Raw genomic sequence first — 72,089 nt, 5'->3', positions numbered from 1 at the left:
CATGTAGAGCAAAGGGCCATTTGACCCTGTTGTGGAGAGGAGATGTTGCCTCCATCCATACCTTTTTTGTATACTCGCATTCCAAAAAAATATGAGAGATATCTTCCACTTTCTTCTTACAGAGAGAGAATCTTGAGGGGCCATGGATGCCTCTCTTTATAATGTTATCATCTATCAAGATTTTCTTATGTGCAAGGAGCCAACTGAAGGAATCCACCTTTGGATTAACATTAGTCTTCCATATTTTTTTCAAATTTTTGAGCTTTGGAGGCACATTGGCTGAAAGAGAAAAGCCATGTCTCCTTCCTTTATTGAATAATCTAAAGCATTCCAATTTATTTGATCTTCATCCTCCTTTCTCCAAGGTGCAAAACATATTAGCCATTCATAGAGCTTGGAAACCAAGTGTTGGAGATTTGGCGGAACATTCCTGAAGTTCTAATTCATCCAGTTTCCATCTTTTTCTCAATTGGATATGTATGCCAATATAAATTTCCTTTGAGCACAAAAATTTTCTCGTAGGGGAAGGAATTTAGGAAATTGCTCAAGAGGTTGCTGGTCTATAATTTTAGCGGTCCATATGCTAATACTCTTACCATTTGTTGGCTTCACATACAACCCTAAGTAAATGAGGGCGGATGCTGGAACAAAAAATTTCTATATCGAGGAACATCATTTCATTATCTTTATGGATTCCAGGCATCAAGATATTTCCCCTTGAACATATTTTTCCTTCAAGACTGCTTTCCACCAGTCTTATTCTTAGGTGACAAAGCTCCAAAGTACTTCTGCTCCTATTGCCTTATTCATTAGTAATGGATCCTAAATTCCAAAACCCCCGTGATTTTTAAGGGACTTCACTAGATCCCATTTAAGCAAATGGAATTTTTTGGAGCTTTCCTTACCACCTTCCCATAGGAATTTGCGAGTTTCTTTTTCTAAAGCCAAAAGGATGCTCTGTGGAGTAATAAAAGTTGAGAATTAGTATAAAGGAAAAGTAGAGAAAATTGCTTTGATAAGAACAACATACCCAACAAGGTTGATCCATTGGGCTCCCCAAGAGGCAAATTTCCCTTTAAATTTTTCTAAGACTCCTTCCAATGCATTAGATGAATGTGATTTCAGGCATAATGGAATTTACATATCAGTCTTTCGGATTAATCACATCATTGAGATTGGGTCGACGTTTCGAACCAACTAATATGGTTCATCCTCAGGACAAGGTGAGAAATCAATAAATCTGAGGGAATAAATAGCAAGGATGCATCACTGCTCAAAGTTAGCCGTTGGAAATTAGCCGTTAGGTAATTTTTTAAATTGTTTAATTGTTTAATAATTTAGTTGTTATGTAATAAATAAATATTATGTTCCGATATTATAAATTGATAATATAAATTTAGCTGGAAAATAGTTGTTGTGTGATAAATAAATATTATATCTCGATATTATAAATGGAATAATAATTTTAATAATATATTAAATATTATAATAATATTGTTAGTTAGGGTTTGACCCATAACATTAGAAACTAACTATTATGAAGAAATCATAAGATAAATCATTTATAACTAATTGATTAAATAACGGTCGACCATCTTTCTAGCAGTGGAAGTTACATCAAGCTCAAGAAGAATCCCATTAAGTCTATTTCGAAAGAGGTAGCATCCGCGATTAAAGCAGATTCCTCTCTCCTTCCCCTCTCTCGGAAGCTCATTGAAAGCAATCCCCTTACCCCTAGAATCTATGGCCTTCCAAAGATTCATAAACCTGGTGCCCCTTAAGGCCTATTGTCAACACAATAGGCAGACCGACCTATCTTCTTGTGAAATTCCTTGCCCAAAATCTCAAGCCTCTTGTTGGTCGCACTGAGTCTTTTGTTAAAGACTCTGCCTCCTTTGTTCAAGAGTGGAAAGATATCAAATTAGAGCCTGGAGATTTGTTGGTGAGTTTTGACGTTGTATCCCTATACACCAAAATCCCCATCCAAGAGGCCATTGATATCATTAATTGCATCACTGATGAAAACACTGCCAAGCTTGTCGGCCTCTGCCTCACCTCAACTTTCTTCAGTTTCCAGGGTGAGTTCTATGAGCAAACTTGCGGTGTTGCGATGGGTTCCCCTCTTTCCCCTATCGTAGCTAACTTGTTTATGGAAGATTTTGAGACCAAGGCCTTAGCCTCCGCTCAATTTCACCCTAAAAAATGGAAGAGATTTGTTGATGACACCTGTGTCATTTGGCCTCACAGTCGTGAGAAACTTGATCTGTTTCTTAACCACCTTAATTCTCAGTCAGAGTCCATCAAGTTCACGATGGAAATTGAGGAGAATGGTTGCCTTCCCTTTCTCGACATTCTCCTTTCTAGGAGGGATGATGGTTCCATCTGTCACCAAGTTTTTCGAAAGAAGACCCACACAGAACAATATCTCCATGCCAGTTCTCATCACTTCCCTGCTCAGAAATTTGGGGTTCTCAACACTCTTGCTACCCACGCTCTAAGAATCTCTGATGATATCCACCTTGATCAGGAGAAATCTCATCTTCTTGAAGTTTTTCAAAATAATGGGTACAACAGGACCGAGTGCCTCAAGGCCTTTCACAAAGCCAGCAAAGTGCCTAGAGTAAAACCCGCCCATGTTGATCCTATCGCCAAGGTTCATCTCCCATATATCCAAGGGACCACGGATAGGATTGCCCATATCCTTAAAAAGATGAATGTCTCTTCTTCTTTCAAACCTCTCCAGACCATTAAAAATTCCCTTAGATCCGTTAAAGACCCTATTGACCCTAAAGACATGAAAGGGGTCTACCTTATTCCTTGCTCTTGTGGTATCCCCTACATTGGAGAGACAGGTAGGTCTATTAAACAGAGAATCGGTGAGCATGCAGCTGACATTAGACACAATCGTTATCGCACATCAGCCCTTTCCAAGCACTCTATGAAATCGAAACACCATGTCTGCATTGAAGAATCCAAAGTCATCGCTAGGGTTGACCATTTCCACCACATGAAACTCAAAGAAGCAATTGAAATAGAGAGGCATGTCAAAAACCTCAATAGGGATGATGGCTGGAAATTAAGTAAAAGATGGATTCCAGTTCTCTCCTCTTGACCCTTCTTCCCTTCCCTCTCCTCTCCCCTTTCCGTTCTAGTTGGGTCTCCCTTCTCGCCTTCAGGCTTTATCCCCCTTGATCCAGTATTATTTCCTTGTTTGGTGGTGTAGTATTTTTGTTTTTTTTTGTTTTTTTTTATTAATGCGATTAGTTTTCCTCCTTCCATATATAGTTTTTATTTTTATAAATATCAAAATAATTAATATATTGAATTTAAAATAATAAGAATACCATACTCCAATTATAGTCTTTTTATAATATATTGAATTATAATTGAATACAAAATATTATAATAATAATTCTAAATTAATATTTTTAATATGAATACCATCAATACATTATTTAACAAATTACTAGATTCCAATTATAGTCTTTTTATCCTTATAGATTAAAATAATTATATTTTATTATTATAGAAATTAATATTTTGATTTAAAATATTACAATAATAGTTCTAAACTAATGATTTTAATATTATGAATCTCTATAATTATAATAAGAATAAGAATACCATCAACACATTATTGATAAGATTTAATATTATTACAAGAACTAATAATATTAAATTATTAATAAATTACATTATTTAATCAATTAGTTATAGATGATTTAACTTATGATTTCTTCATAACAGCTAGTTTCTAATATTATGGGTCAAACCCTAACTAACAATATTATTATAATATTTAATATAATATTAAAATTATTATTCCATTTATAATATCGAGATATAATATTTATTTATCACACAACAGCTATTTTCCAGCTAAATTTATATTATCAATTTATAATATCGAAACATAATATTTATTTATTACATAACAACTAAATTATTAAACAATTTAACAAATTACCTAACGCTAATTTCCAATGGCTAACTCTAAGCAGTGATGCATCCTTGCTATTTATTCCCTCAGATCTACTGATTTCTCACCTTGTCCTGAGGATGAACCACATTAGCTAGTTCGAAACGTCGACCCAATCTCAACGATGTGATTAATCCGAAAGACTGATATATACATTATGGATCACAAAAGTCTTAGATCTAACATAATGGAATTCCTAGATATTCTAATTCCTTCTATGATTCAACTATTTGAAAACTAAAAATTCTTCCAATTTGACTTGTCTTCCTTAATGATACATTTCATGTGTAAATATGAGATTTCCCTGAATTTGTTTGGCCTCCAGATGCTTCAAGAAAGGAATCCATTTTTTGTAAACCTTCTAGCCATTATCGTGGAAGCATCCCCAAACAAGAGCGTGTCACCAGTGATATGAGAGTGGTTGATGCTTTTGATACGTCTAGAAAATCTAATTCCTATAAGACTCACACATATCCTTTCATATTCTAGCCTACAAGTAAGAGAATCTACCAAGATAATATATAAGAAAGGAGAGAGAGGGAAGCCTTAACGAAGCCCTCGAGGCTAAGAAAAAAATTTGCCACTCTTCCATTGACCAAAGGGACAATCCATGGTGCTTTGATACATAAAAAAATAAAAATAAATAAATAAATAAAACATCGAGTAGATTGAGCATCAAAGCCAAATTTGTCCATTACTTTGAATAAGAATTCATGACTTTCTCTGACAAAAGCATCTTCCATATCTAGTTTGATGACCATGCCTTTGTCTTCCCGATTTATTCTCTTGAACTAGGATGATATTATCAAATATTTGTCTTTGATGCACGAATCCTCGTTGATTTTTTGAGATAATTTTGTGCAGAAAAGGCTTAAGCCATTTGGCCAAAATCTTTGATATCACTTTATAAGAGATTATAGAGTGATATTGGCTAGAACCTTGAAAAGTAAGAATTATTTCCTTCCCCCAATACAATTGTTCTTCAAAGTATAACTCATCATTCTACAAAAATAAAAAATTATTATCTCTCAAAAAATGAGCAGAGAATGCATCGAGTCCTTATGCTTTGTTCGAGTTGAAGGAAAAGACAACTTGGCAGATTTATTCTTCAGTGGGTTCTTTTGTCAATGCATCATTGTCTTCCTATAAAATAAACTTAGGAATATGTTCCAGCATTGAATGTTCTACTTCAGGGTTTCCAAGGCATGTGGCACTATACAATCAGTGAAGTGATGGACCGCCTCCTCTTTGAGAAATGCAAAATCTAAATTTTGTATACCTCTTGCAGCATTCTCTTTAATATTGTTCTTCTAGACTTGATTTTTTGCTTGCGTCTAATTTTTTTTTTGTTCATATCTCTGGCCTTTAACCAAATTCTCTGGGATTTTAAAGCCAAATATATCCTCCTTCTTGATAGCTTTATGATAGGCTACAAATTGTTCTCTTTCTTCTTGCAATAAATCATGTGTCACTAACCTATTATCCATCTTATCCTGTATAATTTTTATTATTTTTTCATGTACCTATATCTTTCCCTATTTTCCTGATTGTTGACCTTGAGCCCATTGTTTTAATGCAAGCTGCAAGTGCTTGATATTTTTCTCCCATATTGTAATTGGGCTTCCCAATATCCACTCACTCCAAACATTCTTGGCCAAATCGTTGAAGTTTGACAAGTTTCCCAAATTGGACAATAGTGAAAGGGTAGTGGTGCAAAGTCAATGTCTTATGAGATATCAAGAGCGATTTCCCTGAGATCTCAACTGATCCAGGGGAGGCTTCTGGAATTGACCAATATTTTTTAGGATAAGAATGAATCTGAAATTAAAAATCTGTCTAACTTTTCAACAACATGGTATGGTCTAGTTTGCTTATTGCTCCAAGTGAATTTGTTAGTGGAAGGTTTTATATCTCACAAATTTAATTTATGGATAAGGTATTCTAAATGTTCTAAGAACTAATCTCAAACATGAGATCCTATTTTTTTCTCCCACTGATGTAGGTTTTATTGGAGTTGCCACCCACTATGTATTTTGATCTAAAAATTGTGTCCCCAAGGGCCACTAAGGAATTCCAACAATAATGTTTTTCTTTGAATTGAACAGGAGTGCAAATATTAACAATGGGGGATCCCTGATTTGAAGGAATATGTAGAAAATAAGTAGCCAACCAGTGAGATGTCGAACTAGATTCTAGCACTGCGAGTGAAGATTGAGACCACATGGTGGATATCCCGCATGAAGCTCCTCTTTCACTAATGGAAATAAACCCATTACCATTCCAAATCTTGTGTTGATTTTTGAGAACCCCTTGATCCCCCATTTTTGTCTCATGGAGTAGGAGAACTAAAGCTCTCTCTTTGTTGACCAAATATTTCATGTCCTCCATCCTTTTTTCATAACCCAATCCCCTGCAATTCTAGGAGATGACCTGATCCGGATTTAAACAAGAACGCAACAAATTACAGAGATAACCATAGAAATAGAGATGCAGCAGAAATAATACTTCATTTCAATACTGTAAAATATTGAAATATGCTTACAAACAGAAATGGAAATAAACCAGCTAGGGCAATGGTAGCTTAACTCTGAGAAAAGATGTGGCGGCTACATGCCTCTGAATTGTGTTACAAAGGCCTATTTATTGTTGAGAAACAATGGAAAACCCTTAACATCCAAAAACCTAACCCTAGAAGATGAATCGCCAAACTATGGACCCCGTTTGGGTAAATTGGTACATCAACTTCCCAAGGTCGTAACTTTGGTATACTATCTCCGTTTGACGTGCACAATAGCTCGTTAGAAAGATCGATCCGAGGACTATAACTTTGGGAAGAGCAACATCAATCTCTAACCCGTGTTGCTCCCAGATTTCCAAAAAAACATCGTTTAGGGCCTCAAAGCAGCTCTAGAAGTTCACGACCCGAAAAAAAAAAAAAAAAAACAACAAAACAAAACAAAACAAAAAAACAAAACAAAACAAAAAACAAAACAAAACAAAACAAAAAAAAAAGCAAAACAAAAAAAAAAAAAAAAAAAAAACAAAAAAAAAAAAAAAACAAAACAAAAACAAAAAAACAAAAAAAACCTGCTAAAAATAGTAAATTGTGCTACAAATAAGGAAACTGAAAAACTGATAGAGACAGTTGTGGGGGTCCAAGTGGGGTAGGTGGGTGGCCACCAACATCCACCTGGATCATTCCTCCCCCCTTAGGAGGCAACGGTCCCCATTGCGTTGAGTTCCTCCCTGAGATGAGGAAACTTCTATTGCGCTGGGTCCCTGGTGAGCTGTTCTGTAATCTCTGATGTGGTCAGTAATGGTGGGAAGCATGATTGAGTGCAGTACACATTGAACACTTGGTGCAGGTGAAGGAATGAGGGAATGTTGTGCTCCAAAGCATTGTTTCCCACAGCCTTATTAATGGTGTAAGGACCATGTCGGAGTGGTCTGAGCTTCTGATGGGTTCTGGTAAGGCGTTCTTTCTGCAGATGCAACCAGACTTTGTCGCCCATCTGAAACTTGTGTGGTACCCCTGTGGGTGAGGAGAAGTTGTTCCTGTGTTATTTCATGACCGTATCTCTATGTTGTTGCTGTTGCATGGAGGAATCCTTCGCGGGGGTCATGGATGTGGTGACGATTTTCCCCTTACTTTGGGAACGAACTAGACAGAAAATGAATTTCCTAGTCTGGGAGATGATCTTGCTACCTTTCTTAGCAGCGATCAAAGAGGTGGCGGTAAGTGGGGCTACCTCCGGTATCCTGTATAATGAATTACCCAAAGAAATAATGACATCGCGAGGCCTTGACTCATACATAGCATGTCGCCTCCACAAGTATGGTTGGCCTAATAATACATCACAAACATCCAAAGGTGCAACATCACACAATACCTCATCTGTGAAAGGTTTGATGTTGTAAGGAAGGCGGCTTACTGGCGGACTTGGAGATCTCGTCCTTCGTGAAGCCACCCGATATTGTACGGTTGCAGGTGTGGTGTAGTCGATAAACCCAACCGCTTCACGACCTCTGCTGAAATGAGGTTGTTTTGGCTACCACTGTTGACAATGAATTGCAGCGGCAAACCCTTCACCCACATCTGTGAGTGGAAAAGATGCTCCCCCTCCTCTGGATATTTAGGCTCATTCTTCTAGACCTTGGCTGTGGCAACAGTTGCGTTGGGCTCCGCATCAATGATCTGCTTCCCTTTGTCATTCCCCTTGTTGGGTTCTAACTCAGGGTCGGAACATGCATTTGATTTTGAAGCCTTCAACTCGGCCACCAATGACTACTTGGTCCGACACTCACTTGTGTTGTGAGTGGGGCTCTTATGGAACTCGCACCACTTTCTTGTGTCCTTCTTTGACTTCGTGGTGTTGTTCTTTTCTTGTAGCTTCGACGAGTTGTCTTGGGTCACCCCAGCTTGGCTTTGTCCTTTAGTCTTCGGATTTGCAAATCCAAAGTCTCGCTTCTTCTGTTTGAACTTATGCTTGATTTTGACAGTGTATCGGTACGCCGTGTCAAGCGAGGAGATGTTCAAGAACTCCATCTCTTCCAGAATGTACCTGTGTAGTCAATTACGGTATTTGAGTACGAAATGTAGCTCAGAGTCCTTGATACCCAACTGTGTGCGAGGGGTATGAAAAATGCTTGTGAACTCTGGCACATCTTGGTCCCTTCCCTGCCGCAGTGTGGTCCACTTTATGTATTTATCCTCATAGCTATTGACAAGGTAGTACTACTCCTTGATGGCATCCCAAAATGAATTCCAAGTGGATGTGGCTGAAAATAGCAAGCCCGTACTTTCATCCTTCTACTCGCAGTAGGTTTCCCACTAGTCCTTGACGTGAGGGGCTACTTTAAGAAGAGCAAAAATAATCTTTTCTCGACTGGAAAAATCATGAACAGAAAAATACCCTTCAAAATTAACTTGTACCTTAAAGGGTGTGGCGTTTCCAGAGTAGCTGTTGGAAGTCGATGCGTCGCCTCTGGGTAGTCGTTGAGGGATCTGGGTAAAGTTGTCCATCATCGCGTTCCTTTGTCACTCGAGGGCTTCTTCAAGCAAGATTTTGATAGGATCTCATGCCCCCTCGTCTTTCTTTTCATCTGACATGGGAGGCCGTCGGGATTTGCGGTGCTGGTCTTGCAAAGGTTCAACAAGTTCAAGTCTTAACTCCTTATATCCCGACCTCGTTGGGGACATGCAAAGAAGAACAGAGAAAAAAAACAGACCGCTCTAATACCATCGATCCAGATTTAAACAGGAACACGACAAATTACAGAGATAGCCACAAATACAGAGATGCGGCAGAAATAATACTTCATACTGAAATATTCTTATAAATAGAAATGGAAATAAACCAGCTAAGGCGATGGTAGCTTATCTCTGAGAAGAGATGTGGCGGCTACATGCCTCTGAACTGTGTTACAATGAGGCTCGAAGGCCTATTTATTATTGAGAAACAATGGAAAACCCTTAACATCCAAAAACCTAACCCTAAAAGATGAATCGCCAAACTGTGGGCCCTGTTTGGGTGAATTGGTACATCAACTTCCCGGGGTCATAACTTTGCTATACGATCTCCGTTTGACGTGCACAATAGCTCATTAGAAATATCTATCCGAGTACTATAACTTTGGGAAGAGAAACCTTGGTCCACTACCCATGTTTCTCCCATTTTTCCCAAAAAACGTCGTTTAGGGCCTCAAAACGGCTCTGGAAGTTCAGGGCCCGAAAAAACTGCTAAAAATAGTAAATTGTGCTACAAATAAAGAAACTGAAAAACTAACAGAGACAATTGTGGGGGTCCAAGTGGGATAGGTGGGTGGCCACCAACATCCACCTGGATCATGACCCTCATTACTTACTTTCTATATGAGTATCCCCTTGCTAAGGGGTTGTGTTGCCTCCTTTTATGGTGTTTATATATCCCTTTAGTTTTGGATCTAACTTTTATTTTTTCCCATTTCCTTATCCTTATCTATTTTTTTGTGCCTTAGCTCTCTATTAGTTCGTTGACTAGCCTTTCGTTGGGGCCTTTATAATTATTTTTCCTTCTCCACCTCTAACTTCTTATTAGCTAGTTTGGAAAGGAAGGCCCCAATTTGGAGCTTCTAAGGGAGAGGAATTATTCTTCATCCAAGGAATATTTCATTGTCTATTGCAATGGTATTAAATCATTTTCTAATGGTGACATGGATTCATCATTTTTCTCTAGTTCATGCCTTGGTCTCAAATTGCGTACATGTTTTTCTACACTAGCTTCAATAATTTTCTCATTCTTCAGTCATTGAATTGAGAATCTCGAAGTTGTTATTTTTCTCATGTTTGCCTTTACTAGATCCTTCCCCTCCCCTTGGAGTGGATCACTTAGGGGTATTTGGTCCTTTCGTTTTGTTCGCATTTTAATCTACTGGCTTTAGTGGATTGTTTTGTTGTTTCATTTGGCCTCTTTTCCTCTTTTGTTGTTGCCATTGCTCACCTTCATTCCCTTTTTTGTGTTGCTCCTCTTGCTTCATTTTGCATCTTCTTGAAAAGTGGCCATATTCATGGAAAATTTTACATTTAAAAGGAATTTGATTGTATTCAACCTCCTAAATATGGATCCAACTATCCATATTTAGGGTTATTGTTGTCGGGAGCCCCTTATCTAGATCTACGTCCACACATATATTTGCATAGGAGAAGAGTCCCTCCAATGGCTTGACTCAATCAATGTATTTCCCAAATGCAGGGCAAAAAGCGAAGCTTTACCCAAACAAGGACGACAAATGGGACATCATTTTTAGGGTTAAAACCTAGGCTCCATTGATCCATATATAAACCTTAAGCCCACATGAAGTAAGGTTCTCTTCAAAATATCAAGTGTCGGTCATCCTTGTTCTCGAAAAAGCAGGTTAAAAACATTTTCCATAGAATGTCGAAGCGTTAAAACCCTTGATCATGGGTTTGCACTTTTTTCAACCCACAACCTCACAGAACATAGGGAGGGATAGATCCCCATGAATTGGCCTACCAAGCTACATTCAATCAGTTGCAGGGCTTGTGCTCTTAACTTTGTTACAAAAACCGCGTCCTTTGGAATTTCTTCTAGCTTCTTGACAAAACAAGAAGGCTTTGCCTTCTAGTATTGTCACCAATTTTCAACCAATGAGTTAAAAGCAACAATATTTTAGAGCATGGGGTGGGAGTGCAGGCAGAGACCTGCCCGATCTAGCATCTAGCCACAAAAAAAAATATTGTGTCCATTTAAACTCTCAGAGTTGACAATAGGAAGCATAGCACAATCACTATAAACTCTAAAAACCACAATACCACCTCTTTTTCTACTAATTTAGCTAGCCCACTTGTAAAAATTGTAAACCATTAGAATCGAATGGCATATGGAATCCATTGTTGCTATTGACATTGGGGAGATGAGTTATCATTAAGTGATATTATCTTAATTAAAGTTGAAAGACGAACTTGAGGTTACTAGTCTATTACATTTATGTTGACGGTGTTAGAAATCTGTCAACCAAGGGGGTCTCCCCGATGTGAAGTCCCAAATAGACCTCACACCATTTGGAGTAGGAGCCACATCCAGAGTATCATCCCAACTTCCATATATCCTTCTGGTTTTTGCTTGGCTACAAATTTTTGCACAAGAGAGTAACACACAGGTATTTTTAGATCAGTAAGTGAGTATGCCTTGTGAAATGTTCAACTCTGGAAAGTATCAAGGTCCTTCTACCGAAAGGGATGAGAAAAGAGAGCCCTTTAAAGATAAGTAATAGTACTAATCTAGAAAAGGCACACGAGCACATAAGAATGAATCGTTGATAAACCAATGAAATAGTTCACAATGAAGCAGTGATTTTTGAAGCAACTACAACACACCTTTAACAAGATAAGTACCAAAGCCACCAAAAATAGTTCAATTTTCTCAGTACATATGAGAAACAACATACATCGCAAAAATTCAAAGAACAATCTTACAATATTCATGACATATGCATGAAAGTGTGTCAGCTCAATGAGCTTCTGAATTAAGCAAAAGTTCCAAGATACATCAAGACAACGAACACCACTAGCCCCAACAGTGGAGCATTAGAGCAGTCACTTGCTCCTCCAAAACAACAGTCTTCCTCTCTAATGCCTAGTGCTAAGAGTGAGCCAACATGAAAAGTCTTTTGAATGTCCAATGAGGGTGTATATATAACAAATGGGCTGATCATTCACCTCCCATGTGACTCTTGGGTTGCCCTCATGACTGTTTGACTTCTCTATGACCTTTCAACTCCCATGTGACTTTTTCACATTATAGGGATGACTCTTGGACTTCCACTTTACATTAAATTTTCCAAAATAGAATTTACATAATCCACAAATGATGTGGCACATGATGACTATGACATGACATGACACTGATGACATGGCAATGTCAAACCACTTTTTGTTGTTGCTTTGACATCGATTGCATGATGGCATGGTAATGTCAAGCCACTCTTCATATCCACCCTCTAAAGGGTTGTGAATCAAATGGAGCCTTCATACGGTCCTAACCTTTGATCTTTTGTTGTAATCTGGTGTTCCTTTGTCTTCTCGTTTGATGATCATCCCATCCATCTAGCTTCATATGTGTCTTCTAGAATGGTCCCATTCACCTTTTCCTCCATCATTATCATGTCATGATAGGATAGAGTAATTGCAACTGAAATCCATTCATGACAAGCTGACATCAATATGAAAACCCCTATCCTAACATATTTCATGAACTCACTTGGTAGGGTTGGAACTGGTGACTGGTTGATTGACTGGCTAAGGGATTACGTAGTTCCAAAGGCCAAGGTCTAGGACTGAGGCTTGAGACTACACAATGCCAAGTTCATGATGGCTAGGTTTAGGAGATTGCACAGTTGAGGAACTTAAGAGCTCAAGGTAGAGACTTAAGGCTTAAAGATGTCCATTGCGCAGCTATGGACTAAAAAGGTCAAGGTATTGCACAGTTGAGGGACTCAAGGACTTAGTCTGGAGGGTTAAGCCTCGAGAATGTGAAATGCGCAGTTGAGGGAGGCCTGGGTAGAGGGATTGCGCAATTGAGGGACTCAAGGGCTCAAGCTCGAGGCTTGAGCGTTGATTTTTCGCGCTATGCAATTTTGGGAGGCAGGGAGACCAAGTGATTGCGCAATTGCGTAGTTCAGGAGCCCAAGGCTAAGGCTTGAGGACTAAGATTGTGCAATGTGTAGTTCAGGATGGGTTGGGGAGAAAGATTGTGCAGTTCTGGAGCTCAGGGATTAGGCTTGAGCACTGAGATTACACAATGCGTAGTTCTAAAAGGCATAGATTGCACATTGCGTAATGTCAAGGAACAAGGGTGTTGCTTGAGGGCTAATACTATGCAATGCACAGTTCAGGATGGGCAGAATGAGGCTGAGTGGCCCGGTCGGGGAGTTTTCCTAGTTGGACTAAGTGTTGGATCAATGACCTGAAGATGATTAAAAGAGAGACTCTAAGCATGATCACTTGATGATACAACAAGGAACACTCTGAACATATGAGCAACATACCTTCCTCAATGCAACAAATTTGTGACAGCTCCAACCAAGTGTGACACTAAAGATACACTTTGCAACGGTAGTGACGACACTTGTGCGACAGTGCTTAAAACTTTGGGAATGAGTGCGATGCATGTCTACATGATAGGAACAATTCACTATCACAAAGATTTCCCCTTGAAACAAAAAATCTGATTTCCTCTAAACGAGCTAGTGAATAAAGCAATATCTACAAGTGACAATTTTGAATTCAATCCTAAATTTGCACACAGATTAACAAAGATTATTATTCCACTTCCACAAGTGCATAACTAGCAATTGCACCATATGTTGCAAAGGAAACTTCGTAAGGCATGGGAAAGAGTGGCATAGAAGAAATAAGATGTGATATGAATATTTAAATTATAAATATGAATTATCATATTTAAAAGGAAATTTTAGGTTTGGAGAATTATTTGGATAAAGAAATTGGTTTTTTGTAGCCTAAGGTCATTATAGATACTATATAGAGTATATTCACTTAAGGACACAACATATTGACTATATAAGTAGCCTTATAATTGATGTAGAAATTATGTTGAGTTATAGCGCAATATTTATGAATGTAATGAAGACTATCTGTAATGATAATTGCTATCATTGTGAAATTTATCTACAAGTAAAAATATTTGGAATTCTAACAGTGAAAATTGTTGGCCATTGTATGTTGGAGTCCTGAAGGAAAGTGCATGAGCCTAACAGAATGTTGATTTATGAAACTGATCCCATTCGTTGGATTGCAAGCTAATGTGAAAGAGTGTTATGGATTGGGGTTGTTGTAGGTGAAGAAATCATTGTGAATAAAGGAATTGGACTATATGAAGAGAGCTTAAGTCAACCATAGGTAAATAACCTTTGTGGATTCATAGTTTTAGCTTAAGGGTTGACCTCTATTACAATGAGAGTTGGTGCAATAAGGAGACTATAGTTGGGTGGAGTGTCCCTCTTAAAAATATTCAGGTACTTGACTCTGATCGAGGATATGAAAGTAGGAGCATGCCAAGCCATTTCACTCAATTAGATAACCTCCCTTCGTGGTAACTAAAACTCTAAAATGCTTTCTATTGACTTGAACAAACCCACTGTTGCCTCTGCTTTCAAGAACAATTGTCACAATAATTGGTTTCATTTCATCAAAAGAGACCATATTAATTTAAAGTATCCAAGAAAACAAACACATAACCAACAATATTGCTACATCAATCATCAACAAATTTACTCATTTTATGATTGCATAATATCATTTTGGCAGGAAGCACACAAACCAACGTGACTAAAAAGACAATAAAGAATACGATGCATACTTCAGCTTGCACAAAATTATACTAATAGAAGGATCCTTTATGCAAAAATTGCATGTTTTGCTTCGTTCAAAAGTGAAAAATGTGCCAATTAAGCCTACAATTGGATTCTAGAAATAAAAATAAGGTAGGGTCAGTAAGTGGCAACATCCTGGTAGTTTCCTTTTCAGCCAAGTGAATGAGGCTATAAGAAACAAGTGTTTACATTTCTCCTTGTTGATATTTATGTTATAAAGCAAGGAATCATTGAGAAATAGCCACAGATATCGGGGAACACTCGGCTTCTACAAATGTACTGATATTGATATTTTCCTAGCTCTATGTGGACTAACTCAGGTGAGTGATCCATGTTACATTTCCTATTTGTTTGTGATTGATTGCTTGTACTCGTTACTGCTAGTCTACACTTTGTTTTGGGGATGGAACTCAATGGTCACAGTGATCACTACTTTACATTTCTTGAGTCTCAAATTATTGCAATTGTTGGGTATTGTGTTCCCTAAATCTGTTACATTTGCAAATTTCAATAGTACACAAGTTTTATTGATTAATTTGGTTGTTGGAGGGATTAGGGGTAGATTTTTATGTGTTGGGCTAATGACTGAGGCTAGATGCTCATGTTTTCTTGTGTGATAATGGTGGAGAATTGGGATGACACTGGATTTGGGGGTTTGGGTATTGTTTGAATGTTTAATCCTTCTTCTTCAAATATTCATACACATTTTTTGTGGAAATTCCTGCCAATTTAGGGAGTGGCCTCCTTATTGCATCAAGAGAAGCTAGCACACCATGCATTTAGGGTGGACACGTGCATGGGAGTGATGTATCAAAACACTTATTGTGCATATGTGTAAAGGTAAATTGAATCTAGAGGGTGCATTTGTTGCAACACAAATCCACCTAAATCCATATCTAATGCTGGAGACTATAAATGATCAGTATATCAAATATTGAGTCTCAAATTATGCAACATTGAACTTGTCAAGGTCGAGGTGCATATCACACCTTGGGGGAGATGGGTTTGTGCTAGTAGCTAGAGATCACTGTGATCCTAAATATGGTATCTGTTTTTTGCAAGAATGAGTCTTATGACTTGTCACTTCAAGGCTTGAAGATCCATACTTACATAACCTTATTACAACTGGGTGGTTCTATTCATTTTTCATGAATGAGAATGTTTGTTTGCAGATCCTAATATGATTTTGATTTTTTGATGGCAAAGCTTCGAGGTCCAATTGTATCTCATTCCCACCTTGGATGGGTAGGTCGACACCACTCACTTCCAAATTTTTAACATCATAGTGCATCTTTTTGATGGCAAAGCTTCTAGGTCCAATTGTATCTCATTCCCACCTTGGATTGGGAGGTCGACCCCACTCACTTCCAAATTTTTAACATCATAGTGCATCCCATTTTTTCACCCCATTTGTGTCCATGGAACTGTGATTTTGTAGATTAATCCCATGCAACCTTCAATGCAATTTGGCTAAGATGAGGCATTCTTGATCTGATCTCCTCACTACACTCCCAGACACACCTCTCATAAAAGAACTATCTCACATCATCTCAAATTTAGTCCTTTTAGAGCCAATGAATAATTCCATTGATTATAGGTTGTTGGAATAATTTTTGCAATTGCTTGAATATTAGTCTGATCATACACACTAAATATCTGTCTTTCTCGTTTATAATCCCTGTAGAGTCTAGATGAATGAAATTAGCTCTTGTTCATGCCAATATGGCCCTAAGTAACTTCTACACTTCTCTTTCTATTATAAGTACTCAACTAGTTCATGAAATGTTGCTTGGTCAATTGTGGACCATCACAAAATTTCCAAGACCTCATGAAATATTTTCCATTAGTTAAGAGATACTTGATGGAAAAGTGCATCAAGTGATTCATTTGATGTAGATACATAGACATCTTGATGACTTTCCTTACAGCTAGATGGGATATCAATCTCTTAGCATTATAGATTAGTCACTTACCATTTTACTCTTAAGAATTGGGGTATGTTTTGTTGAAATAGTAAATTTCTATATAGTATATATCTGCTCAATAATATTACTCAATAAGTATAAATGTCTATTTTTATCAAGATCTCATCTCTTATGTCAATTACATGTCGAGCTTTCCTCATTCCAACTAACAAAACTATCATGAAATTAATCAATTACTTGTCTTTTGGACTTTCGGCTTGCATTGCCATGTCCCTAGTAATTCTACTCCATTGTAACCTCCACCATCCATCAATTACATGTCTTTTTGGACTTCCCACTTGCATTGCCATGTCCCTAGTAATTCTAATCCATTGTAACCTCCACCACGCATAAGTCACACGGCTTAGAAATCTATAATACCCATTAAAAATTCAAAAATATTTATTTTGACAAACAATGGTTGGACATCTCGAACATGAAGCGCTTCGCTGTGAAAATGCAATTGACAATAACCATGAGATACAAAACCCCAAAGTTTTATTAAAAAAACTGCCTAAAACCTAAGTTGTATGAAAATTGGAAAGGGATATTAATTTCAGAAATGAGAATGTCATGTAAATATAAACGTCAGAAGAAATGTTATAAATAAAAAATGATATACATATATAACAAATAGATTTTTTTTAATAAATATATGTAGATTGATTTTATTTTTTAAATAACACATTCTCTTGTAATAAATAAAAGTCGACGACATCCGCAGAAAGCAACTATAAATGATCATTGATTACATTGTACAAAATTAAAAATTCCATCCTAAAATGTTTTGGCTGATTTTGTATGTATTTTTGATGAATGCAACAGTGCAAGATCTGTCAGGATAAAACCGCAGATCATGCAAAAGGTGCTTTCGTCAATCAGACTTTTAGAGGCCAAACAAGGCGATTTGGCTCATGTCTATCATCAGGCCAAGGGCATTAGTGGACGCTGAGGCAGCCAATCATGTAGAAATGATGGAATTATTTCCAGTATTCATCGGTTTCGGTTCAAATACTAGAGTTGTATAGAGAAACATTATTATGCCATTTGGGATTAACCAAACTGATCCGGTTTTGAGGTATTTTCATCTCCAGACATTGGTAATTTGATACATTTGCGAATTCTCGATAGTTGAGCGAGCTTCAATGTCAGATAAGGTTGACTTTATGTTTTCTTGCACTATTGGCAGCATATCAGTTTCAGAAAAATCTCCTGAGCAATGGTCTACAGGTCAATTCATTATTTTTTATTACAGAATGGTGAATCTTTACAATGTGCCTATGTAAAGTTTTTTTGTGTAAGCTTGGTAGTACTTCATTTTTCTATTAATTTTCCATAAACAGGTAGTAAAATATTTCTATCAAAATATTTCTGGTGACCTCAACCTACAAGCAAGAAGCCATGTCTATTGGCCACGATCGGCATCAAAAGTTGTCTAAAATTTAAACAATTTAATTTTTATCATCTAGGCTACATTTGCTGCTATGTCTACTATATACTTCATGCTTGAAAAGTAAATGCTATTCGACATAATAACAAAATTTAATCTGGATCTCTGCTTCAGTCATCTGATGATTCTACTAGAGGCGGGTCTTTTGCACTTGACCCTAGTGCTTCACTCTGCAATAGTGTTTGGATCTGCTTTTCCATTCTCTTTAAGCAGAGGTTTTGATGACATTGTTGCACTTGTACTAATTGGATTTCCTTCTGGAGATCTTTTAAGCTTGGTTCTTCTTGCATGTCCCCTTCTGGCTCTTCTTTGTCCTTATAAGTTATAATTGCCTTCGCCAGAAGGTTTTTCATTACCCAGTATTGTTGTATGGTCTGCCTGAATAGTGTTTGGTGACCTTGAGAATGGCCTGGATCCTGAATTATTAGCTCCCAAACTGCTATTGGGATTTCTTCATTTTCCACATTGGCATTTAACTCCACTTCCCATGATGCTATTACTGCCTTTACTTCTGTTGGGGTTCCTACATAGTAGGCATTGATTAAATTCTACATGCTCTCCTTTCTAGTTCTTCTTCCCCTTTTTCTCTGTGGTTTGCTCGCTGATGCCTCCGGGCCCTTCATTTTCTATTTTGTCTTCTTTCCTGCTCTTCTGCCCAATTTTCGTCCCTGTTGCCTGCCTTCTTTTACCATCTTTTTCTGCTTCCGTTTCCTACAATCCCTACACTCCTGCAGCCTTACTTGTTTCGGTTGCCAGAGCTTCGGGGACTAGTGAACACTGGAATTAATACTACCTGTAATGTGAACCAGTAATAAATCATTAAAATCAATAATAATTTTATCCATATTGTTTTGCATTGCTTTTTGGTGTGTGTTTTGGCCTTATCGCTCCCAATTTTCTTCTCATTCACCCCATCGCCCCCAGTTTGCAACCACTCCGTTAATGCCTCGCTCCTCGGCTCTATGCCCCCCCTGATTCCCATTCCCCAGGGTCTCCCCAAGTGTCCCTCTCCTCGCTTATGGTCTAGCAGGCTAAAGGTTTTCTTACCGTCTTCAGGGGAGCTGAGCTTTTTCAGCCATTCTGCCACCGGGACAGACCTCTTCTTCGCTTTTCAATGTTGCAGCTTCACTAGAATGCCATCACTACCCAGTGTTTTCCCAGGTTGCTCTTTCTCCAACCTTGCACTTCCCTTTTGGTCTGGAGTTAGCCCTTTCCTAACCCACTGGTCCAATTTCCTATCCTCGTGATAAGAGTATCCCACCCGACTCCATGTTATCCTCACTTGGCTTTTCTGCCAATTTTGGTTCCTAACTCTCTCCCCTCCCTGGTCCAGGGGGCAACATCTCCCTCGAAAGCTCGCAGAGGCCTCAAATCCTTTCCTCTACTCAATTCTGTAGTGATTCCTACTGGTAGACATTCTTGTTTTTTTCCCAGATTCGGCTTCCCCTCTAAGCTTCTCACAGGACCCTCGCTCCTCCCAACCCATCCAGGAGTACCATCCCTTTATACAAAGACATTATCAACAGGCATTTAGAGATGAAAACACAAAATTTACCATATTTTTCCACAACTACGAGATCAGACAATCTTTTTCTAACCCAGGACCAGCTAGGCCCCTTACGGGGTTCATTTTTTCCCTCCCACCCTTCTAGGAATACTATCAAGTCAAACCCATACAATATTAATAGGAAATTATATTTGAGCACTCGGGATTTTTCATTTCTTTTCTCGATTGAAAGACCAAACACTCTTTTCTTAGCACAGAACCAACATTTTCCTATTACATTGAATACTTCTCTCCTTATTTTCCAATTTCTTCTCCATTTGCGCGACATTGTTACCCTAACAACACAGGGGGAGTTGTAATTACATACGAGGTGTTGTAAACGAATTTCGGTTGTTGGTCATCACGCCCCTTCTCTTGGCATTCACCAGCTACTCCGTCCACTCATTCTCCCTCAGCGTGTTGCATGCATTCCCCCAGCTGCCTTGCCACCTTTTTTCTAAATTTCTCACCCACCTACCTATTCTCATTACCGAGGTACCTTCCACTTGTCGCTTTTCCATGTCTTCCTCCCCTTCCTTCGTGTGAGGTCCTCGGTCGAGGCGCTCACTTCTCATCCATTTACTGTCCTCCATCATATCCTTACAGTTTCTGGCTGCCCTAGCTGTCTTTTGTTTTCTGTCCCCCTTCACCAGTTGTCCTGCCCTCCTTCCATCTGTCCTTCCCTTGTACCCTCTGGCTCCCATTGCCCTACGCACCCCGATTAGGAATAATGTGCCTATATTAAGTTGATCCGAGCCAAAAAAAAATAATACATTGACAGCAAATTTCGTATATTTTTTTGACAAAATGTTTGCACCTTTAGTCCTCTTGGCGTTATTTAATTGATCGCAAACTTATTTCATTATTTTCGTGGCAGGCATAATCCATTATTAGGCTTGCCGACTCTATAAGTTCGAGCAAGACAAGAACACCTCAGATTAATATCAGTGAAATCAAACAGAGATTCAAACCGCTGACAATGAAGGCTTCCCATAGGTCAGATGCAGATTGTAAAGTATTTTATATTAATAAATGTGGTTCATACTATTCGATAGAATATGAAAGGTTATGTAAAGGTTTTTAAGATTGAAAATTGTTCTTTAACATTGTTTCCTGTTTCATGCGCAGGCCTTGAAATTGTCCCGAAATTATCTGTGCAACACTTCCTCCAAAAGCGAAAGGAGAGGTAAAGAAACTCTAGATCATCTAAAAAAAAATTATGTATATTCAGAAGATTGAATAGTGATTTCAATATTTAATTCATTTACTGGTAATTATTTTTAGTGTAAGTTTGGAAGACTCAATAGGCAAATGTGTATTAAATGGATAAATTTTTTGGTACAGAATCAACAGAGTGTCTCCTTATACCACGATGAATTCAACAACAACTTGGAGGCCACAACCCAAAATTAGGCTTTCTTTGATGACATCTTTGAAGGAAACCCTGAAGATGGGGCACAAGGGAATGCATCTTCTTAAAATCATTTCATTTTATTACTCTTTCTGGGTCCTGACTATTTAGGAAGAATTATCAATCTTCATGACCCTCTTTTGAATAACAATTGAAAGGAAGTTGGAAGACTCCACGTTTATGAAAACTCAAATATTACTGTGAACCAACTTAGTTGGAAATCTGCTTTGCAAAGAATTCAAGTTGTTATGGATCAAATTCTGGAAATGAAGACCGAATTACATTCTATCTACTTTATTCATATTTTCCATGAGCACAACTCCCAAGCAGATTCCTTATTAAAGGCTGCAGTGCACTTGAAGGTTGGTATGATCGAGATCTCTGAAGCACAAATATAGAAAATTATAAAAATGAAAACCTAGACTTCCAGCAGCGGTAGTAGGAGGTCGGATAACGTGATTAAATGGTTACTTTTAACAGGCTGGGCAACATGAGTTCATGATCCAGATGGCTTGCTATTGCAGCTACATCGAATGACTTGCCTCATGAATCGAAGCAGTAACCTTTTATTATGACTTGCCTCTTTCTCCACCTGGCCTTATGACTTGCCGACCGACCAAAACTACCTAGCCTATCAGACCAGAAACCTTGCCTCATGACTTACCTATTTTTATTTGCATGGTTTAAGTTAATAAGGTCTATTATGTTGGTTGAGCGAAGTTATTTTTCTTTGTTTAGGTTGCTAATAAGTATATGATAAACTCTACATGAAAGGGAGAATAGTTGGCCATATTATATAGGTATTAACAATTTGAGTGTCAACTATCCACCTCAACCGACATTTTCCCTAAACCTATGAGAAAGTCAAGCCCTCCATATACTATAGCAAAGAAGGGGTTTTCCCAATTGGGTTTTCCAAGGAAATTTTTTGTGTTATTTGTGTGATAGTGCTTTTATCTCTGTGATTATTCCAATGCTTATGAGTGTTAAGGAATTGTGTGTCTTCGATGAAAGAATTTTTTTTTGTCATTAGTTAGTTTCAGATGGTTCATTCAAGCAATTGCAAAATTTCATGAAAATTAACAAACAATTATTGTCATGCCATGTGTTTAAACTTTTATTGAATTTTATTCTGTGTGTATGAATTTTTTTGTATGTAGAACTTATCTCAAACTTTTAGTATGTCAAACTTAATGTCAGCCTTTATCACCAAAATTTTAATGATCAAACTTTATTCGAATTTCAAAGTCATCAAACTCGAACACAAACATGAACGCGGTGACTTAGGTTATCAACCCTTAGTCTTTTAATTCCTATGGAGAATTTTGAACCGTGGATCTCCTTTTATGTTTATATTAAAAGGTTGGATGATACAACTGCAACCCCCTCTTTTTTATTAATATAAAAGTATTTATTTCTATGAAAAAAAATATTTATTATTATTATATTATTTATATCTTTTATTTACATAACACTATTTTAGTAAATTTTTATATACTTGTAAAATTGTATATTTTTTTCTTTGTTGTTGGCTTGATCCACAAGGGATTTGAACTTTGAATTTCATGGTTCACATAATACTTCATAACACGGTGATTGCTAATTGATATGCCCCTTGGTAAAATTATATAGTTTAAAATATAATATTTTTAGTATTTTATTAACATATATTTATGTGAGTTGTATATTTTGAACTTGAACACCAACATGAACCAGGTGACTTAGTCATACAAAAGAGTTTGTTTATATATTTTGATTTAAATATCAATTGCATCCTATATTATTTTGATGTATGTATATGCACTCTGACTTACCAAATACAAGAGAAAACTTTGCATATCTGTCTCTAATGATTTGAAATCACATGGATATACATGCATATGTGTTATTGAATCTCTTTGATGTCACTCTTCTTTATTATTTCTTGTTTCCATACTAACTTTCTTCACACCATGCCTTCATGTCTCAATTTGTCCACGATATTTCCATGCCTTCATGTTTCAATTTGTCCTCTCAAGCCTTGGACTTCCTTTTCTTTTCAAATTTTAACTCTAGTTTCTTCTTCCTTGGGCAATGTTTATAAAACTATCAAAAATTGAAAACTACTTAAAACATAAATGGCATAATCTTATTACTTTTCTCACGTCAACATAAGTATGAAATTAGATATTTTTAAGCCTTCCTTCATGCTACAATTTTTTTATAGATTTCTCTTTTCAGTAGAAATAGGTTTATTGGGTTATATTTAGTTTAATAATTATCATATTGTATGAAATCCAATCAAAATCTGGCACCATTACCACATGAAAACACCCTCTCTAGATTCAATTGATTCTAACTTTAACAAAATCCTAATTTTACGTTTACAAACCTTGAGACATTGAAACTTCATTAACGTGTTGCTTGCCATATCAAATTGACGAAGCAATCTCATCTCCTAAACATTACCCTTCTAAAGCCATTATCCAAACTTGATGACTTTTAATCGCCATTTCCATGACAACAAACAAAGAAGGAGATCCTTTGTAAAGAATGTTACTTTTAGCTCCATATATCATGACACTCTAAAAAAGAAAACACAATACAAAGTATTGTCACTAAAATAATAAGTGGGTGAAGGAACCTTATCCTCCATGCAACTTGTATCCACCATCTTTAGTGGTTTTTAGTTAGTTTGTGCCTTATAAAAAATCAAAGATACACCAGGTAAAACAACTATTACTGAAATATTATCATGCAAAAGGCTATTATTCTTTATAGATCATTTGAATTTTAACATTAACATATAGCTACTAAGTATTGGGGGTTTTCACAGTGCATTATATTAGATATCATTTTTTTGGATTCAACTGTATTAAGTAAGTCATTCATCTATGACCATTTCCATGAGAGGTAGTTGTAACTAACTAATTTCTCGTGATTTTTAAATCGTCCCCTTAGCACTCATTTCATCGGGTGATGCTCACAGGGGTGAAGAAGTGGGATTGAAACTAGTGAAATAAATCACATAGCATCAATCATCACTTCTAGGGCTTGCACCCGGTAACCAAGACTTCCCAGGAGGTCACCCATCCCAAATCGCCTCTGGATCAAGCGTGATTAACTGTGGAGTTTTCCCCACAATCAAGCCCACTTAGCTTGCTACCCCATTTGCAAAACCTTAACAAGTATTGTGCCTCATGAATTCTTGGTTACCGGGTGCAAGCCCCGAAAGTGATGATTGACGCTATGTGATTTATTTCACTAGTTTCAATCCCACTTCTTCACCCCTGTGAGCATCACCCAATGCAATGAGTGCTAAGTGGACAATTCAAAAATCATGAGGACTTAGTCAATTACAACTACATGGAAATGGTCATAGATGAATGACTTACTTAACGTAGTTGAATCCAAAAAAATGATATCTAATATAATGCACTGTGAAACCCCCCAATACTTAATTCAAAAGAGTGAAGGGAACTCTACTTGAATGGTTCATGAGGCACAATACTTGCTAAGGTTTTCTAAATGGAGTAGCAAGCTAAGTGGGCTTGATTGTGGGGAAAACTTCACAGTTAAGCGCGCTTGAGCTAGAGGCGATCTGGGATGGGTGACCTCCCAGGAAGTCCTGGTTACCGGGTGTAAGCCCTAGAAGTGATGATTGATGCTGTGTGATTTATTTCACTAGTTTCAATCCCACTTATTCACTCCTGTGAGCATCACCCGATGCAATGAGTGCTAAGTGGACGATTCGAAAATCATGAGAAATTAGTCAGTTACGATTACCTCTCATGGAAATGGTCATAGATGAATGACTTACTTAACACAGTTGAATCCCAAAAAACGATATCTAATATAGCTACTAGCTGAACAGTACAAGAAATAAAAAGTATGGTGTCCTTGCATCAAATTGTCAAAGATTTATTAAATTACAGCATTGGACAGTGATGAGCTCCGCTGTTTTTGAAATCAGGCTACGTAATGCCTACCATTTGAGATGCGAACTCGAAAGCAAATCCCTACAAACCATCCTGAGGCCAGAATTTCATGGCTGAAAAAAAAAAAAATAAATAAATAAATAAATAAATTAAAAATTAAAAATTAAAAATTAAAAATTAAAAAATAAATAAATAAACAAATAAAATTGATCTCATTAAATTTTAAAATTATATATCTATTTCATGGCCAAAAAGGAACATTCCTTATTTCTCAACCATGCCAAAACACACTCAAAAGATTATTTTTGAGGTCTTCCAAGCAAATTTTCTCAACATCAACCACTTGCATTAGGCATATGATGTATTCGCATGAAAAGTAAATCCTTTTTCTTTTATTAAAAACTTTGGCATTACCTGATTCATTGATGAGTTGCATTTATTGTCCATGTGCAATTTCTTGGATGCCAACAAAGAATGGGGAACACTATCTACTCCATTAAACACCTCCATATGATCTTTCTGCAAGAACAAATGACAACCAGAACTGAGAAAGGAAGCCTTTCGCCAACAGACTCACAAAAATGGACAACAAAATTTATGCTTTATAACCCACTACATTCAGCTAAAAACAAATCCATACAAAAGAAATCCAACCCAAAAAAATCCTATATCAATACATGGTTACCTAGATGGACATAACAACATATGTGAAGAAGACCAACAGTGGGAGTAAACTTATGCTTTAGACTGCATTCAACTAAAACTAAAAGCAATTCCATTAGGCAGAAAACAAAACGCACTTCACCAATACATGGCTACTTAGATAGGTGTAACAATAAAAGTAAACAAGACCAAAAGCAGAATACCTATTACCAACAATGGAGTAACCTAGTAGTTAGCCATGCTACTTGCCAAACAGTGAACATGAGTTCAAGCCCCATTGAGCAGTAACACTTCCAATTAAAACCCTACACTGATCCTAACACCGTGGTTGGATGTAGCCAGCAAAGAGGGAACCTGGACCTAATAATCATATTTGTAGGGGTTTAGATTACAATAGTTCCAAATTTCGAACTGAAACCATATCTATAACATTAAAATATCATACTACCAGGCAGCATATTGCTAAAGATATCCAAAAATTACGTCTTCTAAAGAATTCCACTGTCTACTGCTGTTAGTCACCCATTTTCCCATCGTCTACTACTAAACAGAAAGTATTTCACATCCTCTGCATGCTAGATAAGTTGAAACTTATTCTCTGCTACAAAAATCACATTCATAAGTTCTAAGCAAATAACATAAAAATCAGCACAATAAATTTCAAAAATTGCAAAAATTATCATTAAAGCCATATAATCTGTAACCTTTCCTATGCAATTTGTATATCTTTGTCTTTGTACAGTACCTTATTTGTGGATATAGTAGACTCATTATCTAGATTTAGCCTGTCAGAATCCAGGATTGAATGTGGATCATGCTCCACTCTGTTTAGCATTTGTGTACATTTAGTCTGCAAAGCAACATATAGCATGATGAACTTGATCTTTTTCTAAATCAAAAAGAGAATACAAATAAACAAACAAATGAAAAATGTATACAATTGTCTCTAAATGCAATACCATATCCATGGCATAAAAATTTGAGGATCAAAACAAAATACATCTCAAAAGTAGACAAAGCAACAGTATGTGAAAACTAACTTATGTAGCAATTTTATTACTCTTAAGTAGAACAAGCTAGTTGTGACTCTTGAGTCATGAAAAAGCAGGTTAATCCAACATTACTCCTACATTTTGTGCAGCACAGTTCATCTTGGTAACAAAATCTGGAGATGCTAGCAAACAATTAAAATCCCGGATGTCTGAATTCAAAGATGTGGTTACCTAGCCTCGAATGCTTTGGATAGCTGCAATCAACAACTTATCTCCAACAATCATTCTGACATTCCTTATGATGGTTTCTTTGCCAATTTTTCCTACCTGACAATTAAACACAGGGGGCATGGATCTAACTTTCTGTGCACTTGATTTTGGAAGCTACATCACTACATCAATGGCAAGAAAACTCTTAAATAAAAAACAAAAGTAGCTACCTTGTACTGAGCATAGAGGTGTTCCGATGTAGTCATATAAGCCGGAGGCAAGGACTTTCTTATGACCGAGAATAACCTTGAAAACAACATGTTGGCAACACTGTTGGGTTTGTAGAAATTTTGAATAATATGACACTTATTCACAAATATTATCCCGATTATACACTATTGTGGAATGCATGCATGATACATAACCTCCTCTACGTTGATCATCAATTTAGCAGCATTAAAAACAATGAAACATCAATCGCATGCGCACATTAACACAGTATGTAACCCGGGGAAAGCATATAACTGAAAACCCCACACTATCTGTATATTATAATGATAGAGAACATGTAACAATACATAGTACAGTACTCCTCACAAGTACTCAGTACTATCTCCACCTGTTACACACAAAACTAGCTCAGATCCGAACAAGTCACAGGTTCAAATCTTCTCCGCTGCTTTGCCTGCCTCCACTGCACAATCCAAAGTGAAAATCACGTGAGCACAAGCTACAATTGCCTTGATATTGGCCCACACTGCGCAATCCTCATTGGCATTACTCAATCCATTGCATGTGTAAATCTCATGCACAACTGATAGTCACAACTCACCCTTTCACTTACCTCTAACACCTATCTCTGTTGAATTGTCCATGCACTGAGTTAACTGACGTATTCTTTAGTTTCTTTGAGTTAATAATTAGTGAATTAATTAACGATCAATTCACACAACTCATCACTAGTGTATTCTTTAGTTTCAACTAAGTCAAACTGAACACAACTCCATCAACTCCACAGAACTCACATGCATGAGTTCTAACTGAAGTCCTCCATGCAATAGCTCAACTAACACATAAGAAACCACGTGATTCCTTTTGTCAGCTGCATGTGCCACATCTGTAGCTCAAACTGAAGTGCTCCAAGAGGATAAGATAATGTTTATAGTCCAAATATTATTATGAGCTAATAATATTCGACTGTTCCATTTTTAGCCTGGCAGTCTAAAAATAGACTCCGCCCATATGTCTAAAAATAGAAGTCCATCTATTTTTACCAACATGACCAATCATCCACAAATAGCATCCTGCAACTCATAGATCATGATCCATTGTCTAAAAATAGACTTTGCGCCAAAAATAGCCCGCGGGCCCACTTAGTGAAGGCGACTTCTTTCCACTAAGCTCCATCATCTTGTTGCATTTTCAACAGGGTTGAGTTATATTCTTTCCACGTAGTTAATAGGGGGTTTGAGGTGTGCCCGTAACCCCCCTTTATGGGGTCCAGGACAGCACCCCGGAAAATTTTGGTTTTGGACCCTACGTTAGGTTGGGCAAACCCACCTATGGTTTTGTGCATGATTTTCGCACATGTTTTTGGATGCAATGGTTTTCGGTCCATGGTTTTGGACGCGATGGTTTTCGGTCCATGGCATCAGATTCTTCGACATGTATAAATATGTATTGTAACATTGAAAGGAACATAATGAAAAATCAAGCTGGTAGTCTCGATTTTGGGATCCAGGGGAAAATCTCTGTGTATATGTGTTTTATGTGTTATGCTCTCGCATTGTTTATTTTCTGTGTTTTAGAATTCGTATGCAGGTAATTTCTGTATAGGGTTAAAACCTACATTTGGTATCAAAGCAGTTTTGGCTTCAAGGGGACGCCTTTGTTGCTGAGGGGTTTCGCTCGGGCCTGTGGTAGACCCTGTTCAGTGGGAGATCTGCGAGATCGATTCTGGTGGTGAAAGAAGATGGTGAGCAGTGGAAAGATAGAGATCGAGAAATTTAATGGTCAAAGTTTTGAGTTGTGGAAACTCAAGATGGAAGATCTGTTGGTGGATAAAGATCAGTGGATCGCGGTAGATCCAGGTACTAAACCAACGGGAGTGTCCGATGAAGAATGGAAAAAGTTGGATCGGAAGGCAAAGAGCACAATACGATTGTGTGTCTCAAATTTAGTATTGTTGAATGTATCCGGGGAAGCTACGGCAAAGGCTTTGTGGGACAAGTTAGGGACTTTGTACCAATCTAAGTCTCTGGTGAATAAACTGTTCCTCCGAAAAAAGTTGTATAACCTGAGGATGAAAGATGGAGACTCGGTGACAGAGCATCTGAACGCATTTAATACTGTGGTAAATCAGTTAGCGTCTGTTGATATTAAAATTTCAGATGAAGATAAGTGCATCAGTTTGTTGTGTTCTCTACCATATTCGTGGGATAGTCTGGTTATTGCAATAGGTAGCAATGCAACTGCCTTACAGTTTGATGAAATAGTCTCAGCCTTGCTGACGGAGGAGATGAGACGAAAAAATATGAAGAGCCAGAATGTTGATGCCTTGTCTGTACGAGGATGGTCCCAGAATAGAAACAAAAATAAGTCATCGAGTGGGAGATCTAAATCTCCAGGAAAACCTGTAAAGGTGGTGTGCTAGAAATGCAGAAAGGAAGGGCACTTCAAAAGGGACTGTAAATCTAAAGCTCCTGACAAAGGAAAGGGATCTTATGATGCTCCTTCTGCAGAGGTGAAAACCACCTCAGATGAAGGTGGGGATGTGTACTTGGCTTCTTCAAGTACACATGTAGATCATGAGGCATGGTTGATTGACTCAGGTGCATCCTTTCACTTCACTCCCCACAGAGAGTGGTTCTGCGAGTATGAGAAATACGATGGTGGTGATGTCTTCTTAGGGGATGATAGGAAGGCTAGAATCGTTGGTCGTGGAAAAGTAAAGTTGAAATTGCAAGGTGGAAGAGTTAGAACACTTCCAGGTGTTCTGCATATTCCTGCATTGGCCAGAAATCTGATTTCTGTAAGCAAGCTGGATGATGCAAGTGTAAAAACAGTGTTCGAGAAGGATACCTGCAAGATGGTTCGGGGAGCACTGGTATTGATGTGGGGAGTTCAGATTGGAACTCTGTACAAGCTGCAAGGTAGCACTGTTATTAATGGGTGCAATAGTTCTGTGGTTCCTAAAAGTGGAGCAGAAGATCTAGTGGTCTCTGGAGAGAAGACCATGCTGTGGCATCAAAGGCTTGGACATATTGGAGAGAAGGGCCTTCGAATACTTCATGGTAAAGGTATGGTAGAAGGTATCAGTAATAGTTCTCTGGATTTTGATTTCTGTGAAAATTGTGTATATGGGAAGCAGAATTGGGTGAGTTTCCCCTCTGGTAGTAAGAGGGCGAAACAAATATTAGAACTTGTGCACAGTGATGTGTTTGGACCTATGAAGGTTCCATCACTGGGTAAGTCTATATACTATGTATCATTTATAGATGACTTCTCAAGGAATACATGGATATATTTCCTTAAGAAGAAATCTGAAGCCTTTGACAGGTTTAAAGAATTTAAGGCTCTCGTGGAAAATCAGACAGAGAAGAAGATAAAGGTGTTGAGGACAAATAATGGTGGAGAGTTTTGCAGCAAGGAATTTGAATAATTATGTAAGAAGTGTGTTATAGCATGATAGAAGACTACTCCATATACACCTCATCAAAATGGAGTTGCAGAAAGAATGAATAAGACGTTGATGGAAAGGGAAAGAAGTATGCTCAGTGGTGCCGGGTTAGGACAGGAATTCTGGGCAGAGGTGGGGGATATTGCATGTTACCTGGTCAACAGGTCACCTTCATCAGCGTTGGAGGATAAGACTCCACAAGAGGTATGGACTGGTGGGAAACCCTCTCTTTCACATCTGAGGGTATTTGGATGTGATGCATATGTACATGTTCCAAAGGAGAAACGAACCAAGTTGGATAGTAAATCTAAAAAGTGCATCTTTATTGGGTATAAGGATGGTTTAAAAGGTTATAAGCTTTGGAACCCAGTCACACAGAAGCTTGTGTACGGTCAAGATGTGGTGTTTAGAGAGGTAAAAGATGTTATTAAACATGAAGTCCAACCAAAGGAACCTGAGAAGATAGAGTTTGAGCTAAAGAAGGAAGAGTCGGACTCTACAACGGAGAAGGAATCAGAAGATGAAGAGCCACAAACTCCGGCTGTGAGAAGATCAGTTCAAGAAAGAGGGCAGCCAGAAAGGTATAGTCCATCTGCTTTCTGTTCAAATTTTTCTTTGTCTGTTACTAATGATGATCCAAGAATTGTGAAGGAAGTAGTGGATTTAGAGGATGGAAAACTCTAGAAAGAGGCCATGGTTGATGAAATAAAGAGGCCATGGTTGATGAAATAGCATCTTTGCACAAAAATGAGGCTTGGGATCTGGTGGAGTTGCCGGCTGGAAGGAAACCCACAGGCAGCAAATGGGTGTTCAAGAAGAAGTCAAATGCAGAAGGAAAGGTGGAGAAATATAAAGCTCGGTTGGTAGCAAAAGGTTATTCCCAGGTGCCAGGAATTGATTTTGGTGATATTTTTTCTCCTGTTGCCAAGGTAACTTCTATTAGATTACTTTTATCTGTTGTTGCTACTTTTGATTTTGAGGTAGAACAGATGGATGTGAAGACAGCATTTCTTCACGAGGATCTAGAAGAGGAAATATACATGAAGCAACATGAAGGCTTTGCGGTGAAGGGTAAGAAAGAACTGGTATGCAAGTTAAAGAAGTCTCTGTATGGATTAAAACAGTCACCAAGGATTTGGTATCAGAAATTTTATACATTTATACGGGGACTTGGCATCACGAGAAGCAAAGCAGATCACTGTGTGTATTTTAAATTAATTGGTGACCGTGTTATTTATCTGGTCTTGTATGTGGATGATATGTTGTTGGTTGGAAATGACAAAGAAATTATCTAGGATTTGAAGACCCAGTTGTCCTCCAAATTCGACATCAAAGATCTTGGTGCTGTAAACTATATTTTGGGCATGGAAATTAAAAGAGATCGAGCAAAGAGGAAGCTCTGGTTTAACCAGAGGAAGTATGTCAAGACAATACTATAGAGGTTTAATATGTAGGATAGTAAACCCGTGAACGTTCCTATTCCTGTAGGTGTGAGGTTATCTGCTGAACAGTGTCCCAAGACACAAGAAGAGGAAGAGGACATGTCCCGTGTTCCATATGCAAGTGCAGTCGGCAGCCTGATGTATGCAATGGTCTGTACTAGACCAGAAATTGCACATGCAGTGGGAGTATTGAGCAGGTTTATGTCAAAACCAGTAAAGGAGCATTGGACAGCAGTGAAGCGGGTTTTCAGGTATTTGTGTGGCACTAGTGATTATGGTTTGTGCTACCAAGGAAGACCAGGATTGGATAGAGTGTTGGATATTCGTGGCTTTGTTAATGTAGACTGGGCTGGAGATCTGGATCAAAGAAGATCTACAAGTGGGTATGTGTTTAACCTATTTGGAGGTGCAGTAATTTGGATGAGTAAGAAACAATCTGTAGTGGCACTATCAACTACAGAGGCAGAATACATGGCAGCCACTCATGCAAGCAAGGAAGCAGTTTGGTTGTAGAGATTGTGTTCAAGTATGGGGTTAGTACATGAAGCTATAAGGATAGACTGTGACAGCCAAAGTGCAATTTTCTTGGCAAAGAACCTTGCATATCATTCAAAGACAAAGCACATTGATGTTCAATATCACTTTGTGAGGGATATGATAGAAGACAAAAAGGTGTTGCTGGTAAAGGTGGACACTTTGAAGAATACTGCAGATGCATTGAAAAAATTTGTGAGCTCTGAGAAGTTCTCTTGGTGTAGAGAGACAATGGGTGTTTCAGGGCTGGAAAAATGACTAAGCTCTCTTGTGGCCCCGTGTGGAAAGAAAACAACAAGTGGGAGAATGTTGGGTTGTATTATATTCTTTCCACGTAGTTAATAGGGGGTTTGAGGTGTACCCGTAACCCCCTTTATGGGGTCCGGGGCAGTGCCCCGGAAAATTTTGGTTTTGGACCCTATGTTAGGTTGGACGGACCCACCTATGGTTTTGTGCATGATTTTCACACATGTTTTTGGACGCGATGGTTTTCGGTCCATGGTATTGGATGCTTCGGCATGTATAAATATGTATTGTAACATTGAAAGGAACATAATGAAAAATCAAGCTGGTAGTCTCGGTTTTGGGATCCAAGGGAAAATATCTATGTATATGGATTTTATGTGTTATGCTCTCGCATTGTTTATTTTATGTGTTTTAGAATTCGTATGCAGGTAATTTCTATACGGGGTTAAAACCTACAAACACTAGGAATTCGCATTGATCCTTTTGCAAGTTCCTACATCTTGCATTTTCTTCCTTCAACTGAAGCTGAAGAAGGGTGCTGGAAGGCAATTTAAGAAGTATTAAACCAAAACAAATTGTTGATAGGATAAAACCAAGAACTAATGACTTAATTAACTTGTAGGAGACATATAATCTCAAGTGCATTAAATGGAAATTGCCACCGCACTATCAATTATGTTACGTATAGGTTATAATGTAAATATAGCAACCAAGAAACATAATACCTCTCCCAAAATAATACATTCAATTGCTTATAAAAGTAGAGGCCATCCAAAGTAATATTAGTTAAATTTACCATGTCATAAACAGAACTCTGGTGAGCAACTTCAACATCCTCATAAATTACTGCATCACCATAAATTTCTGAAAGAGTGGAATATCTGATTGAAACCAGAATGCTAACAAATTTGCTTAAATAAAACAAAAATCCTAGGTATGGGATTGCGAGAGCAGCCTTTACGACTCACTCAAATTACTATCCTTCATTTCTCTACTCAACCAGGCGTTGGCAGAGGTCTCGAGTTGGACTCCCGATTGCTACCGAGGTTCTCCTACTGGATTCGTTCATAGTTTCTCCACCCGATGGATAGTTGGCCCTGATTGGTGAGATATTCGATTCACTGTAATTTTTTTAATCGCTACAACAAATCGCTCATTGTTCTCTCGTAACACCATGTGAAATCTATGGTTCTATTTGGAATTGTAACTGGCTATCAGATTGAATTGTAACTAACTGATACCTGTTTTTAATATGATGGCATACACTATTTCAATCATCTAACACTAAAATCAATGGCCCATTATCGCATAGGTGGTATGGGAGGGGAGTTGTTCTGAGAGGGAATGCCTTACGGTGTAATAAGAAGAAATTCATTGAAATGATTAACCAAGAAATATGCTACATAATATAATCTATGATTGTTCATATCATGAAGGCCATAAAAGTTTCAATAAAATCCAATGCTTTAAAGAAAAACCATTTTTAAGGGGGGAAGACTTGTAATATACTTAGGATATACTAAAGCTAGGGGTATAATGTAGTAATCACTATGTATTAAATAATAATATTCATATAATAATTAGGACAAACATTAATATATAACAATGATAAGATGTTTCCCTTGCCAAGGACATGAACTATCCACCCACTATGTGTATATATACATGTTTATTATACTCAATCAAAATCATGTTTTATATATATTTTACCAAGGCAAAAAAACCTGTAATTGTATTCAATTTTAGAAAAGGAACAAAATTACGCTAACCAAATTTAGTAAGAACAAGCTCTTGACTTATGTGCATAAGAAATAACTTGAAAAAATAACATAAACCTATGATGTTAAGTGTGATATTAATCACTTAACTTCTCTTTCTTTCCTTTCTTTTTCTGGACCTTCTGTCATCCCCCTGAGTTGGGATCAACTAGAACCATTTCCAAATCACTTTTAGTTATCTTTGGTGGAAGTTCTTTGTCTGAATTTGAACTTTTGGAAGCATGAAATCTCTTTGTTCCCATCGTCCCATTCTCTTTTTGTACCACGCTTTTATGTTGTTCTGGTTCATGGATCACTTCTGATTTTGTACCATTATGCTTGTGGATTGCATTTCCATTATGGATCGGAGCATCCCATTCTTCTTGGTTTAGAGGGTTCTCTTTGATTTCTTCTTCTTCTTCCTCCACGAGGGAGGCATCAGAAAGCTTCCATCCTTTTGTTTTGTGGGCTTGCCCCTTTTTCTTTTTTGGGTTATTTTTTGCCTGCAGGCATATGTTCTGCAAGTGTCCTATTTGGTAACATGATCGACACTTGAATGTCGTATTTTCATAATCCATAAGTGGGGTCCACCTAATTTTTTTAATGTATTTTCTAAATGCGATTAGGTAGACACTTATTTAGGCCTATTTCTACACAAATTCTAGCGAATGTAAATAACCCTTCTCCATTCTCTTGATGTCCATATTTTTTAATGAACCTAGGGTGTTCCCAATTTCCTCAAGAACCTTGTGATGCCAAAAGGAAGGGGAAAAGTTGGTAGCCTCACCCATACTGGCATTATTGAGACCAACATTGATGTGGCATCAAAACTTGGGAACCAAGGGGTAATGAAAATACCTGCATTTCCCTAAAACTAGGGCCCTTCTTTCAACACTCTCTCCACATCTTCTTGGGTATCACACTGAACAATAAAAAAACCTTTTGAGAAAAGGTCTATGTTGCAGTTATTGGTCCAGGTTATAAAAACCCATTGATGCAAAGCATTGCATCTAGGCCAAAAACCGTTGAATCTGCAAATAACTCGCCTTGATTGAAAAAACAAAACAAAAAATGATTTACCTTTGTTAGGATTACCTCTATGGCTAGAGTTTGTTGTTGTTGTTCAAGAATGTAAGGTCTAGGATTGTATTGTGGCAGATCTGATGGATCATAGCCTTTGCCCCATACCGCATCCTTGTAGGAAACAAAACCTCTTGGGTTTTTGGCTCCCAAAGCACCCCCTCACAACCTAGATTCAAGCCAATGGTGGAATTTCTTGAGATGTTGTAATCCTACAACTCAAAATGATCCTATGACTGCTTCCCTGCATGAAGGAGATGTTGTGTATCTACAGTATATCGCAACCATTTCTCTATTTGCTTCTTGAGATTCACCACATAATCTGAACCAGAAACCCAAAAAAGGAAGGACTTCCCATTAAGAGTTTTAATGAAGAGTTGAAATTCCTCCCCTTGTTTTTATTCTTCAAACCCTTCATAACACAATGATTTCGAACACAGTGATTGCTAATTGAACTACCCCCCATGGGCTTTTAATATTTATCATCATCATGTCACTCGTGGGGATTTGAACTTTGGTGGAGAATATAACAACCATTCTTCCCAACCAACCAAGATAACCTCACTTGACTATTCCCTTCATTTTAATATTCAAGTGGATTTAAAATTTGTCCCATCCATTCCATTAAGTTAAGTAACCAAACTATTATCCCTAAATTATTGTTTCATAAATTCATGCAAATCAAAGTTATAACATGTCATACAACATTGACAATTCTGGGGGCACTCATGAGTGGTTTTGGAAATCATGGTGGGGGAGGGTGGGACCCAACTAATGGTTGCCACATTGTGCAATTTAACCACTCAAAAATAAAATAAAAAAGTGTGTGGATGATGGGATGAAAGCACATGTACTTAAAATTTTAATATTATTTTCAAACTTGGAAATATTGGGAAGTTTGCATTATTCAATGCTTTAAATGGAAGTTCATTCATTGAAAAGTATGAAAGTTAAGCTAAAAAATATTATTAACGTGAGTAAGGGGACAAATAAAATATTACTCATGCATGAGATTCTAGAAACAAAGCACACAAACTTTGAGGAAATAATCATGTATGCTATATATAATGTGGTTGTATTTATTTATGATAATTCACATAAATAAATAAAATTGATACACTATTAGTGAAAGTTGCCACCCACACAAAAAAATAATAGCTTTAAGATTTTAGCAAAGGGTGATATAGATCCACATTTTGAGAAAATAAAATATCACAACATTATTGGTAACAATTGAAAAGGACAAGTGGAAAAACTTGGAGTAGTAAATCGTTAAAATTGTGAACACTACCACACAAATGTCAAGCTTTCCAAAACAATTTGTGTCTTCAACACATTTTTTTATAAAACAGTGGGAGCATTTCTAGAGATCAAAGCCACCAATCAACATCCAAGAAACATAAAGCACACAACTAAAGGCTTCAAGGGTGGGGAGAGAAATAATTTTGCAGTAGCAAGAGACTAAGTTTTCTATGTAATGCAACTCGTAGGGCTATTGTAAAATTCTTAGATCCGTGGGATTTGTTTATTAGATCCATATCTCAAGAATAGTAGAGCTTTGTTTCTCTGCCATTTTTTGTTTTTGTTTTAAGCTTCTCATGTGTCATCCTAATTCCTTTCTATAGAAGAGTGTAATTAATGTAGGTTTTAGGCAAGGGCTTTATATGTTCAAAGATTTGCAGAAATTATTTGTGTTACAAATGTTTTTTATCATCTTCTTGATTATATGAAGTATTTATGTAATAAAAAGGGCATTATTGAAGAATTAAGATTTGTTTTCTACTCTTTTTGATACCTTTGAATATATGCATTTAAGTTGATCATTAAAATAACAAAAGAAGTGTTTATCGGTCAGATTCACATTTAAGTGCCCAATAAATCAATTGTCTTCATCACAAGCAAACAAATATTTTCTTACTCTTTGTTGTGCTTGAGATTCACGTCTTCTCGTTTTCTTCCACCTTTCATTCTCAACAATTGTTTTATGTTACTTGAAACTCCATTCCCAATGGATAGGTCTTTAGTCTAAGATATTTACAATGTTTGTCCTAGATTGTTGTCATTTACCCTTAACTTTATTTATCAACCCATTATCTTGTTTTTATCACTTTCAATCTAACATCCAAAGCTTATTTATCAACCCATTATCTTGTTTTTATCACTTTCAATCTAACATCCAAAGCTTAATTATGTTAATTGTTTCTTAGTGACAGTGGGAAACTAACTTTCTTGAATCTGATGAGGGAGCCCCATCTGGCCCAAGAGTTAGTTTATGGCCAAAAGAAGGTTTTAGATGCCTTGACATAGTTCCTAAGTAACGAGGAACATTTGAAGGAACTACATCAAATTGGCATCGCTTCTAGGGAGTAGAGTTGAAAGTTTAAATTTCCTCAAGAAGTTATACAACTATCAGATCTAATTCCTAAAGGTGAACAAGGGTAAAAAAACCAATTGTAAATTTCACCTTGCAACTCCATGTTATGGAGACTCCACTTTGACTCCATTGTATTATAATGGCGAACTTATTGGCTTGACTATTAACTGCAAGGTATGGTCTGCTTCATTTTTCAAATGTACCTAGTTTTCCAAATCCACTACCTGATAGAGATAAATATAATGATATCCTCCCTATGTTTAGAGGAGTTGAAGAAGAAATTTTTCTCAGCATTTGTAAGATTTTCATAGTCTTACATCAACTTTAAATTTTTGACAAGGATGTTTGCATGGAGATGGTCATGATATATTTGGAGGGAGATGTGAGAAAATGGTATAGAATTTTGCATGTTGTCGACCATTGGTTGGGGGTTGGGGGACCCAACCAATGGTTGCCACATCGCTTCCATTAAAAACCGATAGTTTTTCTTTTCGAACCGCCCACCCTCCCTCCATTTTAATCTCCGTGCACTTTAACGCCTTAAAATTTTATAAAAGTGTGTGAATGATGGGATGAAGGCACATGTATTTAAAATTTTAATGTTTGTTCAAACTTGGAAATGTTGGGAAGTATGCATTATTCAATGCTTTAAGTGAAAGACCATTCATTGAAAAGTATGAACGTTAAGTTAAAAATATTATTAACATGAGTAAGGGGACAAATAAAATATTAGTCATGCATGAGATTCTAGAAAATGGAGCATACAAGGTTTGAGTAAATAAATAATTTTGGTTCGATAGGATGTGGTTGTATTTATTTATGATAATTCACATAAATAAATAAAATTTATAAATCATTAGTGAAAGTTGTCACACATGCAAAAAAATTTAAGCTTTGAGATTCTAGCAAAGGATGATATAGATCCACATTTTAAGAAAATAAAAGATCACGACATTAACAAGTGAAAACACAAAGTGGAAACACAAGGGTAGCAAATCAATGAAAATGTGAATACTACCACAGAAATGTGAAAATATCCAAAATAGTTTTTTTCTCCGACATTATTTTTGTGAAAATAGTTAGAGCATTTATAGAGATGAAGGCAACTCATCAACATTTTTGGAGAAACATAAAGCAAACAAATAAAAGCTTCCGAGAGTGAATATTATTGCAACAACAAGTGACTAAGTTTTCTTTGTAATGCAATACATAGGGCTATTGTAAAAATCTCAAATCCGATGGATTTGTTTATTGGATTCAATGTGAATGTATGTTAATTCATCATGATTATTTAAAGAAAATCACAACACCTAAAATGGCCCCCTTATGGTCTATAAAGTGTCAAATTGTGAGACTATCTTCACTAAAAACATATACTTTATAATAACATTTAAATACAATTCATCACGATTATTTAAAGAAAATCACACCACCTAAAATGGCCCCCTTATGGTCTATAAAGTGTCAAATTGTGAGACTATCTTCACTAAAAACATATACTTTATAATAACATCTAAATGCAATTCTTTACATAAAATCATAAACTACTCTAATTATAATTATAATTATACCACTCACCAATTTGAATTATAATTTTATTTTTTTATAATATAATTTTTTTAAAGTTGAAAATTCATTTTTTTGTTTTCCAGGTAATGTGAGTCTTTAGATGACTGGGACGCCTAGCACGTGGCTTGAGTAACCATGACCTGGGGTCATCTAAGGTGTCAAAATCACTCGGGGATCACACCCATCCTGGGCCACACCAACCCTTAGCATGGTTGGATTTTTGCACACAATGTTTTAAACCAGTGACCTTTACACCACAAAGCGTCTTAACAGAACACCCTGTCACCGTTTGCTCTACGCACCATGGGCAAAAATTGAATATTTTTATGTAAAACATCTTAATCAAATATATTAATTTATTATGATTAAATGTAACACTCTCTTCCACCAACTTAGCTTAAACTAGCTTTGTGGAAGGTGTTACTTTCGTTAAACTCGACCTCCATAGTCCTGTCATGGAAATGGGGTCACAAAATTCCTCAACTACCAACTTCTTTGAATCTAAAAACTAATATTACCATCGCGTCTATCTTAGAAATATCCTTCTCATAACATAAATCTTGTCCCGGTCCGACCTACAAATCAAAAGTTATGCCCATTAAAAGATTCAACCAGTAACCCTTGTTGCCATGTCAACGGGCACTGCCACATGACACCCACGTGATTCACACATCGTACCAAAGTAACATCCCACACCACTTTCCATGTCATCCTTGGCTAGGTCCCACAAGGCCAACCCCTTAATATGAATTGTGATCATCTATCGCTATGATAGATCTCAGACTTGACTCTTTCCTTGGCCTGCAGTGCACAACCCATTGTAAAATGGCCCTGGGGCGAGTCAAACTTGAATCCACATCAATTGATGGGATAACCTTCCTATCTATACTTCCATCTATCTCAGCGCTCACTTCCACATCACCATAGTGGCAATGTAAAAACTCCCCGAAGTTTCGAGATGAACTTCCTTTACTGTCAAGTATCAAAGCTATTCCCATCTCCATTAGCCATTTATCTCGACCATTTCCATTTGTGTATAGACACAATGAGATCTCTTTGAGATTCAATATGATGTCATCTCATCCACGCGAACTCTAATGCTTAGGGCCACTGACCTGCCAGCTTCGCTAGTAAACCAACATTTCTTTGTTATGAATATTTTCTGGGATTTTTGGCAGCACCAACATCAACATCTAAGTATCTCAACTTGGATCTTTGGTTACCTTGGCACAATGTGACTCTCCCAGGGTTATGCTACCCCTGTCAAGGTTCCCTATGACAATGATCCCACTCTGTCAATTACCAACTCTATTTTTCGCTTGGGCATCACACACAAGTGTGTGTGCACGCACACATACGCACACATGTGTTTTCATTAATGAACAGTGTGGCCCTTAGTCATATATGTACAGCTATCTCTTCTGATCTTAAGTGACATACATGTTCATGTCTTATTACGACCTCCCCTACAATCAGCCTTATCGACCTATCCCTCTTGATCTTATGTATATATGTATGTATACACATAACGCCCTTCGACACTTGGTCGAATAAAGGTTATCCCTCCGGAGCTTATCATACACACCTATATATATGAACACACACACACATTCATACAAGGACACCCTTATCCATTATAACAAGGCATAGAATTCCGCTCAGGATGCTATGTTTTATTTTTTCATAAGCATAGCAGAGTTACATGGAGCATCAAGCCTCCCACACATGCATAATTAACATTCAAGCATTCATTTGAATTGCACAACGATTAAGAGCATTCCATTAATCAACAAGATGATGTCACAGTGAATTAACCATCACAATAGCTTAAAACTACCACTTATCTTGTATTGTAGACGAGCTTGGAAACTAAGATTGGGACTCTAACTCTCCACCCAACCTTAGGGTGAATGCATTACAATATTTTTTGCAGTCAACCACCCCTAAGCCATATTTAGAGATTAAGGAGGAATACTCAAAGTAATTAAACCACAATAATTAACTGAAGTAGGGAATCTAGAGATCCCATGATCTCAAACCTCAGGTACAATGAATCTAGATATCACACCATCTCCACCCTCAGATATAGGAAATCCAAATATCACACTATCTTAACCCTCTGATACAGGGAATCCAAATATCACACCATCTCCACCATCAGATATAAGGAATCCAGATATCACACCATTTGCACCCTCATATGCCTACCAATAGTGCTCACATTGTCCCCACCCAATCTAGGAATCCAGAGTATAGTGACTCCACCCTAAGTAGGAATCCAAAGCACATTGACTCCACCCTAAATCAGGAAACTAGAGTCCACAGTCTCCACCTTACAGGGAACCTTACAGGGAATCTAGAGCCCGTTATCTCCACCCTAAGGGGAATCTATATCCCACTGTAGCTACTGCAACCAATAATCCAAAGGCATCAGGACCTCCACTCAAGTTGGGAATGCAGAGGGCCTTGAACCTTCTCTTGAGTTGAGTTCCTATCTCGATGCTTATTGTGTGTATCCACAACCTAACTCCGACATATGTTCATTATTATTATTGTCCATGCTTCTCCTAGGGTGTTGCTATCCCAAACTATTATCTCTCATTTTTCTTTTTCAATTATGCTCTCCCTTGTTCAGTCAATAGTCGAGCACCCTATGTGGGTCTCTACTATTCCTACCTTGTTGAATGGTAATCCCCCTTTGTTCAACGTTTTTAATTCAACCGTTCTATGTGCCTATCTTCTCCTGTGGTTTCCAAGCACTCTCTCTTGCGTGTTAACTCCCCACACAACCCACAAGGCATGGCAGGGGAGTAAAGGGGTTGTCCTCCACTCAGGAAGTCCCATACTCAACCTCCTTCCTACCATACCACCATTAAAAACTCAGTCAAGCCTCCATTAATAAACAATCAGGGGATGGTGTCCATTAAACACACAACCACCCATTCTCCATTCCCAAGCAATTCATTCCTTAAGCATCTGAATTTTTTCCCCTTTCTCTCAACCAGTTCATTGTAATTAATTTACAAAATTAGAATTCACGATTATTTACATGGGGGAATTTAGTGAAAGGGTTGTCACGGACCCAAACCCCTTGGAGGAACATTGTTCTCAGTGTTCTAGACCCAAACACATTTACAACCAGGATTAAACCAAGCATAACAGAAGTATATTATGAGCTTTATATACACAACTCTATAACAATGTACAATCATATTTACATTTTCCCATCCAGTAAACAAAAAAGGATATGTTGCCTACATTTGATCACCCATCTCCCATGTGGCTTGTTGGGGCTCAAAGTGCCTCCATTGCACCTTGAATTGCTTGATTAATCGATTATTTAGCATGATTTTCCTCCAATCCAAGATGCATATGGGTTCCATATGGAATTCTCCCTTTGGTTCTACCCATAGCACAAACCAATCAGTGACATGATTAACATCTTGTACATAAATTTTAAGTAAGGAAACATGGAAAACATTACAAACTTTAACTGTTGGTGGAAAGGCCAACCTATATGTCACCAACCCTATTCTTTTGAGCACTTGAAATGGCACACAAAACCATGGTTCTAGCTTCACACGAGACTCAATCTTCAAAGAGATTTTATTGGGTTTAACTAGTAGGTAGACACACTCCTCTACTTTAAACTCTTTATGTACTCTAAACTGGTCCACATAGCTTTTTTGATTATTTTGAGCCACCTTTAAATTTTGCCTAATGGTTACCATTTCATGTTCCATTTCTTTAAGCATGTCGGGCCTGGTAAGGACCCTACTCACTAGATCACACCAATTGATAGGAGTATTGCATTTCCTCCCATAAATAGCCTCAGATGGACTCATCCTCAAGTGTTGAAAAATGTGTAACTAGGTTCGGTCTTTGTAAATATGAAATGTTTTTTATTCTTGTATATTGTAAAATGAAATAAAAATTATTATTGCTATTTTGGTGCATGGGTTTCATGCTCAAGGTCTTTTATTTTAGAATCTAGTCAAGCATCCATTGAGTGCTTCTAGGGTTTATCCTAGGTCAAGAAGTCAAAAGAGTCATTGCCATATGTTGAAGACCCCATTAAGCACATTGTAACTTGTAAAAAGAATTATTTTTATTATTTAAAAGTGTTAGAATACCATCCAATACCAAGTCGACCTTCCAACTAAGAAGTCTGCCTAAATTGAGTAACTTCATCCACCTTAGAAGCCTATATCTAGGAGGGAACTCGACCTTCTAGGAACATAATTCATTCTCTCATCAAGTAAGCAAAGGAGAAGAAGAAAGAGGCTAGAGAAGGAAGAAGAAGGATGAAGAGAAAGTGTTTGGGCTATTTTTTCTCTCTCTTCACATGTGCAAAGGAAGGAAGCTAGGGTTTTTGTTGTTGGGTTAGGGTTTTGTTGTTGTAGGATTGAACTTGGAGAAAGTCCAAAAAGAAGGTTGAAGGAAGGCTTATTAGGTCATCCTCAAGCCCTAGAAGAAGGAGAAAGTCATGCAAAGATCTAAAGAAGTCTTGGAAGCTTGAAATAAGTTCACACGTGTGGAAGCAACTACTGTTGGGAGGGCTGAAAATTTCAAACCTGTAGTAGAAGCTGAAATTCTGTTTTTGGGGGTCGAAGTTGTGTAGTTGGAAGAGATTTAACTGGGTTTGACTTGGACAAAGGAAACACATAATCTAATAGGATGGACTTGGTCTTGGAAGGGTATTGGTCTTGGTCTAGATGAGTTGGAATTTGTCAATTGAAGAATCTATAAGAAGAGGAGAGATTTGTGGGTTTTCCTCTCAAGTGGAGAGGTTTTTGCCCTTGCTTCCAGCCTATATCCTGTGTTCTTGTGTACTGTTGATATTCTTGTTTTGGTAGTTGTTTGATGATAAGAACAACATAATAATAAGAGAAGAAGCTAGAATAAGCTAGAATAAGCTAATAAGTAATAAAAGGTAAAAGGACATCACAAGCAATTATCAAATATAAGATAAATCATTCTAACTATTGCCATATAGATTTCTCAACATGGTATCAGAGTTAAGGTTCTCTAAGAGCATGGTGAAGATCACTACTCCCTTGAAGAAGTTTCTAAAGAAGTGTTTGAAGGTAGCAATTCATATTAAGAAGGGAATCAAGGCATTGTGGAAACTCCTATTTATCAATAATGATATGACCAAGACATCTACAGAGGACGAAGGACTATTCTCAGCTCTTACTGGCACATTTGAAGATGAGAACATTTGGGTGATTGACAGTGGAGCATCAAGACATATGACTGGTGAGCATAAGCAACTAAAGACCTTATCAAGCGGGAATTATTCTTACTCCATTGAGCTTGGTGACAAGAAGGGCTATCCTGTAAGAGGAATTGGATCAACCTTGCGGGAGCTAGAGAATGGAGGAAGTATTCATCTCAACAACATCTTATTTGTTCCAAGTTTGCAAAATAATCTACTTTATATTTCATGTCTAAAAGATAAGGGAAATAGATTCACTTCTATAGATTGAAGGTTGTAGTATGAGATAAAAAATCTAGCATCAAAAATGCAAAGATGATTGGGATTCGAGAAGGAAGGCTCTATAGATTGTTGACTCCCCTCTCTAAAGCTTTGGTTCACATTCAAGTAAGCCCATGTGAACTTTGGCATAGAATGTTTGGTCACCTTCACTACAAAATATTACCAACTCTAAATTCAATGATGAATGGCATCCCCGAACTCAAGGAGGATCATGAAGGAGTATGCAAGGGATGTGCATTAGGAAAAAATGTGAAGAGACCATTTCGAAGTAGTGCTTCAAGGTCAAAAGAAATTTGGGACCTCGTTCATTTCAATGTCTATGGTCTTATGTCCATAAAGTCTCTTGGAGGTCATTTATATTATGTGACATTCATTTATGACCATTCAAGGAAAACTCAGGTTTATTTATTGAAATCCAAGGATGAAGTGTTCATCAAATTTCAAGAATTCAAAGTTGAAGTGGAGAACCTTATAGAAAGAAGAATAAATATTATGAGGTCCGGTAATGGAGGAGAATATACTTCAAAGGAAATCATAGGTTTCTGTAAGGATTCTAGATTAAGAGGGAGCTAATAGTTTGATACAATCCCAAACAAAATGGAGTTGCAGAATGAAAGAATCGATCTTAGTTGAAGAAAGTGTAAGAGCCATGTTACATGATCAAGATTTGTCAATTTTTTGTGGGGTGTAGCAACAAAGATTGTCGTATATATTCAAAATCAAAGTCCTCACAGATCACTGGACAACATGACTCCTGAAGAAGCATTCACTAGGAAGAATCCAAGCGTGGACCATCTCTGAATATCTGGTTATCCTATCTATATTCATATACCGAAGGATAAGAGAAAGAATGTGGATCCTACAAGCATGAAGGGAATATTCGTTGGTTATATTAATACTTCAAACGCATATAGGATCTATATGAAGGGACAATACTGAATATAAGTTAGTCGAGATGTGATATTTGACGAAAGTATTGCATTTAAGAAATCAAAAGACCTCCCAATGGACTCTGATGATGAAGAACTTCCTATATTTGAAGAGGAATGTACCAGGGAGGAAGAAGATTCAAATCATGAAGATGAAGGTCTCAATGAACCTGTGGTCATCCCTGAAAATAGAAACAGACCTAATTTGTTGAAATCTATTCTCTTAGATGCATAGGGACATGGAGAAGCCAAAGGCACATTTAGGGAAAGTAAGAAGCCCAAAATATATTCTGGGTATGCAGCCTATATGATAAAGCTAATAGAATTAGAACCATCCAAATTTGAAGAAGATATCAAACATCAAGAGTGGAAAGATGCCATGAATGAAGAGTATTAAACAATAATGAAAAATGGAGTTTGGGAGATTGTACCTAGGCCTGAAGACAAATCTATGGTAACTTCCAAGTGGCTCAACAAGATTAAACATGTAGCAGATGGAAGTATTGATAAATATAAGGAAAAATTTGTGGCTAGGGGCTTCTCTCAACAGGAAGGCATCGACTATGAAGAGACAATTGCATCTACAACAAGGTATACAAGTATATGTTCGTTGGTTTCTTTGGAAACACCGATGGGATGAAACATCGATCAAATGGATGTCAAAACTGAATTCATAAATGACACCATTTATGAAGAAGTTTATATAGAGAAACCCTTGGGATTTGAAGTCAAAGACAGAGAGACTTATTTTTGCAGGTCAAAGAGGGCATTGTATGACCTCAAGCAAGCATTAAGGGCATGGTATGCAAGGATGGATGCATACCTACAAAGATTGGGCTTCTCCAAGAGTTTTGCTGATTTGAATCTCTATATCAAGGTTGTGAAGGATGATCCCATAATCATTCTTCTATACGTGGATGATCTTCTCATGACATGAGTGGAAGGTTGTATCTAAGAATGCAAGAAATAACTAGTAGCAGAATTCAACATGAAGGATCTAAGGTTGATGCACTATTATTTGGGACTGGAAGTTTGGCAAGGACTTGATGAGATTTATCTAGGTCAAGGAAAGTATGTGATTGAGATGTTGAAGAGGTTTGTGTTAGGTTATGGTATGTTCTATGCTTATAACAGTCTACTTCTTTTTCTTATTATATTCCACAGATTAGCAATCACATATACATAAAGTAAAGTGCAGATAGAACATTAAACGATCGACAGAAAACAAGCCAAGACAAGAGACACAAGATGTGGCGGCTAGCTAGGGACAAACCCCACAATGTGTGGGGAAACCCTTTGATCAAATCTTCTTTTATCTTCAATAATTCAGCAAAGAGAAATAGTACAATAAATCTGATTCATATCAGCAGTAGCAAACCCTAGATCAGCAGCATCAACATTAGCGGCTTCATTATCAAACTAGGGCAGACGATATCTCACAAACCGACTGTCAGATTGACTTCATTCCACCACCAAAATTTTCGGCTTCCATAGGAGGTTCAGATGAACCTACAGCGCAGTTTAGATGAGGAGATCTTCTAGGCCACGTAGGTCAATCCTTACTTCTGCAGTTGCAGCTTCAGTTTCAGCAGTTTCTGGCTTCAAACTAGGGTAGTCGATATCTTGCAAACCGTTCGTCGGATTGACTTCATTCCACCACCAAAAGTTGCGGATTTCAGAGGAGGTTCATATGAACCTACAACGCAGTTCCAAAGAAGAGATCTTCTAGGCCACACAAGTCAATCTTTACTTCTGCAGTTGCAGCGTCAAATTCAACAGCTTCCGGCTTCACATGTGTGAGAGAGAGACCCATTTCAGCGCAGTAGAGAAGAGACTCATTTCTACGCAGTATAGAGAGAGAGAGATGTGATGAGATGAGTGAGTGCAAATGAGGAAAAGTCCTCTTATATTTATACACAACGTTGGTGTTTGAATAGATGCGACTGTTGGGCTTCTGAGCCTACATGAATTGTAGGTCGGCTTGATAATAATTCCATAATCAAAATAAATTCATATCTCCATGAATACTTATCGGAATCGGATGATCTTTATATCAATCCTACACCTCTCGATGAGGGGAATCTAATAAAAATATTATCAGCCATGAATAAGATGACCCACATGAAGTTTTTCCCTGGTTGCCAATTTTAACAGTTTGACATGATGGATTGCAAACCTATGACTACTCACATGATCACAAACTTGAAGAGGCTAAGTAGTTCTAAGTCAAGCCCCGTGGATCTAACCAAGTATGGAAAATTGATTGGCTCGTTGATGTAACTAGTGAATACTAGATTAGACATATGTTTTGCAGTGAATATTATTAGTCAGTTCCAGATAGATCCCAAGCATGATCATTGGATAACAGCCAAGCATACACTGAGATATCTGCAAGGAACAATCCACTATTGCCTGAAGTATGATACGAAGAATGATGTCCACTTGATTGGATCTACATATTCCAATTGGGGAGGCAATGAGCAGGATGGAAGAAGCACTACTGGAGGATGCTTTAGTTTGGGATCCTCCATGATCTCTAAGATTCGGAAAAACCAAGAATCGATTTCTTTGAGTAGCGTTGAGGCTGAATATATTGCAACCTGTGAGGTATGCAGAGAATTTGTCTGGTTGAGGAAGCTATTGTATGATTTGTTTGAAGGACCAATGGACCCTACAGTGATACATTGTGACACCACCAATTATATAAGGTTTTCTGAAGACCCAATGTTTTATGGAAAGACAAATAATATAAATAACAAGTATCACAACATTCGAAAGCTGGTGCAGGATGGAGTATTGCAGCTACGGTATATCTTGATTGATGAACAAGTCGCTGACATCTTGAAAAAATCTCTTCCTATCAAGAAGCTTGTGTATTTGAGAGACAAGCTTGGACTAGTTGACATATCCTCCCTAGTTGAGAGGGAGAGATAGACAAATCATTATTGTCTTCACTTCGGGAAGAAATAATGGAGGATTAGATTAGCATATGGCATCTTGATCCTATTTAAGGATGAGGTTGGGCATCCAAGATAAGAGTAGTAGCAGAGGACCAATATTCTTTGAGGATTGGGAATCCAAGATAAGAATAGTCTTGAAAGGACATACCGAGTGAACACTCGAGTGGGGTATGTGCCTTGAGAGACAATGATGATGGTGTCTATTAGCCATTGTTATCGCCAACATTGTGCTATGATCTTATTGAGAGATAGAGTTGTTAGTCAAGGCCTTGCTATGTGACAATGTTGGATGCTACGATGTTAAATAGATGGGTTGCCAATCTTACTATTCTTATGAGATCTCTTCAGATTAAGAATGTCCATGTATCATTTATGAATACCTCCCTAGTTAAGAGGGAGTGTTGAAAAATGTGTAACTAGGTCCAGTCTTAATAAATATGAAATGTACTTGATTCTTATATATTGTAAAATGAAAGAAAAATTATTATTGTTATTTTGGAGCATGGATTTCATGCTCAAGGTATTTTATTTTAGAAGTCAAGCACCCATTTAGTGCTTCTGGGGTTTGTCCTAAGTCAAGAAGTCAAAAGAGTCATTGTCATAAGTTGAATACCCCATCGGGCACATTGCAACTTGCAAACAAAATTGTTTTTTTATTTAAAAGTGTCAGAATACCCTCCAAGACCAAGTCGACCTGCCGACTAAGAATTCAGCCTAAATTGAGGAACTTCATCCACCTTGGAAGTCTATAAATAGGAGGGAACTCAACCTCATAGGAACACAATTCATTCTCTCATCAAGTAAGCAAAGGAGAAGAAGAAAGAGGCTAGTGAAGGAAGAAGAAGGACGAAGATCAAGTGTTTGGGCTATTTTCTCTCTCTCTTTGCACATGCGAAGGAAGGGAGTTAGGGTTTCTGCTGGTGTGTTAGGTTTTTATTGTTGCAGGATAGAACTTGGAGAAAATGCAGAAAGAAGGTCGAAGGAAGGCTCATTAGGTCATCCTCAAGCCCTAGAATAAGGAGAAAGTCAAGTGAAGGTCTGAAGAAGTCTTGGAAGCCTGAAATAATTTCACACACGTGTGGAAGCAGTTGTTGTTGGGAGGGTCGAAAATTTTAGACCTGTAGTAGAGGCTGAAATTTTGTTGCTAGTGATCAAAGTTGTGTTGTTGGAAGAGATTTGACGGGGTTTGACTTGGAAAAAGGAAGCATATCATATAGAAAGTTGGACTTGTTCTTGGTCTAGAGGTATCGGAATTCGTCAATTAAAGAATCTATAAGAAGAGGAGATTTGTGGGTTTTCCTCTTAAGTGGAGAGGTCTTGACCTTGGCTTGCAGCCTATATCCTATGTTCTTGTCTATTGTTGATCTTCTTGTTTTGATAGTTGTTTGATGATAAGAACAACATAATAATAAGATAAGAAGCTAGTGAGTAAGAAAAAGTAAAAAGACATCACAATTAGTTATCAAGTATAAGAGAAATCATTCTAACTATTTCCCTATAGATTTCTCAACATCAAGGACTCTTGGTATCCATTGTTGTAAACAAACTCCACTAGTGGAATAAACTCTTCCCATTTCCTTGGTTGGTGCATAACATACATCCTAAACATGTCCCCCAACACTATGTTCATCCTCTCAGTTCGCCCATCTACTTGTGAATGGTATGTTATACTAAAGGCTAATTCTATTCCTAGAATAACAAACAGTCCCTTCAAAAACTTTGAATTAAATTTTGCATCTTGATCTGAGACAATTTTCTTGGGTACCCCGTGCAACATCTCAATCTTTTTTATGAAGAATTGAGCCACATCACTCACTGCATAAGTGGATATTACAACTATGAAGTGAGTTGCCTTGCTCAATTTGTCAACCACAACCATGATGGCATTTCTTTGATTGGTTTTCCTTGGAAAACTTGTAATAAAATCCATGGAAATCGCTTCCCATTTCCATTCTTGAATGGGGATTGGTTGTAGCAATCTTGTTAGATGTTTGCATTCAACCTTCACTTGTTGGCATTCTATGCATCTGGAAATAAATTCAACCACATCCCTTTTCAAGCCGAGACAATAATACAACCTCTTGATGGTTGTTGGCATATTTTGATACCCTGGGTGGAAAAAATAAGGTTTTTTTTATGGAACTTATTTAACAAAAGCCTCTTCAAGTCGCTCTCACAAGGAATATACATCCCGCCTTTAAATCATAACAACCTATCCATTGAGAGGAATAAATTGTTAGTCCTCTCACCTTCGGGCTCTTGCTGCAAAACCTCTTTTATTTCTTGGTACCTCTTATCCTCTTGTTAGACCACTTTAATCTTTTCTCGCATATTTGTTCCATATGAACTCACTACTGCTGTATGGGATAGTTGTAACTTGTTGTTTAGTGCATCAACGATTTTGTTCTCCTTTCCGTTTATATATTTAATTTCAAAATCAATTTTGTTAATTAAGGCTAGCCACCTAGTTTGTCAGGCATTTAACTTTGGCTAGTCAAATAAATTCTTCAGACCTTTATGGTCCATCATTAAGGTGAATTTCCTTCCAAGGAGATAATGTCTCCACATCTTCAATGCATCGATAATGGCAACCAATTCTAAATCGTGAGTCATGTAATTTTGCTCATGCTCATTTAATTTCCTGGACTCATAATAGATCACTTGGACTTCCTACATTAAGACTCCACCAATTTATTCTTTGTAAGTATCTGTGAATACCACAAAGTTCTTGTCTGAGTATGTTATTCTTAGAACCAGTGCATGAGTAAGCAACTGCTTTAGCTACTCAAAACTTGCAACACATTTTGTTGTCCATTCAAACTTACACCCATTCTTTTGCAATGTCATGATTGGGTGACCAATCTTAGAGAATTTCTTGATGAACCTCCTGTAGTAACCTACTAGTCACATAAACAATTTAACTTCCACTACATTTCTTAGTGTTGGCCATTCCATGATTGCCTTAACCTTCTTGGGTCAACAACCACCCCGTCCTTTGAGACTATGTGTCCTAGATATTGGATTTGAGATTGGAAGAACTCACACTTGCTAAGATTTGCATAAAGCCTATGTTCCCTCAATAATTGTAACATTGCAACTAAGTGCTCTTTATGCTCCTCTTTGTTTTTTTAATAAACAAAGATATCATCCATGAATACTAGTACAAATTTGTCCAAATGAGGACTTAAAACATTGTTCATCAAACACATAAAAATAAAAGGGGCATTAGTAAGCCCAAAGGGCACAACTACAAACTCATAATGCCCATACCTCATTCTAAATGTTTTTTGGTGGATGTATTCATCTTTTATATGTACCTAATGGTACCCTAATCTAAGATCAATCTTTGAAAAGATAGCTGCTCCTCACAACTGATTGGATAAGTCATCAATTCACAACAAGGGGTATCTTTTCTTTATGGTATCTTTATTAAATTACCTGTAATCTATGCATGGCCTTAGAGTTCCATCTTTTTTCTTCACAAATAGAACCAGTGTCCCCGAAGGTGACACACTCAACCTATTATGACCTTTGTCCAACATTTCTTTTAGTTGTAGCTTCAACTCCATTAGTTCTAAAGTGTTCATTCAATAAGGAGCCTTGTATGCTTGTGATGTCATGGATAAGAACTCTATGGAGAAGTACACTTCTCTATGTGGAGGTAGACAGGGAATTTATTCCAGAAACACATCCAAAATTTACTTCAATATTGGGTGTTCCAATATATCACTATTATTGTTGCTTCCAGAGCTGTGGTTACATGAACAACAAATAATTTGCACCCCTTCTGACAATTACTCTTGCCATGCATTATTGTAACTAATCTAATTGATATGGGCTTCAACTTCCCTTGCAGTACCCTTCTTTCCCCAACCTCAATGAGGAACTCAACTATTTTCTTGTAACAATCAACTTTCATTCGGTGAAAAACCAACTAGTCCATCCCGTGCAATGCATCATATGCACCTAGTGGTAATAAGTTAAAATTCATCTTTGTAGGCACCTCACTTAGCACAAATGGGCATGATTTTACCATGTGCTACAGTCTCCTTTTTGTCCCTATGGCTAATTGAACTAACCACAATATCCTGTGCACTTCCTTTGCCAAAGCACATTTTCAACGACTGCTGGACTAATATAACTAAAATTTGATCATGTGTCAATTAAAATATAGATACTCAAATTACAAATCATACCTTCCATCTAATTAATAGATGCCTGGTGCCCAACTTGTCTGTTGTTCACGACAATGTAGATTCTCGGTACATTTTAATCCATGTCTTGAACCGTCTCAGCTTCCTGTGTGTTGTACGTCCTCAGGCCATTGTTCTTGTGTTGGGGACAATCCCTCTTCCTATGGCTTCCACCACAATCCCAATAATTTAGTGACTCTCCTCTGTAGCCCTTGTTTTCTTCTCCAACAATTTGAGTTAATCAACCCTTATTAACAACGTTGAACCTCTATTGGGATTCATTTCGGTTAACCATGGCCATTCTCATTCCCTTCTCTACAGACTGTTGTTTCAAATTTTTATGGCTCTTTCCTTTAAATTTGAGGTTTCCTTTTAATTTCCACTCTGCCATGTACTCCGGCATATGCCTAGATTGTTCATAACAATGTTTTAGTTTTTCTAATTGTGTCCTCAAGAGTTTGTGGCATCAAACTCAATTCGGTCTTTGCATGACTGTGACAACCCACTGATATACCTCTAAAATTTTGCCTTTTCATCCTTGAGTTAGGGACATACCTCAATAACTCTAGAAATTTTGTGGTGTACTCATCATTATACAATTGCCACATCTTGAGTTCATATAACTCCTTGGCCTTGTCATTGTAGTACATCTTGGACAGGTACTTTCTCCTGAAATTCCTTTCAAACTCCCTTGAAGAAAACTTTTTCTCCCTAATGTTTTTCATATTCTTTAATTCCTCCCACCAACTATCAACCTTGTCCTTCAAGTTGAAGGTGGCCACTCTTGCTTTCATATTTTCAGAGTAATTATGGACCTTGAAAAAACTCTTCATCCCAAGTAGCCATGCTTCTGCATCCTCTGCTTTCTTTGCCTCACCGTCAAATGTAGGAGGCTTTTCCTTCTTAAATTCTTTCAGGATGTGGTTTTTTCCCCTCCTTCTCCTATGATGGTGTCTTCTAATAGTGGCATCAGATTACTGCCCATGGGTGTTTGTCCTCCTTTCTGGAGTACCCATTAGAGTACCTTCCTTCATTGTATCCTCACTTGGTTGTCTGTGCCTCTTCCTGGATCTGCTGCCTTTTGCACCATCAGTCCTTAACTCTTGTCTTCCTTGTCCTTAAGAACTCTGCTTGAACTTGTAATTGGCTCCTAGCTCATGCTGCTTTTGTTTCTACAAATCCTATAGGATTCAATATGACTGCATTTACTTCAACTTGTTTCTCATGGACTCTAACAATCCTCTCATTTTCAACCTTACAACTCCTTAACTCAACCTTCCGACTTCTCAACTTATTCATCCAATCAAGAGAGCCCGCCTCTCCTCTCTTTTCAACTGATTCTTCCTTAGACGCATGTTGTTACCTGTTAGTGCTATACTACACCATTTTGTTGTTCATTTCTTTTTTGGTCTTTATTTTTCTTTAGCGTCTTCTTATGTCATCAATGGTAATCTCAATCATCACCTTGGCTTGTTACTACAAGGTTGATGGTGCAAATACATCTGAAACATCATGCCTCATGTCAACATGTCCATTAGAAGCAATAATTATATCAAAATCAATATACACAATTTATATATATCACAAGCATCACACATCATCAATCCATATGCTGACTATCATACTCTCTAACAGGTCATCCCTCAAGTGCTAGGACCTTGGTTTATCTCTAGAGGTCCAATGTTGAACCTTTTGTTATGATACCACTCTGTAATGCCCCCTTCCACCAACTTAGCTTAAACCAGCTCAGTGGAAGGTGTTATTTTGTTAAATTCGAACTCCATAGTCTTGTCATCAAAATGGTGTAAGAAAATTCCTCAACTACCAACTTCTTTTAATCTAAAAACTAATACTACCATTGTGCCTAGCTTGGAAAGAGCCTTCCACGATATGAATTTTGTCTCGATCCAACCTGTGGATCAAAAGTTGTGGCCATTCAAAGATTCGACCAACAACCCTTTTCCATGTCAGCAAACACAACCATGTGATCCCCACATGGTGCCTACGTGACAACCCACACCACTTTCCATGCCACACTTAGTTGGGGCCCACAAATCCAACCCCTTAATCTGAATTACGATCACCTGTCGCTATGACAGATCTTAACCTTGACTCTTTCCTTAGCTAATGGCACACAATACATTGTAAAATGACCCCGGGGCGAGACAAACTTGAATCCACATCAAAGAACATAAGAACTTCTCATCTCGACTCCATATTGGCACTCTCTTCCATGTTACACAGTCGGGACATAAAAACTCCATGAGGTCTCAAGACCCCAAGGTCCAAGGCAAACTTCCTTTGTTGTCAATTATCAAAGATATTTCCATCTCCCTCAACCATGTATCTTGGCCCTTTCCCTCTGTGCACTTCCGTGACGAGATCTCCCCGAGGTTTGAGATGACATCATCTTGTCCATGTGGCCTCTAAGGCTTGGGGCCCACTAACCTTCTAACTTCACTGGTAAACCAACATTTCTCTATCATGAATAATTTTGGGGCCTTTTATCAAAGTCTCCCTCGACTCCACGTATCTCAGCTCGGTTCTTTGGCTATCTTGACACAACTTGAATCTTCTGGGGGTTCCAATTCCCCTTTCAAGGTTCCCTTCAATGACGATCCCACTCTATCAATTACCAACTCTAGTTTACGCCTGGGCATCACACATAACTATATGTGTGTGTGTGTGTGTTTTCGTTAACAAATGTCATGGCCCTTAGCGTGTGTGTGTCTTTTCGTTAACGGACGTTGTGGCCATTAGCATGTGTGTGTGTGTGTTTTCGTTAACGAATGTCATGACCCTTAGCCATATATGTACAACTATCTCTCTAGAGATTACGTGATATGCGCGTTCACATATTATCACGATTGCCCCCTGATGCTTGGGCTTATATATCGTGCACACACACATATATTCATACAAAGACGTCCTCGACCATTATAACAGGTTATAGAATTCCACTCAGGAAGACATGGTTTTTTTTTCATAATCATAACAGAGTTACTGGGAGCATTGAGCCTCCCACGCATGCATAATTAACATTAAAGCATTCATTTGAATTACACAATGAGTAAGAGCATTCCATTAATCAACAAGATGACATCACAATGGAGTAACCACCACAATAACATAAAGATACCACTTATCTTGTATCGTTGATGAGCTTGGTAACTGAGATTCAAACCCTAACTCTCCACCCAACCTCAGGATGATTGCAATGCAATCTTTCTTTCAGTTAACCACACTCGAGCCAAATTCAGAGCTTAAGGATGAATGCTCAAAATAATTAAATCACAATAATCAACTAAAATAAGGAATCTAGAGATCCCACCATCTCCACCCTCAGATACAGGGAATCCAAAGATCGCACCATATCCACCCTTAAATATAGGGAATCTAGAGATCACACCATCTCCAATCTTAGATACCAATTAATAATTCTCATAGTGTCTCCACCCCAATCTAGGAATCCATAGTACAATGACTCCACCCTAACTTGAAATCCAAAGCACAATGACTCCACCTTCAACTAGGAAGCGAGATACCACTATCTCCACCCTACAGGGAATGTAGAGCCCATTGTCTCCACCCTAAGGGGAGTCCAGAGCCCACTGTAGCTACTACTGTAACAACCCTGGTGAAAATTCCATATGAAAATATATAAATACCATGAATTATGGGACATGTATTCCAAGATTAATGTTGGGTACGACATCCTAGTGGGTGTTCATTTGGTTGTTTATGGTTAAGGAAATTGGAAAAGGAAATGGCTATGGCATTAAAGAGGCAAAAAGGTATTTTGGCACATTTATTTATGAAAATAATGGAAATTAGGATAAAAGGAAGATGAAAGGTCACATGTTGCATGTGAGGAGGAAATTGAAGGAAAATAATGGAAAATGAAGAAAGTAGAGGCCTCATTAACAAAAAGGCTTATGAGGATCAGTGGGCAAGACTTGGTCGGTTCAGTTTTGGAGCTCTCTCATTATTCTCCCTCTCTCTCTCATACTCTTGGAGACTTAGAGTTTTCTTGGAACACTCTTGGAGGGTGTGGCATACTTGAATTCTTGGAGTAAGAAGGCAAAGGAAGAGCAAGAAAGCGCAAGAAGGCATCGGCATCAGCAACTACATCAGATTTTCTTGCAGGTACCGAGTTGCATGTATGATTTCTTCACTAGTTTTGGCATGCATAACACATGCATGTGGCTTCTTGGTTATGATCTGTCATTGGCATGGAGGATGGCCGAGATTGATAGTGGATTGCCTAGCCTTGCCATTTCCTAGATAGCCATAGTGATTGTGGGTTTACTTTCATTGCTTTGTTTTGGTTGGTTCTCATTTTTCCATAGCTTGGGTTGAGTTACTAGTCCTGGAAGGCCTGGTTGAACAAATGCTCTGGAAGCCCTAGTTGAACAAACGCTCTGGAAGCCCTGTAATAGCTTGGGTTGAGTTACTAGTCCTGGAAGCCTTGGTTGGACAAACGCTCTAGAAGCCCTGTATAAGTTGTGGGTTGAGTTACTAGTTCTGGAAGCCTTGGTTGGACAAATGCTCTGGAAGCCCTAGAAGGCTTGGATGGAGATCAATCTGATGATGGTTTTTGGTGATGTCTGACCGTGAGGTGGAATCATTGTTTGATGGGTTGAGGTGGGTGGCCTCTAGAAGCCCTGAATGAGTTTTGATTGATGTGTTCTATGAGATCCCACATTCATGCTTGGAATATGGCACGGGGGTGATTGGCTGAAGAGAGACTTGGCTCAACCAATCTATGGTTGGGTGGAACATGGTAGTCCCATCTCCGGTTGGTTCATTGCATTTATTAATGAAAAAAATTCATTCCCTTGATTTTCATGTGCAAATGTATTGATGTATATATGGATTTTGATGGCTGATATGTTTATTTTATTTATGTTCCTATTATGTTGTTTATATGCACATTTACCCGGAGGTTGTTACAAAGTGGTATTAGAGCATGGTTCAAACACTTGGACTGGGTGGGCTCTATCATAGGTGAAATGAAGAACAAAGGTTTAAATTTTAGACCTTTTTTTCATATATGTTATAACTTTTCTTCTGTGGAATATTAGAAGTCTAAAATTTGTCCATACTGAAGGTAAATCCCACTGATAATGTGGTAAAAAATTCAGATATTGGTTCACAATACTTTAGGAATTATGTTCTAAGGAAGATGACCTTCCTAAATGCACCTTTAAACAGGTCACATTGGCATTTATGCAATAACTTTTCTTCTGTAGGATTTCAGAAGCTGAAAAATCATCCACATTGAGGGAAAAGACCAATGATTATGTGGTAGAAATTTCAAATATTGGGTCACAATATTTTAGGAGATATGAGCAAAGGGAGTCGAGCCTTCTGAATGCTCCTAAAATTAGGTCTCAAATAGGTCACACTAACATTTTTGTTATAACTTTTATTCTGGGCACTCTCAGGAGCTGAAATTTTTTTCCACAATGAGAGGAAATCCCACTTATATTGTGATAAAAATTTCAGACATTTATTCGCTATATTTTAGGATATATGACCAGTGTAAATCGAGCTTTCTGGATACTCCTAGAATTGTGCACCAAATAGGATTGTGTTGGTATTTTTGTTATAACTTTTCATCTATGAAATCTCAGAAACTGAAACTTGAACTGTAGTGAGGTAAAATACCACTGATCATATGGTTCAATTTCCATAACTTGTACTACTACAATTTAGGATATATGCATTGAATCATTCGCTATATTAGTTTGCATGCAAAGTGTTTGATGAAATGCTTAAATGGTTCAATGATTAATTGCATACAAATTGTTTGATAAAATGCCCCAATGAGTATGTTGTTTGTGGTTGGGGATAGTATTGATGTGTAATAGTATTGTTGTAGTTGATATATGCTTACTTTTATGCAAATAGTTTGCTATATTAGTTTGCATGTAAAGTGTTTGAAGAAATGCTTACATGCAAATGTAATAGTATAGTAGTTGTTTGAATAAAATGTAAAAGTATGGTAATTGTTTGAAGAAAATGTTATTTTTTGGATGGGATAGTATTGTAGTATGATAATATGGATGTATCTGATCTATGCCTATTTTCATGCAAATAATTTGAAGAGTTGCATGTAAGGAATTTGAAAGGTTGCATGCAAGGAATTTGAAAAGTTGCATGTAAGGAAATGGAAAAGTGGCATGTTTTTAGTTATTATGTTACAAGTGGAATAAGTGCAATGTTTTTGACTTAGTTTCATACAAATGAATGAGAAATAAAAATCAATTTCTTTTCAAGTGTGGTTAAATTAAGTAGAGCTTTGGAGATCCCATTTCTATAATTGGACATTGGAGATTGGGCCATTATAGTAGCTCCCTCCTTCTACCATAGTGTAAACCATGAATAGTAAGGGGGTATGCTTATAGGTTGTTAGTATTGGTGAATGTTGATTTCAAATTAATAGACATGACGTCTTATTTTTTGGAACATGTGACTAACTGTGTATGAATTATATGTCGCTTACTTGTTGATTTCATGATACCTACTTACATCCTTGTATGTTAGGTTACATTTTTGAATATTTTGATTACATGCATCAGTCTTGTTGGTTGATTACAAGAACTGATCGATTATGTTCGACTACATGTGTTTATGCATATTGGTAATTGGTTTGGCATTGCTTATGCATATTGTTGGTTGCACGTGGCAATGTGAACAATGGAGTAACGGTTGTTGTCATGCATGAGGTCATGGTTTATGTAGATGATATGGTCATTCGTTGATGAATGGACTCTAGCTAAAATGATGTGTATATGGTTTGGTACTCAATTTTCATGTGTGTATATGCAGTTGTTATGCATGTATGGTCTTGGTTATGATTATGCATGTATAGTAGGTCAAACATGCCTTGTGAAGTCATTGTATGCAATTTAGGTCATCATGATGCTATTGGTTTTTATGATGCTAATGAGCTAGTTGAGATAGAGCAAGGGATGCAGATCATAATAATAAGGTTGCAGCATTATACTTTGGGATAAGAGCAGATCATCATACATGTAGTGTATGTTTGGCACGCAGGTATGTAAGTTAAGGATTATTATGTGCCTTAGGGTTATATACATTAGTTTTATGAACATGTATTTGATGTTATGGTTACATTCGTGATAGATGTTAGATGATTAGTGTGGTTATATGCACATGTGTCAAATAGTCAAGAATGATAGTAACCTGTAGTTGTATGCATTGCTATTGTTGTTTTATATTAGATAACCTGATGATTATGTTGTATGTTGTTGATGAGTATGATATATAGATTATTGTTGTTATATGCTATTAACTTGATGATTAGGGTCATTTAATTGAGATATTGATGTTATAATTTGGATTGGTCATATGCATGATGGTTATGTTCATTGCCTTGAAGATCTTGATGTTATATGTATTGTGTTAACCTAGTTTGACCTATGCAGATGGTTATGGTTGCGATATTCAGGTATGAACTGACATATTTGTGAGATGGTGTCATACTAATCTAGATTGACTTTGCATATGTGTGAATGATAATTGTGTATGAGTTTACGATGTAAACATGTTAGTTAGCTATTGTTATGGATATCATGATCTTATGAGTGCTTGAGTTGACATGTTGTAAAGTTATATCTCACTAACTAGATTGATTATGCAGACAAAATAGCCTCCCTTGAGATACACTAAGGTATGAGTTTGCTTATGTATTATACTTGGTGTTTCATAGTTGATTATGTCGTCTATTTGGTATTTGAGTGTTTGGTGCCTATTATGTCGTCTAATTGATTTATTTAACATGGTATGTTTGCAAGTGGTTGAATGATTGATGAATTGCTTAATATGAGTATGTGTTCAAATGATTTGTTTTAAGATGATTGTACTAACATGTATGTGTTGAGACAGTTGATATGTACTTGAATGTAGTTGATAGTTGTAGCATTATGTCTAATGACTATGGATTATGACATGATTGTTTGTAAAAGTTGATTTCAAATTGATAAATATGATTGTCTTGATATTTGGAACATGTGGTTGACATGTGTGAGCATGATGCAGGAAGTTGCATGGCAAGAGAGGTTGCCTTGAAATCTTAAAGAAGGCTCGGTTGAGCTTTCCTTGGGAACCATGGGGATTGTGTCATGGTGTTTTTTGTTAGTCTTGTGCTTTTTGGTCTTTTATGAATTGTTGAGCTTGATTTACAAATTCGTTTATGTCTGGTGTATGGCCATACCACTTTGTTTGCGGAGTCATGTTGTTATTGGTTTTTATGGTCTTCTTCTTGTTTGTTTCTTGTTTTGCCTTTTATGTTTTGAGTCTTGGGAATTGGTTGGGAAAGAGGAAAGTTGACGGAGCTTGGGGAGAGCTGTGTGGTACTCGAAAGTTAATGTAAGATTTAAATGAAGCTAAGTGTATGAGTAAGCGCAGCGGAAGGTAAGACTATGATAGTCGGTTGGACTGGTTGGGTCCATTGTGGTAAATGGACAAAAGTAGTGCAAACATGAGAAAGGTAACCAGAAAAAGGTAAAGTAAATGGATCTGAGGTGTCATATGCTTTGGCTATGTTGGAAACTATTGCTCTCAATGCTTGTGCATAAATAAGGAGGTTCTCTTAACCTAGACCTTATGTTATCTGGTGATTATTTTATGATCATGATTATGTTCATGTTTATATATGTATACATGTATGTATGTATGTCATTGTCTGACAGGATCATGATTGTTTTATGCTGACGTTTATATATGTATATATGTATATATGTATCCATGTATCTATGTTACTATCTAACAGGGTTGTCAGGGATCATTCTTGTGGAGGAATGATTGCTTATGCAGGAGAAAAACATGAAGAGGTTCCTGGTCTTACGAGGAATCAATTGGGAAGAGTAGTCACGAAAATATACGAGGTCAGTATCATGTGGATATGAATTGATATTGTATACTTGTATTATGCCTATGTTTATGTTATGACAGGTAATGTTGAAGGATACATCAACAAAGTGAAAGCAGTGTGGTCTGCGGCATGCTAGGATAAGCATGGATGAGATACCGGAAGCAAGGTTTCTTGGTAAGTACAATATGGTTTTGGATGTGTGGTACTACTGTTATGCATATGTTGTATATGTTGCATCTATGATGTGTGAACTTGTGGTGTTGTGTATACATAGCATGTGTACATGTTATTTATGCAATGTTATGTACATGATGGTACAAATAGGGTTGTGCGAATATTGCATATGGGGTGTTGTATACATATTGTACTGTCTTCATTACGTATATGCGATGTGTGTGCATATGGTGCTATGTACATGTTGGATATGTGGTATTGTATACATATTGTACTGTGTGCATATGGTGCTATGTACATGTTGGATATGTAGTGTTGTGTGCAGATGACGCTATGTAAGTGTTGAATATGCAATGCTATGTACAAGTGTTGTTGCGTGCATGTGGTACATTGGTACTATGTACATATGGTGTGGTGTGCATGATTGTACAAGTGGTGCTGTGTGCGTGTGGTGCTGTGTACACATTGTACAAGTGGCGTTGTGTGCATGTGGTGCTATGTACATGTCGTGTGTATGGCGTTGTGTACATGTGGTGTCGCATACATGTTGTGCGTGTGGTACTGTGTACATGTGGTATTGTGTACGCATTTTATCGTGGTGTAGTGTACATGTGGCATTGTGTACACGTTAAGCAGGTGGTGCCATGTACATCTGATGCCATGCACAGGTTGTGTAGGTGGTGCGTTGTACCAATGGCACTGTGTACATGTTGTATGTATGGTACTGGTGTACATGTGGTATTGTGTGCATGTCATCGATGTTGTGTTATGGGCATGCGGTATTATATATGTGCATCATGTAGTCATGGTATTATGGCGTGTGTACTCATTGTGTTGTGCTCTGTGTAGTTACATGTATTGGGTGGTATTGCACATCGGGTATAGATGATGCACTGTGTTGTACACTGGGTGTAGGTGTATGTGTTGTATGTCAGGTGTAGATGCATGTGTTGCATGGAGTTACATGTCGTATGTGGTCATATGTGTGTGATGCACACTATGCGTATGTGCACATGGTTGAGGAGAAGGCACTGGATGTTTGTCAGGTGTGGCAACCAATCCAATGTGTTACATAAAGAACCAAAGTAGAAGTAAGGATCGATGAAGGATAAGTATCGATATTGTATTTCAGTTTTAGTATGCATGCGATTTATGATTCTGGCCATGATGATTACATATGATCTATGATTTTGATTTATGATGGTTACATGTCATTTATGATTTTGATGGTTATGTTTGAGCTAACCGAATGTGATATTTTATACATGTTGACTTGGTCAAATATGCTAGTTTGACTTGTTGTGACAGGAAGTGAACATGATTGCAAATGTACCGTATTAACGAGCTACCAATGAGGTATGATGTGAATTTATTTTAATTTATTTTAAAACTAATGGAAGCTATGTGCGTGGTACAAGAATCATGAACATGCCCGGTTGGGTAGTTGAAATCAACTACAAGAATTAGCAACTTGATATGGTGGTTTGGTGGTTGCTTATGGTGGTTTGGTAGTTGCTTTATGATGGTTTAGTATTTTATTTATGTTGGTTTAGTATATGCTTTATGGTGATTGATATATGCTTTATGATGGTTGATATATGCTTTATGATGATTTGATATGTGCTTTATGTTGGTTGATACATGCTATATGATGTTTTGATATATGCCTTATGATGTTTTGATATATGCTATATGATGATTAGTGTATGATTGATATATGTTTGGTATATGATTTGGCATATGTTTTGGTATATATATTTTGATGATGTTGTTATATGTACACCCGTGTATGGATGTAAATACTGTAACGAGCTATGTTATAAAGCTCCACTATGCGGTATGGGTGTAATGTTATTATGCTATCATGTGGTTATGTTATCATGATGTTATGATGTCATATGAGTTTTCTTAAGCAGAATGATCATTGTAAATACTGTAATGAGTTGTGTTATAAAGCTCCACTATGCAGTATGTTGTCATGTCGTTATGATGTTATGTCTTGAGCAGATCTTTCATTGTAAATACTGCATCGAGCTGGGTTATAAAGCTCCATGAGCAGTATGTCTTCTTTCAACAGGCTGCTGAGGTATATGTGTGATTGAACACCGAGGATGGTGTTCCCCCAAGGGGGAGGGTTCTGTAACAACCTTGGTGAAAATTCCATGTAAAAATATTAAATACCACGGATGATGGGACACGTATTCCAAGATGAATGTTGGGCATGACATCCTAGTGGGTGTTCATTTGGTTGTTTATGGTTATGAAATTGGCAAAGGCAATGGCTAAGGCATTAAAGAGGCAAAAATGTATTTTGGCACATTTATTTATGGAAATAATGGAAATTAGGAGAAAAGGAAGGTGAAAGGTCACAGGTTGCATGTGAGGAGGAAATTGAAGGAAAATAATGGAAAAGGAAGAAAATAAAGGCCTCATTAATAAAAAGGCTTATGAGGATCAGTGGGCAAGACTTGGTCAGTTCAGTTTTGGAGTTCTCTCATTATTCTCTCTCTCTCATACTCTTGGAGACTTAGAGTTTTCTTTGAACATTCTTGGAGGGTGTGGCATACTTGGATTCTTGGAACAAGAAGGCAAAGGAAGAGTAGGAAAGCGCAAGAAGGCATCGGCATCAGCAGCTACATCAGATTTTCTTGTAGGTACCGAGTTGCATGTATGATTTCTTCACTAGTTTTGGCATGCATGGCACATGCATGTGGTTTCTTGGTTATGATCTATCATTGGAATGGAGGATGGCCGAGATTGATAGTGGATTGCATAGCCTTGCCATTTTCTAGATAGCCATGGTGATTATGGGTTTACTTTCATTGCTTTGTTTTGGTTGGTTCTCATTTTTCCATAGCTTGGGTTGAGTTACTAGTCCTGGAAGCCTTGGTTGAACAAACGCTCTGGAAGCCCTGTATAAGCTGTGGGTTGAGTTACTAGTTCTGGAAGCCTTGGTTGAACAAAAGATCTGGAAGCCCTGGAAGGCTTGGATGGAGACCAATCTAATGATAGTTTTTGGTGATGTCTGACCGTGAGGTGGAATCACTGTTTGATGGGTTGAGATGGGTGGCCTATGGAAGCCTGGATGAGTTTTGGTTGATATGTTCTATGAGATCCCACATTCATGCTTGGAATATGGCACGGGGGTGATTGGCTGAAGAGAGACTTGGCTCAACGAATCTATGGTCGAGCGGAACGTGATAGTCCCATCTCCGGTTGGTTCATTGCATTTATTAATAAAAAAAATTCATTCCCTTGATTTTCATGTGCAAATGTACTGATGTATATATGGATTTTGATGGTTGATATGTTTATTGTATTTGTGTTCCTATTATGTTGTTTATATGCACATTTACCTTGGAGGTTGTTACAACTACAACCAAGAATCCAAAGGCGACCTCCACCCAAGCCGGGAATGTAGAGGGCCTTGAACCTTCTCCTGAGTTGAGTTCCTATCTTCATGCCTACTATGTATATCCATAGCCTAACTCTGGTTTGTGTTCACTTTTCTTCTCGTCTGCGCTTCTACTAGCGTGCTTCTATCGCACACTATTGCCTTTCCTTCTTCTTTTTCAACTGCGCTCTCCCTTTGTCCATTCAATAAATGAGCACCCTGTATGGGACTCTACTCTTCCTTCCTTTCCTAATGGTAACCCCGTTTGTTTGACTTTTCGATGTTCAATCGGCCTTTGTGTCTCTCTTCTCTCGTGCTTCCCAAACACTCTCTCTTGCGTGTTGACTCCCCACACACCCTACGAGGCATGGCAGGGGAATAAAGGGGTAGTTCTCCACTCATGAATATACTCTACCTTCTACCCTCAATACCACCATTAAAGACTCACTCAAGCCTCCATTAATAAATGATCATGTGTATGGTGGCCATTAAACACTCAACCACCCATTCCCAATTCCCAAACAATTCCCTTCCTCAAGCATCTGAATCTGTGTCCTTTTCTCTCAGCGATTTCATCGTGATTAATTTACAAAATTGGAATTCACAATTATTAATATATGGGAGTTTAAAGAAAGGGTTGTCGCATTAAACCTCTCACCAATTTTATTTATAAAATTTAAAGTTGATAATTCAATGATTTTTATTTATTTTTTATTTTTTTATAGAGCAACATAATAAAATTTATTGATTTAACATATAATAACATATTAATGTGAAATTAATAGGATATGGAGAAAGTTTTTTTTTTCTCCTTAAATGAGTTAATGGATAATTTTTTTTCCTCAGGAAAAACCATAATTTTTATTAAATGGTATAAAAATCACATTTTGTAGACACACATAGTGTGTATGCATATAGAACTAGAAAATACATCGTGGAGCTAAAGAGTAAGAAAAATATTAAAAAAATTATTTTATTGTTTAATGACTAAGAATCATAGATCATGAGCCAAGAAGTAACAAAAGAACCCAAGAAAATTAAGACTACAACTAACTAATGCTCACCCTTTTTTTTTTTTTTTTTTTCGCGTTTTTTTGCCAACTATTGGAATTTGGTTCAACAAGAACCAAAGCCAATTCTTGTCCCACATGTAAGACTCTTTTTTTTTTGACAATCGTAGCTCTCTAAGACATAGCTCTTTTTGTGCCCCTAATTCCATTTAATGTCGAAGAGTCTTCAAAATCTATTCCTTTATATCCATTGAATGTTCACTGCTACTAATTGAACCATAACATGCCCATTCACATTGTCTCTTTAGTAAACCATAACATTCATTTCTTCTTTTAAATTAATGGATCAAATCCTCCCTAAATGAAAAAATAATGACATTGTCTCTTTAATAGACCATAACATTCATTTCTTCTTTTAAATTAATGGATCAAGTCCTCCCTAAATGAAAAATAATGTAATTAAAAAAAATGAACAATGAAAAAAACATATCAAAAAAAAAAATTGTGTCTATTCAATTTTTTTAACCTTCCCCTCATGTGACCTACATCGTTAGGCCTATTCTCTTAGATTTCAATTTTCAACCTTCCCTCCCATGTGACCAAATACAAAAAGGGAAAGAAAGAGGATAGTTCAATTTTTTTTTTAGCTTCCCCTCACGTGGCCTATATCGTTAGGTCTATTCTCTTGGATTTCAATTTTTTTTCAACCTTCCTTTCATGTGACCTATATCGTCGCGGGATCATGCGATCTATCAGCTCTATCCCAGCAGTATTATCCCACAGTGCCCATTTTCATCATGTAGTTGGACACCCGAAAAATTCCTATTTCTTGGATAGTAGAATAAAAACCGACAACAGCAGCCAGCGGCAGTATGTTAGGCATCGTGAATCTCTGCAACATTAGAAGAACTCCGTCTTCTTCTTCATTATTATGCATCAGTAAGTTTTCTAATGTCTTGTTAATGCGCTCCTCAATATCAACATCAGTTTCAGGAATCAATAATTCATTTGAATTGTTCAGCACTAGCTGGATAAATACATCGTTTTCATTGTTTTTCACTTCTTCAATCAAATCCAAATCTGCTCGTCAGAACAATGTCTTACACAGAGAAGTTTTTGAACGGCCCATTAGACAATCACCTACTTCTGTCGATTCCCCATCTGCCCAACTCACTGATTTCAATCACAGGAAAGTTGCTGAAGTACCCATTAACAAATCAAGCCCTTTGGCCAGCTCGCATATTACAGCTGCCCATGCTGCTCCTCAGGGACCCACCTATAGAGAAATGAAGTTTGAAAACTGGACACAGAAATTACAGAGAGGGTTTCAGCCAGAAGACGTTGTAAAAGTGTTGAAAGAACAGAGAGATGTTGACATATGTTACGATATTTTCCGGTGGGCTTCTCAGCAGAGAAGGTACAAACACAACCATCTGACTTACCATGTTATGATCCAGAAATTGGCCGCTGAAACGAGGTTGGATAAAGTGGAGAACCTGGTTAGTGAAGTATTGGCTGGAGCTTGTGATGGCAGTGAATCCCTTTTTAACACAGTGATATATATCTATATTCAGGCTCGCAATTTGGGGAAGGCATTAAATGTGTACAGGCACATGCGCAAGACATCTGATTGTAAACCTTCTTTGAGGACATACAATACATTACTAAGTGCTCTTGTAGATAAATGCACAAATTCGTATGTCAGCCAAGTGTACATGCAGAACATTCAAGCTTTGTTCGAACAGATGTTAGCTGCCAATGTTGCTCCAGATATTTTCACCCTCAACACAATGATCAAAGGCTACTCAAGGTCCTTCCACCTGGATGATGCCCTCAGAATTTTTCATCAGATGGAATTTTATTGTTGCAAACCCAATGCACACACTTTCAACTATTTGATCAGAGGACTATGTTTGCAGAATATGACTGAGAATGCCATGGTTATTTACCAGGATATGATCGGTAGAGGGTTTGTTCCGAGTAACATGGTTTATAACTCACTGGTTAACAGTCTCTCCTTTGGCGGGGAATTGCATGGGGCAACTGAGGTCCTTCGTGAGATGATAGAAAAAGGTGGTGTTCCAGATTTTATTACCTACAAGACACTTGTGGATGGTCTTTGCAAAGAAGGAAAAGGAGAGCAGGCTAGAGAACTTCTGCATGAATTCCGGGAGAAGGATCTTGCATTGGATGGGATTTCTTACAGAAAATTACTCAATCTATTGCAGCTGTGGAGTGACACTGTGGATGCTAAGAATTCCAAAATTTCTTGACATGCGTGAGCGCATCTACCATTGATTCATTATCCCTTGACTGAGTATAATGTGCAGGACTTGAATCCTACTTGGGAATTTGAATACTTTAGAGCACATGCCAAGTAGGAGAAATAATTGCATATTAAAACAAGAGACTAGCACGAGCTCTCTATTATTTGATGGGAGTCTCTTAAAAAAGTCTTTCAGAATCACCATGGTAAACTTTTTGAAGATTATTTGTTTCAATGCTCATTGCCATCTCATATGGAAGGGAGCAGGATTCGGAGAGTATTTTGATATATCAAAAAAAGCGAAACGCTCTAGGCTTGCCTAAACAAGGGATTACCACAAAGCATTGTGGCATTTAAAACAAAGATGTTTCAGGAATAAAGGCAGTGAACCTATAGCCTTATACATTAGATCCAGAGGATTTTTCATAACGCTAGGTAGTGAGTTGAGTATTTTAGCTTGGGCTTGGTGCCATCCAGAGCATACATTCTTCAAAGTTTGACCTCCAGTCAGACAAATGCTTAGTTGGGGCCTGGTCACTTTGTCAGAATCTTATGGCACTGTGTAATGTCTAACGCATATCTTGACGCAGCAATAGGGCAATGTTAACTACATATAATACACAAGTTGATTCGTGAAATGGAATCAAATAGTGTGAAATGATCTAGTTGTGTTTTATATTTATCTTATTTAGCATAGCCGGTAATTTCAAGTAATTTTGCAGTATTGTCTTCTTATTTGTTTGGGCTTTATGAAAACTGCTTGAAATGTGAATAGGCGTGTTGTTTTCTGTTTGTTCTGTTTCACATGCCAGTTAATTTGAAGTAAATTGTCATCATTGACTTGTGTTCATTTTACTTTTGTTTACTATTATCTCTATCTTTGTTTTGTAATTAATGGAATGAAACCGGGTAAAGCTTTACTGTTTATTCATATACGATCAATAAAATCACAAAAGAATATATCTTTACTCTAATTCATATGCACTTATTTCACTTTATTGCAGGTCCCTCGCAATCAATTTATTTTAATGTCCTAGATGTTTGTGAGAAATAATTATTTCAGAGTTTTGTGCTATGGACCTATTGGATCTGTTAGAATTAAGGGTATAATCTCCAAATCTGGCCTTAGGTAACATTATTTGTAATTTTATATTTTACGTTCATGTTTGGCTAAGGCCAATCTAGTCAACTCAATGTAGGGCCATAACCCCTCCTTGGGCAAGTGCCCCATGTCTTTCGTTGTGTATAAATAGACAAATCTTATTTGTATTTTTCACACATTGTGCTCATTCATTCATATACAAGTGGTTTAACCTAAGGGCACCATAAAATGTTATGCTCTCTTGTTCGTGGTTTGATCTATCTTATGCTTAGGTTACTTCTCTTTCTAAAGCACTTGTGCTAGGTTTTATTTCTCTCTGTAGGGCTGTGCCTCTCTTGGCTGTGTGCTGTTTATCTGTTTATTCATTGCATAATTTGGGTTGGTTTTGGTCCCATTCAATGCTCTTGCTAACACTTGTGAATCTCAACATGATATTAGAGCAGGTGTGAGTCTCACTCACTCAATTCAGCCACTAATTTGAGCCTTTGGACTGGTAGCATTACTTTTGTTTTGTGACTTTGGAACTAGGGTTTCAAGATCATATTTTTCACTTATTTTTTGCTGTTGATCCAGTGTTTTTTTGCCTAGTGTCATAGCCTTAAGTGTTATAGAACTACAGTTTTGGATCATTCTCTTATGGTTTATTAAGGTTTTTCATACGGTTTATAACCCTTTTTACAGCTAATGCACTCTCCTCTTTTGCCACAGATCTGTTTTCCGGAAGTTATTGGTGCCTTCCCAGGGTTTAAACCCTCTTTTACAGCCAGCATACTCTCATTTTTTTGCTGCAGATTTGTTCCAGTAGTTGCCAATACCTTCCGATGGTTTAAAAATCATCTTTTAGAGTCAGCATACCCTCCTCTTTTGCTGCAAAATTTTTGGAGAGGGCTGGTACCTTTCTTTTCTTGGATCTATAAAGGTGAATTGAACCTAATGGACTCATCTCACAATGCACATCTAGCTATGCACTCTGCATTTTGGTTCTCCTCCCCTTCAACGGAATGGATTGCCATCTATGGAGCTACCAAACATATGACTAAACTTCGACACTTCCACTCTGATTATCTATGGTAGCATACTGGAGAGAAAATGATCATTGGTGATAACTCAACCCTACAAATTTCAGGATGTGGGGATCTCATCATTGACACTGCTAAGTTTGGAGAAGTTCTTAATGTTCTAGGAGTTGGACCTGATCATCTTTCTATTTACCGCCTAACTCATACCAACAAAAATGTAATGTCCCTGGCTTCCGGCCAGGCGACACTACGTAATCCACAACACAAATTTCATCAATAATTTACCAGTCATTCCATCAACAGTTCTGTGGAAGTGCATCATTTATTATTTCCTGCGGAAGCACATCTTACTGGGTTCTATTTATTGAACCCTGTAATTCTGCACCTGCTGTATTTCTGGGTATGAACCCTGGCTTAGATTTACCAAGAACGTTATAATTATCAAACAGTTCACACAGGGCTTCAACCATTATCTTTTTCTTAGTAATTAGGGTTACCATACCAAACCATATAAAACATATGACAGCGAATTATATATCCATACTATTATTACCAATAATTGCAGTACATTATCTAATTCACAAAGTGCGGAAGGTAAACCATATATCAACATATTAGAATTATGTACAATGTATCACATAATTATAATGCCAATCCTAACTAGGGAAAACGCACAACGGAAATACAATCAATTATCCATACCCAGTACTTAACCCTGAAATCAGGGTTTATAGTAAACAGCCCATATTTATCAAATACGGCACATAAACATAAATTGGCACAACACAGATACAAGAGTACTTATCTGAGTAAAATGTCCGACTGGCTGCGGGCTCTCCATGTTCCGCCCTGCCATAGACCGCATAGTTCATAAATTCAACCGTAGGTCACCCCCGAGCCGAGGCTGCAACTCCACAGGCAACAGTAACTGAAAATA

The 72,089-nt window shown here is 37.4% G+C and overlaps 1 protein-coding gene and 1 pseudogene across 1 annotated transcript; one reads left to right on the top strand and one right to left on the bottom strand.

The window, feature by feature from the left end:
- Positions 1-23,684: 23,684 nt before the first annotated feature.
- On the bottom strand, positions 23,685-54,079 carry LOC149140954 (uncharacterized; annotated as a pseudogene).
- Positions 54,080-67,464: 13,385 nt separating this feature from the next.
- LOC149140953 (uncharacterized) lies at positions 67,465-69,525 on the top strand. Its single transcript, XM_089449171.1, has one exon. It carries the CDS (start codon positions 67,638-67,640, stop codon positions 69,036-69,038), a length of 1,401 nt encoding a protein of 466 aa, XP_089305297.1. The 5' UTR covers positions 67,465-67,637; the 3' UTR covers positions 69,039-69,525.
- Positions 69,526-72,089: the final 2,564 nt, after the last annotated feature.

This window comes from Pinus tabuliformis, chromosome X, assembly GCF_031772625.1.
Source record: "Pinus tabuliformis cultivar Carrire ecotype Pingquan chromosome X, CPIR1, whole genome shotgun sequence".
NCBI lineage: Eukaryota > Viridiplantae > Streptophyta > Pinopsida > Pinales > Pinaceae > Pinus > Pinus tabuliformis.
Note: the sequence above shows the minus strand (reverse complement) of the source record. Positions and strands in the feature narration are given on the sequence as shown.

Excerpts from the sequence above, each read along its gene's own strand:
- LOC149140953 (XM_089449171.1), top strand. The coding sequence starts at position 67,638 with ATGTTAGGCATCGTGAATCTCTGCAACATTAGAAGAACTCCGTCTTCT.